This window comes from Lethenteron reissneri, chromosome 39 (assembly GCF_015708825.2).
Source record: "Lethenteron reissneri isolate LAM-NWPU_2019-01 chromosome 39, ASM1570882v1, whole genome shotgun sequence".
Classification (NCBI taxonomy): domain Eukaryota; kingdom Metazoa; phylum Chordata; class Hyperoartia; order Petromyzontiformes; family Petromyzontidae; genus Lethenteron; species Lethenteron reissneri.
Window position 1 is genome coordinate 12,596,193 of NC_083817.1, and position 72,089 is coordinate 12,668,281.

Genomic DNA, 72,089 nt, shown 5'->3' on the forward strand with positions numbered 1-72,089 from the left:
CCCCCTACACACACGTATCGACAAGGCCGGCAGGGGTCCACAGCCACGAATGAAGGGGAAGCCAAGGAGGGGGGCGACGGCTGATTAGCGTGGCAGGTGTGTGCGGGGACCGCCGCCGTGCAGCAGCCGCGGCGAGCCTTTGTTACGGAAACCGCGGCTGATTGGCATAACAAAGGCGCCCGTGGATCACCGCCGGCGCCGCAATCGGCGGGGGACCCATTGTTAGAGAAACCGGGAATGCGGCTGAATGGGCGTGGCGACCTGATTGGCCGAGAAGGCGCTTGGGTCGGCGTTCTTTGATGTATAGGTTGAGGATAAAAGAGGGCGCAGAGAGGTAAAACGCTCTCTTGCTCCAGAAGTCAGCGCCCGGGACGGTTCCCAGTTCGGCCACTCGAACGTCCGTGCGACGCGTCGAAGTGTGCCGCGAGGACGAGACCCCCAGAGCGCTGTACGCATCTAACCGTGAGTAGAGGGAAAAGGAGTATTGGGATTAAGGCTAGAAAAACCAAAACCGCTTAGAGCCTATCAAATTAGATATATCGGGTACAGACCCTTGGGCGATAGTGTAGGCCTGCCTTGTCGAACCTTACTGACTTAACAGTGAATCATAGTCGGCCGGTAATAAATCATTAATAACTAATCGCAACCTCGTGTGGTTTCGACGAGAGTGTGAACGCGCGCGGTGCTGTGTGTACGTACGCTCACAGCGTGTGAGTGCTGCGCGGGGCTGTGTGAGGGGAGGTGTCGCGTTTGATTGAAGGAGAGGCAACGCAGTAATAACTAATCGTAGCCTCGTGTGGTTTCGACGAGAGTGTGAACGCGCGCGGTGCTGTGTGTACATACGCTCACAGCGTGTGTAGTCAGTGCTCCACGGGTGTGCGTTCGTAACGTGGGTGGTCGGTGTTGAGACGCGTGCTGCGTGAGGGCTCACACCCACCGCAAACACCTATTCCACGGCGCCTTTAGACGAGCGTTATCACCCGCTCACGGCGGCCGCGCGTGTGCGAGCAACGCCACGGCCCTCCGACCTCCGACTCCCAGCTGCCATGCGATTTCTAGGGCGAGCACGGAGTTGAACAGTAGCGTGCGGGTAGTTATTACCAATGTTTGAGGGAAGCCACGAGGAGGGTGTTTGAATGAACAAGGTGGTTAAGGGACCAGCCGATAGTTATGTCTCACAGAGAGAAATCAGGGGGCAGTAGCATCAACAGCTCCACTTTCCTCCGACATGTAAACACTCATTAACTGGTGGATAACACATTGACACTCAAGGGATGGCAGAGCTTGGGGCATAGTTTGCACCATTGCCCTTTCCCACAAGCACTGGCGGAGCCAGTAGGGGGGGGTGTGGAGTGGCACGTGCCCCCCCAATGATCATTGGGCTTTATTCGTAATAAATCGGCATTTTGCGACCCCCACTGCCACTGTGTAGCATATTATTACGTGCCAAGGACTTCATGAGATGATTGCACAATAGTCTAAGTCCTTAATTGGCAATAGGCAATAAGCAACGGCAAAGCAGTTATAAGTGACTTACAGAATTGTGCCCCCCCCCGACTCCACACGGTGCCCCCGAAGTCTCTCTAATCCCCGTACCCCAATACTCACCCTCCCCTGCATAATAAAATGATGTTATTAATCGGCTTAACTTAGCTTTCCTATTAATCAGCTTAACTTCCGCCCCCGTGTTCACACACTGGCCACCCCCTGCATCATAAAAATGATATTACTAATCAGCTTAACTCAGCTTATCCCCCCCCGACTCCACACGGCACCCCCCTACCCTGCGGTCCTCCCTGGCTCCTCCCCACCTCTTACCCTATATAATCGCGTGTCTCTAATAGCTCTCTTCACTTACTACAGTAATTTTGCTGTAGCAGTTCCACCTGAAGACGGAAGCTTGTGTTGCCTCCGAAACGTCGTGATTTAATATAGTTGTTTTCATTTTTATTTTATTTTTTATTTTCACCTACGTGACTTTACCGAAAAAACCAAAGAGTATGGATCCTTGCAGTCACGAAAACTTCAAATAGAGAATTGTGCGCAGTTGCGTAAACAGTACACAACTTCCCTGAAGGTATACCTTCAGCGAGCGCGATGCCCATCACACTCAGTTCGAATTCGACCCTCGATCGATGGCTGTGCCATCGCCGCACACGCATCAAATAAAAAGCAAGGGACAAGTCCTTACTTACTATCAACTCCTATAATTTTTCTTTTCCGGAGGGGTTGCCCCCCCCTACCTAAAAATCCTGGCTCCGCCATTGCCCACACAAGTGCTTTGCTGCAGAGAAACGTTCATTGCCGGGGGAAATCGATCCGATTATTATTATGAATCTCCAAAGGTAAAATTCCTTTCAAGTGGAAAACAAATGACGTGATACCTGCGCAGTCATTTAAGCTGGATCTGGCCTGGAGATATAATCCAGATGTTGCTGTTGCCAATCCCTTGAAGTGCAAAGTCGCTGAACCAACCATGAACAAAATAAGTCACTGGACTGACTTCAGGTCATCACAAATGCCGCTCGACAATTTACCAAGTTTTGGAGATAAACTGAACAGTTGCAGGAACCCTCCCTTCACGTGTATGTGGAACAGCTCCCATCAAGTCCTCGGTCCCAAAAGGTCGCTCGTTCTGTCACATCGGAGAATTAACTTCACCGAATCCACCTTGTCGTCAGACCCATCTTTGCCATCGCGACATGAGCTCTTCCTGGGCAGCGTGAGGTCGTGAGTCAGGGTTTCGCTATTCCTCGTCCCGCTCCTCGTCGTCGTGGCTGAGGGCGGCTGCAATCGCCGGGACCCCAGCGTCGCGGCTCGCCCATCCCCCCAGCCTGTCGAGCATTGAGCTTCGTTGGGGTCGTTTGCCGCAGCCCCGGACAGCGAGGAGAAATGCGACTCGAGGTCAGCGAAGGTGGGCCGCGCGTCGGAGGCCACCTGCCAACAGGCGAGCATGGCGGCGTACACGGCCTGCGGGCAGCCGGCCACGCGCGGCATCCGGTAACCGCGCTGCACTGCCTCCAGGGACTCGTGGGTGCTCATCCCTGTGGCCGCAAGAAAAGGGAGATAGGGCTGTGTGTGGTGTGGGGTCGGCAGAGTGCATGCTTATGCGGACGGCAGATGCTCACTGGAGGTTTTGGGAATGGTAGCATCCTTCCGATCGTGGTCACACGTATTTTCGTGTCACCTTAAACACAAAACTAAATTAAAACTATTCTTAATTTTACCAGGTAATGCCCACTGAGCTGTGTATCTTTTTTTCACAGAAGCGACCTGGCTATTACAACTGATAGCTCAACCAAGTGGCTTATAGTCCTGTGGAAAGTTATTGCAGCCCAAATACTCTGAACACCAATACAACAACTGGGATACGGTGAGCAAAATTCCAGTTTCTGAAAGGGCTTGGAGAGCCAATTCCTAAAAAAATAACCCGTAAAAACAAAGTTTTTCACTATAAATCCTTTATATGCATGGCGGCTAGAGTCCTCTCGTCCTCTGGCTTGAGATGGCTGCCACCTATGGGTCAGATGATTGTCTGCCACCATTAAGCAATTGGTAATTAAATATTTAATTTGTTTTCCCTAAACAGTGTAAAATTTTTGATTTTTTTTTCCATGAAAATTAATTGTCACACACAACGAGTCTGTGTGGAAAATGTCAGCTCGATTGGATCACGGGAAGTGGGTTAAAAAACGAGCGAAAGATTTGCACGGTCCTAAGCAAGCAAGCGAACTTAATATAAAGGATTAAAAAATATATTCGCCTGTGAAGGACGCGGGGATCGATCCCGCGACCTTTGGCATGGGAAGCGAGGGCGCTACCAACTGCGCTACTCCACAACGGCCTGTGGAGGGGTTACGCTCTGGGCTCTTACACTCTGACGTTCAGCCAAAGCCATGAATGCGTTCAATTTGAATATATGTAAAAAAAATTTGCCTAAAAAGTGTAAAATTTTGGGAATTTTTTTTTCACGAACAATAATTGTCTGGCACAACGAGTCTGTGTGGAAAATGTCAGCTCGATTGGATCACGGGAAGTGGGTTAAAAAACGACCGAAAGATTTGCACGGTCCTAAGCAAGCAAGCACGCAAGCAAGCAAGCAAGCACGCGAACTTAATATAAAAGATTTAAAAATAAATGACAAACATGCCCCATTAAACAAATTCAGATTAAAGGGTGATCATTCACCATGGTTTGACCAGAACATCTCTGAATTAATGCAAACTAGAGATATAGCCTAGAATAATGCAAATACATAAAAAAAACTCCCTGATTACAACAAAAAAAAACAATACAAAAATATGAGTGCAAAGTATAGGAAAGGTAAACAAATCCCTTAAATTTATACGAATGTTAGGTAATGACCGAAGAAAGGATAAGATCACGGGTACAAGGGGCCGAAATGAGGTTTCTCCGCAGGGTTGCCAGGCTCACTCTCCGTGATCGGGTGAGGAGCTCGGTAATCCGGGAGAGCCTCAGAGTCGACTCGCTGCTCCTCTGGATCGAGAGGAGCCAGACTCCCCTTGGAACTCTACCAGGCATGTCCCACTGGGCGAAGACCCCCTGGGCCGGCCCAGGACACTCTGGCGTTAATATGGCGCTCAGCTGACCTGAGAACGCCTGGGAATTCCGCAGGAAGAGGTAGAGTTTGTCGCTAGGGAAAGGGAGGTCTGGACCGCCCTACTCAACATGCTGCCGACGCGACCCTCACCAGGACAAGTGGACTGAGAAATGAACGAACGATCAGAAGAGCTAAACGCTGATAAGAAAAAAAGCCCCCTTTTAATCAATTACTGTAAACAGATCGGAACGACGTCTCAAGATCACGTTGCTGACATTAATCATCCTAAACATGACCTCCTCGCAATCTTCATCAGGCAAGGCCAAGGGGACTCCAGTCTCAAGTCCACCAGCACAAGCAATGGCACATCGACAATAACTGTCGCAGTCCGTTACGTGATGGTCATCCACTGTATACAAGTGACCTGAATATGAATGGTCATCACCACATCTGCAAGCAGCCACTCAAGTCAGCTACAGACGTGGGGTGACTTAATAGCCACCACACTCAACGGGGGCTACTCAGAATATAAGGATTGGTCTCAACTCGTGACATGTTCCTCATATACGAGCCGAACAGCTGGGCAAATTTTCACTCAGCCCGATGAAAAAAAAATACTATAACCCAGACTTGTGCTTCAGAATCAGACTATGAATTTATACTGGAGGAATCCATGAGCGATAAACATCTTTTTCACAGAGGACAAGAACGGACAGCCAGTAATTGCTTCGTTGTCTCTCTGTCTGTGTCTGCCTTCCTTGTAACGCTTTTAACTGACAAACTACTGGGTTTACATTTCAACAAAGTACACAAATACAACAAACTACACCCCTGAATGAACACCTGCTATTTGTTTTTGCCTTTGGTCCAATCTAAATTAAGAAAAGAAAACTTTGTAAAATATACGCTGATCAGTGCGCCGACTCGCGGTTGCCCCTAGCAATGCAAACACGGTTGCTTAGCGACGATAGGAGGTTATCTCATGTTAAAGACTTGGTCATTTTGTTTACAAGAAAATATGCCAAAAAGAAAAAAAACAAGCCTCTCCAAAACAAAAACAAAGAGATTGGCAGCACTGTGGCCACAAAGCAAACAGTGGAGGAGCAGCAGCTGTCTCAACAGCAAACAAACAATGAAAGCACCTCAGCAGCTCCGGCTGAAGGAAACTCCAAAGTAGCCTGCATCAAGACAAACCAGAGACTGCACAGTTACTGCTAAATGAGCACACGCTGAGGAAAATCCTGAACAGCGTGTATGAAGACCAGGCAGAAACTGCACAATTACTACTGCAGCACGGGCTAAGAAAACACTGTTTTAGCTCCCGCGGAGGGCTTCTCGACGCTTCGCACCTCGCCATCACCCCCACTGTTGTCCTCTTCTCCTCCCCCCACCCCATGTGTGCAGTTATTACTATAGTCAGTAGATACTACTGTAAACTCAGTAGTTACTACTGTAGAGTCAGTAGATACTACTGTAGAGAAAGTATATACTACTCCAGAGGCAGTAGATACTACTGATACTATTGTATGTAGAGTATCTATATATATAAAATCGCAAATCTGTCTGTCTGTCTGTGTGTCGCCGGACCATACGCAGTTTCATTGGACGGCGGTTGCCCCTGGCAACGGGTAGCGACGCATTCGCTGCGGGATGGACGCCATTTTTAATTCCCGTTAAAAATATGCGCACGCATTAACACGCGACTCTGAGGTAAATTCATCAAAGTTTCACGTCCTCTTCACTCCCCCCCCCCACCCCAATGTGTGCAATTACTATTATAGGGTCGGTAGATAATACAATTATAGCGATTAGACAGTATTATTGTAGCGCAGGGGGGGGGGGGAACGGCACCCGTACCCAGCCTCAGCCGGGTGGGCAATTTAGGCGAGGCCGGAGGCTCTGCACGGTACTAGGCCTCGACACCCCACCACACTATAGGCCGTACATATTACTGCACAGCGGCCGAGGAGATCGTGGCTGGGGGGGGGGGGGGGGGGCAGGGGTAGCAGCCCATCTGTGTATATATGTAAGGTTATTAAGAAATATATTTTTCACCCGGGCAACGCCGGGTACTTATGCTAGTTTATGTATATATGCCTACAAAATAAAAAATAAAATTGGGTGGGGGGGGGGTAAAAACATTTTTGGAGGGGGGGGGGAGTCGCCAATTTTTGGAAACCTGTTGGATCAACTTTTCACCCCCACTTTCTATAACTTTTTGATTTCAGCATTCTGAAAGGCTCTTCTAGTTTTGTTGACGGACAAATATACAGACAAACGGAATGTATTTTCGTATTTGTGTATGTGTAGTAGAGTTAACTACTCGATGTTCACAAACTGGGAGAGCTAATCGTTGACAAGGTTTTCCCGCTCAAACTAACGGTCAGGGTCTCACAAGCTGTGAGAGCTGACCGTAAACAAGGTTTTCCCGCGCGACCAAACGGTCAGGGTCAGATAGGGTGAATTGGAATCCAAAAGCAGATTGGGAACGACCAATCACAGGGTTCCACAAGGTGGCCGGGGATTGGACAACCCGGCCACGAACAAGTATAAAGCCAGAGCGCTCAGAGCTCTGGGAGAGTTCGACTACACGAAGACCCAAGACGGCGGAAGAAGCCTAGAACCCTGGACCAAGGCCTCCAGCCCTTATAAGGGCTAGAGTTCAGTGTAACCAGTGGTCGGGGAGACATCCCCTAGGTCCAGTCAGAGGACATTGAAAGAGCGGGATATTAAGTAGCCTGTAGGGTGTGGAGACTTGTACGTTCTGAGTGTAACGGATGAGGGGACCGTATACCCCTTAGTGCATAGGGACTGTGTTCATAAGACGAATAAAAGTGTGTGCTACAAAAGACGTTGAAGAGTCCGTCTGTACAACACTACATTTGGTATCAGAAGATGGAAACAAGACGAACGAACCGCACGCGAAGTCCCGATGATGCAAGCTCCGACTCACCCGTGGGTGCTGAGGGCGGCGCTAAAGACGCTGGCGTGTCTCCAGCCGTCCCATCACCAGCAGTGCAGCCGACCGCCGCGAACGACGGCATCCAGGCTGCTCACGCCCGTCTCGCCCAGCTGCTGCATGCTGCAGCAGCCATCCTGGAGCAACTTACCCTGGGGGCTGCGGGCGGAGAGGAGCGACCGACAGCGAACGTCTCCGCCATCGCAAACCCGGAAGAGGTCGTCCTTCCCGCCGATGGGTCACGTGGTTCCGCCGGAGGCGGAAGCCAAGTGCATGCTGGGACCTCCGGGGGCCAATCACGACACACCGCGTCATCAGAGCGCGATGCTGCCTCTGCAGGACCCTCCAGCAACACCGCGTCATCACAGGTGCGACGCTGTACAGTACATGTCATCGACCAAGCGATCGCCGCATTTGGAACCGAGTCCGACCTTGACGAAGACGACGACACAGCTGCTCTACAGCAACGCCTGCCCATCTTCCGCGAATTCTCGTCCACAGGGGGCGACTGGGCAGCGTTTCAGCGTCGCTTCCTCAGCCACCAGGAGATGGTGGGCTGGTCGGATGCACAAGCACTTCGTGCACTGCCAGCCACCTTGGACGACGACTCTCTCGCTGCACTCATCTCCATTCCCAAGCGACAAAGGGCGACAATACAAGCAGCACTTCGACGGCTGTCTGATGTCTATGGACCTCCTTCCGCTACACGCCACCAGTTCTACGAGAGACGGTGCAAGCCAAGGGAGTCGCCATTGGCGTTCCGCACCGCGCTACTCGCCATGGCAAGAGCGGCTTACCCCCGCATGGACGATGAGGCTATTGACGCACTCGTCCTACAAAAGCTGTTGGAGATGGCGAGGGGACTGCGCCTTGTCATCCAGGCTGTGGATGATGAAGATATGTGCTCACTGCGAGCTGCCCGGAGCATTCATGCTCACTTGATGCTCGACCAGGACGAGACCATCACCGCATCGGCTACGACAGTGGGGCCTGCCAGCAGGGACAACGATCGCTACCCAGATCAAGACTTATCGGCGCTCAGCACGACGCTCCAGCAATCACCGGATCGCATCGGACGCCGCGACGACCGGGAGCGGGGACAGTCCTTCCCCCGCGGCGACGTGACGTGCTGCAACTGTGGCCGCCGAGGCCACGTTTCTTCTGACTGCCATGCACCTCGCCGCCGCTTCTCCGGATCCCGAGACCGGGACTACAGAGCTTCCAGAGCGGCGCAGCATAACCAGGCGAGTCGCGCCACCCCTCACGCTTGGTCCTCATACACACCACAACACACCATTGACTTCGCTCGAAATACGGCGTATGACGCGCGGCGTTCGGGCGACTTTTCGCGACCACTACGACCCGGGCAGTGGTCAGCGCTGGCCCATAGAGTGGTTGCAGCGACGGCGGGTTCCTCGGTGGTTGTTGGTTCGATTGAGGGGGTAGAAGTGTGCGTGCTTGTTGATACCGGTGCATTGGCCACTATCATCTCCGAGTTAATTTACAACATACTGCCCGTGCGATGTCGATCATTGGAAAAGGTTTCCGTTTTGTTTTCTGCCGCAAATGGAAGTTCGCTAGGGATTCTCGGGCAAATTCGAGCGCAAATTGCCATTGGTGATATTAAATTGGCCGGCCCTGTTTTTGTATCTTCTTCCCTTGCGGTGCCGTGCCTTCTGGGAACCGATTTTCTTGCCAAAATGCCCATTAAAATCCTTATTCATCAGGGATGTATTGAACTTCCGGCGGATGGCATTTTTACACGCAACCATGCATTCACGGACGGAAAATGCCTCCGTACAGGCTTTTGCGGCTTGCGCCGTACGCATTCCGCCAGAGGCACAAATGCTCGTACCCTTGCGGTTAAAGAAACCGCTCGCTCCCACCGCCTCGGTAAATGGCATTTTATTGGGACCCTCCAACACAGCAGTTAAGAGCCTATCGTTGGTGGCCACACAGACTCTTGTAGCAGGCGACAGGGAGCCATTTATGCAAGTTTTGAATGTCGGTCTGTCCGACAGTCATTCCACAGGGGACAGTGCTCGCTCATGCGACGGTGGCGCCCCTGGGGACCGGGGTTGTTGGACACGTAGCGAACAGCCAGCAGCCTCGCCCTCATAACGTAGACGAGGGATGGATTGACGCTCTTTGTGCGGATGCCGGCGATTTATCCGTGTCACAGCAGAGTAAATTGCGAGCTCTTTTGCGGGAATTCTCGGATGTGTTCAGCAAATCACAATTTGATATTGACTGCACCAAGCTGCTGCATCACCACATTGACACTGGTGACGATGCCCCTATCCGCCAAAACCCGTTTCGGCTCAGCCCTGCGGAGAAACAGCATGTTAAATGGGCAGTTGACGACATGCTGGCGGCTGATATCATTTCTCCTTCCAACAGCCCCTGGAGTGCTCCGATAGTGCTGGTCAAAAAACACGATGGCAGTCTTCGATTCTGTGTAGATTTTCGGCGCCTTAATAAAATTTCCGTGGCTGACGTATATCCTCTTCCACGTATGGATGAGTCATTGGATGCTCTGGCAGGGGCGCGTTATTTTTCCACTTTGGACCTTCTGTCAGGGTTTTGGCAACTCCCCCTTGACGAAGCGTCAAAGCCAAAGACTGCTTTTCGGACACCACAGGGCCTTTTCGAGTTTAATAGATTGCCCATGGGGCTCTACTCGGCTCCAGCGACGTTTCAGAGGCTCATGGAGCTGGTCCTCGCTGGGCTCCAGTGGGACTCATGCCTTATCTATCTTGATGACGTTATCGTCTTTGGCCGCACGTTCAATGAACACATTGAACGGTGGCGCGCTGTTTTCGAAAAGATGCGAGCTGCGGACCTCAAATTCAAACCGCAGAAGTGCCACCTTCTGCGTGAGTCTGTGCGCTATCTAGGCCACATAGTCAGCCGCTTGGGTATTTCCACAGACCCTGAAAAGACTAAATGTGTCAGCCAATGGCCTACCCTCACCTCTGCTGGGGACGTTCGCAGTTTTATCGGGTTCGCGTCGTACTACCGACGCTTTGTGGCTGGTTTCGCTACAATCGCCAAGCCACTACACGCTCTTACAGCGAAAGGGCTGAAATTTCTTTGGGGAGACGCGGAACAGGCCGCATTTGACTCCTTATGGAATGCTCTTGCAGCAGCACTGCCCCTGGCTTACCCCGATTTCGCAAAGCCATTTATTCTGGACACCGATGCCAGTAACACCGGGATCGGCAGGGTGCTGTCCCAAATCGTTGATGGCGTTGAGAGGGTGGTTGCCTATGGAAGCAGGGTTTTGTCCCCTGCAGAGCAACGTTATTGCGTAACCCGATGCGAGCTGCTGGCCATTGTTTACTTTATACAAAAATACAGTCCATACCTGTACGGTCAACGGTTTACCGTGCGCTCCGATCACTCTGCGTTACAATACGCTTTGCGCATTGACCAACCGTCTGGCCAGCTCTCCCGATGGCTTGAAGTCCTCCAGGACTACAATTTATGGTGATTTACCATAAGGGTACACAGCACAGTAATGCGGACGCGCTATCTCGCCTCCCGTCAGAACAATGCGCCTGTTTCACGGGTTCTGGCCGGTGCAAACTGCAAATAGTACGCCCGGTTGCACCTCCTGAAACCGTTTCTGCTGCCCTTCCTTCCGATCCTGCGCCGGGTGCGGACCACGAAAATCCGCCAGCAAGTGACGACTTGCTGGGGATAACGTTGGACGAATGGGGTCAGCACCAAATGAACGATGCATCATTGTTGCCTCTGCGTCGTCGCGCATGTGATTTGTCCTCACGTTCAAGTAAATCGAACTCTTTTGCCATGCGCCACGGTCTGCTCATGCATTGGAATGCTGATTCTTGCCAGTACAAAATTGTAGTGCCATCGGCTTTGCGGTGTTCGGCTGTGTGCGCGGCACACGAGCGATTGTCGCACCTGGGTGTGCATAAAACCATTGGGTTGCTAAGATTACAATTTTACTGGCCGGGCATGCTTCGCATCGTAACTGATATTTTAACGGGCTGCACCCAATGTGCGCAACGTAAACCTCCAGCGAAGCCGGCATGCCCACCGCTGCAGCCCATCACGGTATCCCGTGTGAACGAGCTGGTTGCTCTCGACATTTTGGGGCCTTTTCCTACAACGCCTCGTGGTAACAAGTACCTTCTGGTTGGGGTGGAGTATTTTACACGGTGGCCTATGGCCTGGGCCCTCCCCAACCAGTCGGCAGCAGCCGTGGTGGACGCCTTTGTTCAAGGCTATGTGCTGGACAAGGGCGCTCCAGAACGGTTGCTGACCGATCAGCGAAGACATTTTTCAAGTACCCTGCTGAGTGAGGTATGCCGCCTGTTGGGCACTAAGAAGGTGCGCACTTCGCCCTATCACCCCCAAACAGATGGCATGGTGGAGCGGTTGCATAGAACCCTCACCTCTATGCTATGCCATCAGGTTGACGAATCCCACGTAGACTGGGACCTGCAGATCCCAGGGGTCCTCGCTGCTTACCGCATGGCGTCACATGCAGCGACAGGGTTCTCCCCATTTTTCCTAATGTATGGCAGGGAGGCCATTCCCCCCGCTGACGTGCGGCTTGGGATAGAGCAGCTTCCACGGTCATCGAAGCTCACTGACCATTTGCGGTTCAACCTACAAAAGCTGTCTGAGGCTCGTGATGCGGCGATCAAAAATTCCGCCTCCCACCAGCGGGCTAATTCAAGGTTGCAAGCCCCTCGCACGTCCGTGCATCAGTGGGCTCCAGGTGATATGGCGTGGCTTCATTGCCCCCAGGTGCTGGTGTCCACATCGGCTAAACTCCTTAAACCATGGCGGGGTCCGGTTGAGGTGGTCGAGATAATGCGCCCACAATGTGTTAAAATCTATTGTGGACGACGTTGCTGGTTCGTGCACCCCTCTCATCTGAAGCCATTTGTTGCTCCGCGCGGCTCTGCGTCACACTCAAAACACGAGGGCCGAGCGTGTGATATGCCCGACGAGCAGGATGTCGCCCCGTTAGTACCTAACCCACAGCGCAGACGTGTCATTCCTCCCGCAGATGATGCGGGACTGAGGGAGCCGGGCGAGTCACGAGTCTCTGCAAAAAGGCCTCTGGGCCCACCCAACATGTTTGCCAGGATGCCCGACCCACCTAACATGTTTGCCAGGATGCCTGACCCGTCTACACCAAGAGTCTCTGCAAAGAGACCTTCTGACCCACCCAACATGTTTGCCAGGATGCCTGACCCGCCCAACATGTTTGCCAGGCTGCCCGACCCATCTGCTCCAAGGGTCTCCGCAGAGAGGCCTCCTGCCCCTGCTGACATTTTTGCCAGGATGCCTGGTCAGCCTGCAGCCCGGAAAAGGGCACCCATCCCCTACGACGGACCCACGAAATACACACGGGCTAGATCGCGTCAGTTTTCTTGATTGCCCATCTTTTTTTTTTGCGGCAGCTGAATGCTGCATGCGTTGTGCGTCGCGAATGTCGTTGTGATTGGTTCTGACCATGTACATATGTTGCGTTGTTGATGGGGGGGGGGGGGTATTTATAGTGGGTGTTCCTGTTCTTGTTGGGTGTTCCTGTTCTTGTTGGTTGTGGCACACACACTTTGATTCATTGATGGGGATTTTCTGCTTGTAACAGCCGGGACGGCTGAGGCTTCCGAAGGGGAGGGTGATGTAGTAGAGTTAACTACTCGATGTTCACAAACTGGGAGCGCTAATCGTTGACAAGGTTTTCCCGCTCAAACTAACGGTCAGGGTCTCACAAGCTGTGAAAGCTGACCGTAAACAAGGTTTTCCCGCGCGACCAAACGGTCAGGGTCAGATAGGGTGAATTGGGATCCAAAAGCAGATTGGGAACGACCAATCACAGGGTTCCACAAGGTGGCCGGGGATTGGATAACCCGGCCACGAACAAGTATAAAGCCAGAGCGCTCAGAGCTCTGGGAGAGTTCGACTACACGAAGACCCAAGACGGCGGAAGAAGCCTAGGACCCTGGACCAAGGCCTCCAGCCCTTATAAGGGCTAGGGTTCAGTGTAACCAGTGGTCGGGGAGACATCCCCTAGGTCCAGTCAGAGGACATTGAAAGAGCGGGATATTAAGTAGCCTGTAGGGTGCGGAGACTTGTACGTTCTGAGTGTAACGGATGAGGGGACCGTATACCCCTCAGTGCATAGGGACTGTGTTCATAAGACGAATAAAAGTGTGTGCTACAAAAGACGTTGAAGAGTCCGTCTGTATAACACTATATATGTATATGTTATGTTAATTAAGAGAAGACAAGTTTTGAAAGAATTTTTCCACGGGCAAAGCCAGGTACTCCCTGCTAGTCTATTATAAAAGCCCGGCATTCCATTTAGCGATCAACTATATTATTAAAGCCTTTCAAAAGGCATGGATCAAAAAGTTATAGAAAGTGAACCCACCCCTCCCCCTCTCTCAGAGATGTGGGGGTAAAAATTCAATTCAATCCCCACCCCCCCCCCCCCTAAAATGAAATGTTTTTGTAGGCATATTTGCCTACACACCCTACATACAATATAGTCAGTATGATCTGCACACATGGGGGGGGGGAGTAAGAAGAGGACATCAGTGGGGGCGACAGGCGAGGCGCGAAGCGCCAAGAAGCCCTTCAGAGAAGTTAGAATGTGGCCATAGGCCAGCGAAATTATAGTTTTTCCAAAAAGCCAACACAAACTGGCAGTCATGCACTGTCGGATTCTTGATACCGGTCGTAACTTCAGACACTACATGGCTGAATTGGAACTTTCAGAAGACCAAATGGCCCGGCTACGAAAAAGTAACCGATGCTCAATTGAAGGACCTGGAGCCCAAGCCTGACATTTTTTATTAATTCATAAACATGGGCATCGGAAAAGCTACAGCGTCATGTTGACAACCAGAACTCTTGAAAGAGCTCATCAGAACTGTCACCGTAGACTATGGGGACCTCATTTGCCAGTAAAAATATGATAATTGGTTCTTTACCCTTCTATCTGGCAACAAGGTGTCAGTTTTGTTGCCAGATAGAAGGGTAAAGAACCAATTATCATGTCACCGTAGACTTCACTCACTCCGGCCGTAATACCTGGCAGGTCCCCCGGAACTCCTGGGGTGCCTCAAAGCCAACAGAGCGCAGAGCGCCAACAACCGCAATGAATGCTGCGGAATTCTCACACTGCTATGCTGCTCAAGTAAGGGCAGTGGACAAGCTCGCCACACACATGCTGCCACGAAACCACTCCCCATCACCTTGAGCCAACGACCGCCAGCAAGAGATCTGACGGGGCCACACCACCGTCGCTGAAAGTGAAAGCAGCCCTCAGGGCCACAAAGCCCACCAAGGCACCGGGGATATGATGCCCTGCGTGTCTTGAGTTGCTAAAGAACCTGACTGTATGGACAATAATGGCTTGCAAATAATTTTCACCATCATACATAGGTAGCATGGAAGCAAGCCAAGTCATTGCCATTCTGAAACCCAGAAAGCCGCAAGACTCCAGCTGCAGATCACTATCATCCCTCGTGTCCTCCACCTCCAAGCTGGCGGAACGTGCCGTGCCAGACTCTCCCCCATTATCGACGCTCAATTGCCTCCCAACCGAGCGGGATTTCAAACTAGCCGTAGCTGGTGCAGTCTGATCATTGCCTGGTCTCCGGAGTCAACAGAAAACCGGCACAGCAACTGGTGACCTCTCTGCTGCCCATAACACCGTTTGGTGCCACGGCCTGCTGTCACTCTTCACCTACTCGATGGCCTCCCTCAATGCCCAGTACGAGCACCGCCACTAAGTAACATTTATATAGATCAGTGACCTGCCATGCACATCATCAAGCAAATTGAGATGACAGTGAGTGTGTAGCCAGGTGAGTGTGTTATGGTGTAGCTAGGTGAGTGAGTGTGCAGGCACGTGAGTGAGTGAGTGACTGTGCATGCAGGTGAATGCGTTTGTAACGAGGCTAGTGAGTGAGTATCCTTGGAAGTGAATAAGTAGCTAGGCAAGTGAGTGAGTAACCAGGTGAGTGAATGTGCGAGTATCCACGTGAGTTCGTAGGTGAATGAGAGAGTGATTGAACAAGTAGAGGAGTGAGTAAGAAGGTGAGTGCTCACCGGGGTAGGGCTCCTCCCCGTAGGTGAAGATCTCATGGAGCAGGATCCCGTAGGACCACACGTCCGACCTGCTCGTGAACTTGTTGTAGTTGATTGCCTCGGGTGCCGTCCACTTGATGGGGAAGCGAGAGCCGAGTTTGGCCGTATAGGTTTCGTCCTGAGCGACCACCACATGACCAGTCCACAACACGGCCATCACAGCCCGGCCATCAAAAAACAAAGATCCCCCATATATAGCCTGAACAGACTGTTGGGGAAAGTATTTTTAGCAATCACCTATGAAGGCGAACACGGCATACGAGGGGGTGGGTGGCCAACACCATTCCCGATCAACACCATTCCCGGCCGCCTTTGTCTCCTTAGTGGCAATGTTTACGCACTGCACCAAGTACTAATTTGAGGCTGAGTCGACCTAGGCGAGGCCCAAGACCGGTTCAGACAATCGTCACCGGTGTTGGACGTGAGCGGGAATCGAACTCGTGTTGCCAGGTTCATAGCGCAGCACGCTAACCGCTACACCACTGCTCCACACACTCACACTCAACATAACAATCACAGCCTGGCCACCAGACACACACAACACGACCATCACAGCCTCACCACCACACACTCACACACAACACGACCATCACAGCCTCACCACCACACTCACACACAACAGCCTGGTTAAACCCACACAACAACCCGCCACGTAGTTTTACCCGGGCCCGCTCACCATCATGAAGGTCCTTAATGATCGTGAGCAGAGGGTCAGGTACTCTGAACGCACGAAGAACAACCCAGAGCCCAGGCCTACTGATGGTATCATAGGCCTTGACCAGGTCAATAAAGCAGAGATGTAGGTCTTGTTGGAATTCCCTACACCTCTGCTGTAGTAGACAGACAGAAAATATGAAATCTGTGCAGGACCGCCCTTTCCTGAAACCGCAATGGGGCTCCACAAGCCTCTCCTCAGCGTGCCTAGCAAGGCGATGTTGAATAATCCTTGCCAGGACCTTTCCCGGCACACTGAGAAGTGAGATGCCCCTGTAGTTGTTACAGTCTGTGCACACACAACACGACCATCACAGTCTCACCACCACACACTCACATACAACACGACCATCACAGCCTCACCACCACACTCACACACAACACCACCATCACAGCTTCACCACCACACTCACACACAACACCACCATCACAGCCTCACCACCACACACTCACACACAACACGACCATCACAGCCTCACCACCACACACTCACACACAACACGACAATTACAGCCTCACCACCACACACTCACGCACACAACACGACCATCAAAGCCTCACCACCACACACTCACACACACAACACGACCATCACAGCCTCACCACCACACACTCACACACACAACACGACCATCACAGCCTCACCACCACCACACACTCACACACACAACACGACCATCACAGCCTCATCACCACCACACACTCACACACACACAACACGACCATCACAGCCTCACCACCACCACACACTCACACACACAACACGACCATCACAGCCTCACCACCACTCACACACGACCGTCACAGCCTCACCACCACCACCACCACACACACACACAACACGACCATCACAGCCTCACCACCACACACTCACACACAACACGACCATCACAGCCTCACCACCACACACTCACACACAACACGACCATCACAGCCTCACCACCACACACTCACACACAACACGACCATCACAGCCTCACCACCACACACTCACACACAACACGACCATCACAGCCTCACCACCACACACTCACACACAACACGACCATCACAGCCTCACCACCACACACTCACACACAACACGACCATCACAGCCTCACCACCACACACTCACACACAACACGACCATCACAGCCGCACTACCACACTCACACACAACACCACCATCACAGCCTCACCACCACCACACACTCACACACACAACACGACCATCACAGCCTCACCACCACCACACAGTCACACACACAACACGACCATCACAGCCTCACCACCACCACACACTCACACACACAACACGACCATCACAGCCTCGCCACCACTCACTCACACACAACACGACCATCACAGTCTCCCCACCACGCTCACACACACAACACGGCAATCACAGCCTCACCACCACCACACACTCACACACACAACACGACCATCACAGCCTCACCACCAGCACACACTCACACACACACAACACGACCATCACAGCCTTACCACCACCACACACACACACACAACACGACCATCACAGCCTCACCACCACCACACACTCACACACACAACACGACCATCACAGCCTCACCCACCACCACACACTCACACACACAACACGAACATCACAGCCTCACCACCACTCACTCACACTCACACACGACCGTCACAGCCTCACCAACACACACTCACACACGACCGTCACAAGTTCAACAAAAATAAATTCCCTGCGTGTGTTTACAGACGTGCACACACACGTGCTGAGCTACGATGCTTCAATATGCAACGGCGATTATTTGTTGACGATGATGAGATTGATGGTGGTGGTGATGAGACTGGTGGTGGTTGTGAGATTGGAAGCTACCTGGTATGTTCCTCCGTACGAAGCTTCGGGTCTTCTCGGCCATAGTCATGCCCTCCCTTCTCTATGCTTGTAGACCCCTTTCATGGAACATCTGCACTGGTGAGAAACATTCAGCCTGGCCTGCCTACGATCCATCCGCGTGTGGTTTAACCAGACTGGATTATGCGAGCTCACAAATCCTTTCAAGATCTGGACACATTCCCAGCAGTGAGCGCCTCCGACAGGCAAGCCTGCGTTGGCTGGGTCATGTAGTCCGCATGTCCAGACATCGCATGCCCAATCAGCTTGTTTGGCTGCATAGAGGGGGGCTGAACGGGCATGACATGGGCTGGAGAACAGATGGACTGATGCGATACGGGGGGGGGGTGTGGAGCTGAGTGGACTTGCCTAAGACTGGCACCAGAGGTGTCAAGATCGGCCTCTGTCTAGGAGGCTCGTGAAGGATGCTACTGGGCAGTTGGAGGCAATCGCCATCCAACAACAACTTAGGGCAGAGGAGCTACACTCACAATGAGTGGAGCACCGGGCGACTAAGATACAGCAACTTGGCACAGTAGGGGGTACAACTAGTGCATCTACCGGTCATCTCAGTCAGCCAATCCATGGCACCTGGGTGGTCAGCGAGCCTTCAACACTTCACGTGGCCCCAAAGTGCACCTGGCCTGGCACAGGCGCCGTGGTGACGTCACCGTCACTTCATGGCGAATAGCGGGTATTGGTATTGTGAGATTGTTGTTGTTAGTAGTGGTTGTGGCTATGACTATTGAGAACCTGTGATGCCGCCGCCACCAAGCCATTCGGCAGGCGCCCCATCCCCGACCTCGCCACCACCAAGCGACGGAGCCAACCCTTCGTCCCCCTCACCTCACCTCACATGAACACACCCGCACGCATCCCCCCCCCCCCCCCCCCCCATAGAGCTGGAAGGGGAGCTCACCTAATCGACTGGTTTTTATCCGAGAAACCCTTATCGGGATTAACTCTCACGGTTTCCGGCGATCAGGGAATTGGACGACCTCCCCCGACGCTACTTTGCACCGCGGCGCTGCGACCGCCTTAAGATGGTATGGCCGCGGCGAAGGGCATTCGGCCACCACGGTTGAAACACATCCCCCACTAACACCCCCCACGTGTCGACGAGGCAAGCAGGGGAGGGACGGGACAGCATGAGTAGCGGGACCGCAGGGGCTCTTACGCATAGTCACGGATGGTTAGGATAATTACGCTTGAGCGCGCAGGCACCATTGTTAGGGAGGGTATAGGATTAAGCTGAAAGTATGAATAGATCGGGAGAAGGGAGGCACGCGGGGAGCCCGTACACAGATTCCCACGGCGAGCCTTTGTGATGGACGCCGCCGCATAATCTGCAATAATAAAGGCATGCGTGAGAAAGGGATTAATTAGAATTTGCGCCGCGCAACGCCGCACATTGATTAGCATATCACAGGCGCCCGGAACCGCGGTGCGCGTGCTAGAGGGCGCCAGCCCATTGTCAAGGAAAAGCTGAGGGCCGCCATCCCGCTCGGAGCCACATCCCTTTGATGTAGGGAGGATAAAAAGGAGGGCAAAGGAGAGATCGGGCTCTTTTACTCCAGCGCCAGGCGACAAGACGCAGCTCCAGCCCAGCAACCCGAACGTCCGTGAGACGCATCGAGGTACGCTGCGAGTACGGGATCAACGAACCGCCGTGGGCACCTAACAAGACAACACAGCGTTTGCAGGTGAACGAGAGCGTGCGACGAGCTATGCCTCTCACACGAGCTCGCGGAGGGACGGACCTGGGAGGGGAGCCGTCGGGCGATGAGCCCAGTGACGGCAGCAGCTGCTCGCAGAGTAGCGAGGGGTCGGCGAACGGCGGAGCCCCTGCCATAGGCAGGGAGCAGGGAGGGACTTCGGGGACCAGCGGACCCAACAATTTGGTGTCAGAAGTCGTACGAACCCTCACATCTTCACGGGAAGGTGGCGCGCTACTCCACGCAAAGGTAAGGCATGTGTTCCCCGGCCAGGGGACCCCTACATTGAAAGCGTTTTCCCGCAATATCATAGGGGCTAAAGAGCTTAATGGCTGGTCGGACGCGCAGGCGTTACGACAACTTACGTTGAACTTAGATGGGCGGGCAGCCGACTTTGTAGAGGCACTACCCGAAAGCGCGCAAACCCAACTAGAATAACTAATGCGTAGATTAGACCTGCGTTTCGGCACGCGCAACGCGATACGGGCAAAGACGGCCTTAGAGGCGCACCGACGCCAACCCGGCGAGGACTTTCGAGACTACGCCGAGGACGTGCGATCACTAACCCGGATCGCCCGTCCAGAGTTCGCGAAGGAGGTCATTGACGCGCTAGCTGCAGACAAGCTACTCAGGTACCTAGCTCGCACCGCGTGGTGGCAGCCCAAAAGGGGTAGCACAGGCCTCCCCTTCGATACCCTAGTCGAGCGAGCACTTGAGTGTGAGGAGCTCTCCAGCGAACGCGCGCAGCTCCGAGGGTCGGTACAGGAGTGCACCGTGGCGAGCCTGACCCCTGACGAGGAGGAGGAGGAGCCCACCAGCCCAATAAGGAGACGGGCAAGAGAGCCCCAGAGACCCCGCGAGACAACCCTGGGGTGGGTAGCCGGGTTACAGACCGGCATGGGAGATATTGACGGTAAGATAACCCAAGTAGGTGAGAGGGTAACTCAAGTACGCGAGGAAGCAAATAAAAATATGAAGACCCTCCAGTCTGAGATGGGTGAACTACGTTCCACAGTTGGGGGGCTAGCCAGGAGGGTGTCCCAATTAGAGTCCGATTTGGGACAACTGCGTACTGGGGGAGGGAGAGGGAGCGGACAGGGGACCCGCTACGGAGACCCCCACCTCCCCGGGCATGTTATATGTGCGACCGCCGAGGGCATCTAGTGAGAGACTGTCCTGAAATCACCCGAGCTAGGCAGACGCGGGGGTTAAACTCCAACGCCCCCTAGAAAGCGGACCAACTAGGGATGCAATCGACGCGGTCCTGATACAAATAGACGATAATGAGAATAATGGCGAGCGAGTGATCTCCACACAGGTTCCAGCAACAACGCCCACGGAAACAGTGACTCCTGGCGACTGGCTACGGGAGCTGGTGGCGGGGTTCACGGGGGCCACGTCGCTGGTGGAAGGGGAGGTAAACGGAGTGCGTACCCGAATCCTGCTGGACACGGGGGCGGTGGCCTTGCTTGTGAGCGCACCGCACTGCAGCGCGATCGGGGTCGACGTGCGTCACCTGCAGGCCCCGGACCGCGCGCTGCACACGGCGAGCGGAGCCGGAATGGGGTTGCTGGGGAGAGCCACCCTAGAGGTCCGCATAGGCAGCCAGGTGTGCACCCAGGAGTTCTATGTGTCGAGTGCGTTGTGTCACGAGTGTATTGCAGGTACCGACCTCTTAGAAAAGCTGGGACTCAACGTGCAACCCCGCCAGTGATGTGCCACCATGGAGAGCAGCGGCGAGCGGATTGCATTCCTGGGACGAGAACCGATGCGCCCCCGCTTCGCACCTGTGGCCGCTATCCTGGCGACGGCAGTCACCATCGGGTCGCTCACTGAGATGCTGGTGCCGGTGGCAACATCCCCCACCGACCCCGCGCTCCGACCATCAGGGGAGGTAATGCTAACTCCTCACCCGGAGTTGGGAAAACGGTATGGGGTCGTGGGATCCGCCACGTTGGTAAACGCAGATGGGGACCGATTGTTTATGCGGATGTTTAACCCCCACAGTACCCCATCGATACTGCGACGGCGCACCCCGATCGCCACCGTACACTCCCTGCACGCACGCCACTCTAACGACTCGGTATTCGCACTCTGGGCTGAGGACCCCGGTCGTCCTGAGGGTGACCAGGACCTGGCCTGGCGAGTCGGCCCGACTCCCCGAGTCGAGGTCGTTCCCCTGCTCGACGCGTTACATGTACCATGGGCGGATTTACCTAAGGGAGAGGCCGATCGGCTGCGCGAGTTACTGCGGGAGTATGCCGACGTATTCAGTGAACACGACTCGGACGTGGGTCGGACCGACCTTGTTAAGCACCAAATTGACACCGGTGCAGCCCGACCCATCAAACTCCCTGCATACCGAGTGGGCGCACCCGAATGCGCCCAGATCAAAGAGGCAGTTGGGGACATGCTTCGCGATAACATAATTCAGCCCTCGGCGAGCCCCTGGTCAGCCCCAGTGGTACTAGTAACGAAAAAGAATGGGTCAACCCGGTTCTGCGTCGATAACCGTAAACTGAACGCAGTCACGCTCGGCGACGCCTTCCCCATACCCCGCATCGACGACACTTTTGACAGCCTCGCCGGAGCGCGATATTTTTCCACCCTCGATCTCGCGTCCGGGTACTGGCAGGTGGAGATGGTGGAGGAGGATCGGTCGAAAACCGCATTCACCACCCCGATGGGACTATTCGAATTTCGAGTACTCCCGTTCGGACTCACCAATGCGCCCGCGACGTTCCAGCGGCTGATGGAGTTGGTGATGCGGGGCTTGCAATGGGAACAGTGCCTGATTTACTTGGACGATGTGATAGTGTTCAGTAGATCTTTGTCTGAGCATTGGTCCAGGTTACGAGAGGTATTCCAGCGACTGCGAGTGGCTCATCTCAAGCTCAAGCCACGTAAGTGTCACATCGCACAACGCGAGGTGGGGTACCTCGGGCATCGCGTCAGCGAGGCAGGTGTACACACCGATCCGGAGAAGGTACGCGCCATAGTGGAGTGGCCACGGCCAAAAAATCTGACGGAGATCAGATCATTTTTGGGGCTCGCCACCTATTATCATCGATTTGTAAAGGGATTCAGCGAGATTGCACGCCCCCCAACCAACTCACTTCCCCTAAGCACCCCTATCAGTGGACGGGTGCCTGCCAGACGGCCTTCACCACTCTCAAAGACCACCTCACCCACGCCCCCACCCTCGCTTTCCCCGATTTTACCACCGATTTTATTTTGGACACCGACGCCTGCAGCAGCGGGCTGGGCGCGGTGTTGTCACAGGTACAGGAGGGGACGGAACGAGTCATCGCGTACACCAGCCGGACCTTGAGTGGGGCCGAGCTGAACTATTGCGTGACCCGCCAAGAGTTGTACGCCGTGATTTTCGCATGTAAGCAGTTCCGGCCGTATTTGTAAGGCAGGAAATGTCGCGTACGCACTGCAGTTTATTCTTACATTCAAGGAGCCGTGGGGGCAGATGGCCCAGTGGTTGGCGCAGTTGCAGGAGTACAACCTGCAAATCGAGTATCGGGCTGGCCGGACGCATGCAAACGCGGACGCCTTGTCAAGGCGGCCCACAGTGTACGCCGAGACAAGGGCGGAGGAGGCCTGCCCGTGTTTCACGGGGGGACGCTGCCGGCAGGCAAGGGACCCCCGAGAGGCCGCGGCCACTGACCCCCCCTCAGCAAGAAAGAGTGCAGTGTGCGCCACAGAGGCCCTCACAGGTGGCACCGAAGATCCCGTCGACCGCCCGGCAAGCGCGGGACCCATGGCTCGGGACCCGGCGGATCACCCCGCCCCGATCAGACGGATCCAGGAGGACGTCGGCTGTGCCTTCCCGGGCCTGAACGACGAGCAGCTGAGACAGACCCAGCAGCGGGATCCTGATCTGGCGGCAGTGGAGGCGGCACTGCGGGAGGAAAAGAGCGCCCTACCAGGACCCTGGAGCGGTTTGTATGCCCGGTTGTGTGTGCATAACGGAGTGGTACGGGAGTTAACCGAGGCTGGCCAGCCGGGGTGCATCTGTGTTCCTGCCCAGGTGCGACCCCAGCTGCTACGGCTGGTGCATGACCACCCACTCGGGGGCCACGATGGGGAACGACGCACTCGAGAGACCCTGCGTCGCCAGTATCTCTGGCCCAAATTGGCACAAGACGTGGCGACCTGGGTACAGGGCTGCCGCGCCTGTCAGCAGTGCGGGCCGAAACCGGCACGATACCAGGTACCCCTAAGGCCGTTCCGCGTCAGCCGCACGAATCAGCTGGTCGGGATCGACCTACAGGGGCCATTCCCGTGATCCCATCGAGGCAACCAGTATATCCTAGTGGCAGTAGAGTATTTCACCCGCTACCCCGTGGCAGTGGCCATCCCTGATAAAACGGCCTTGGTGGTGGCCCGGGCATTTGTGGAACATTACGTACTTAAGCACGGGATCCCAGAACGAGTCCTCACCGACCAGGGTAGCGAGTTCGAGGCCGAGCTGTTCCAGGTACTGTGCCGAGAATTCGGAATCCAGAAGGACCGAACCACAGCGTACCACCCCCAAGTGAACGGTATGGTAGAGCGCATGAATCAGACCCTAGCGGGGAAACTCAAACGTATGGTGGCCGCAAATCAATGGGATTGGGACGAACACCTCCCCTACACCCTTTTCGCCTACATCACCACCGTACACACGTCGACGGGACAAACCCCGTTTCTAATGATGTTCGGCCGTGAGTCTCGTTTACCCGCAGATCTGCTATTCGGCGTCCCTTCCCCCCAGCCGGAGGAGTGAAGCCGCCCCATGGAACACCTGTTGGAGACACTGCGAGAAGCCCGAGGCCGAGCATACCGCGCATCGGCGGCAGGAACAGGGCACCCGACCCCGCATGGAACCCCCCTTATTCCTGACAGGCGCTAAGGTGTGGCTACGCACCCCTCGCGTCAGGGCCGGGCAGGTGGGGAAACTGACGACCTACTGGCGAGGACCCTGGACCGTGGTGCGGCAGATCTCCCCCTGGACGGTACTAATCTATGGCGGGGAGAGGGGTCGAGAGACGGTGGTCAACGTCCGCCGCTTAAAACCATGGAAAGCGGCCCCGGCGAGAGACAACCCCGTCGCCCGAAGGCCCCGAAATCCCGGAGTGCCCGCACCCCTCGTGTTGGGAGGCCTCGCACACTACATGGGCCCCGCCGGGCCCCCGAGACGCCCCGATCCAGTCAGGAGACGGCGCGGACGACGGCCCCTAAACCCTTCCGCTGCTGACTTTGTGCCCCAACCCACAGGTGCCGGAGGACGGGGAGAGCCGCTGGAGTGGAGGAGGAGGCCACCGCAGGAGCTACAGAGGACGGAACCACCCACTCCGAGACCAGCCACAAGGTCCGGACGGATCTCCCGGACCCCGCAACGTTTCCTCGTGGGCGCGGCCCAAGCAAGGTGCTCCAGTCAACCCGGGACGGGGACTGGCACCTCGGTGCGCTATGTGATGCTGCCGCCATAAAGCCGTTCGGCAGGCGCCCCATCCCCGACCTCGCCACCACCAAGCGACGGAGCCAACCCCTCGTCCCCCTCACCTCACCTCACATGAACACACCCGCACGCATCCCCCGCCCCCCCCCCCATAGAGCTGGAAGGGGAGCTCACCTGATCGACTGGTTTTTATCCGAGAAACCCTTATCGGGATTAACTCTCACGGTTTCCGGTGATCAGGGAATTGGACGACCTCCCCCGACGCTACTTTGCACCGCGGCGCTGCGACCGGCCTTAAGATGATATGGCCACGGCGAAGGGCATTCGGCCACCACGGTTGAAACGCATCCCCCATACACACCCCCCACGTGTCGACGAGGCAAGCAGGGGAGGGACGGGACAGCATGAGTAGCGGGACCGCAGGGGCTCTTGCGCATAGTCACGGATGGTTAGGATAATTACGCTTGAGCGCGCAGGCACCATTGTTAGGGAGGGTAAAGGATTAACCTGAAAGTATGAATAGATCGGGAGAAGGGAGGCACGCGGGGAGCCCGTACACAGATTCCCACGGCGAGCCTTTGTCATGGATGCCGCCGCATAATCTGCAATAATAAAGGCATGCGTGAGAAAGGGATTAATTAGAATTTACGCCGCGCAACGTCGCACATTGATTAGCATATCACAGGCACCCGGAACCGCGGTGCGCATGCTAGAGGGCGCGAGCCCATTGTTAAGGAAAAGCTGAGGGCCGCCATCCCGCTCGGAGCCGCATCCCTTTGATGTAGGGAGGATAAAAAGGGGGGCAAAGGAGAGATCGGGCTCTTTTACTCCAGCGCCAGGCGACAAGACGCAGCTCCAGCCCAGCGACCCGAACGTCCGTGAGACGCATCAAGGTACGCTGCGAGTACGGGATCAACGAACCGCCGTGGGCACCTAACAAGACAACACAGCATTTGCAGGTGAACGAGAGCGTGCGACGAGCTATGCCTCTCACACGAGCTCGCGGAGGGACGGACCTGGGAGGGGAGCCGTCGGGCAATGAGCCCAGCGACGGCAGCAGCTGCTCACAGAGTAGCGAGGGGTCGGCGAACGGCGGAGCCCCTGCCATAGGCAGGGAGCAGGGAGGGACTTCGGGGACCAGCGGACCCAACAAACCTTCATGCTTACTGGTAGTAACGGTGTCTCGGCGTCGCTGTGCGCTGCGTTGCACCACTATCCGAGTAGATAACCTCGCATTCAAAAAACCTTCAGAGCCAGGGTGAACATCCGACTCCAAACTTATTTAATGCATTGAACGAGGTCAAAACTGATGGAAAAACACAGCACAAAATACAGAATCTGTTAATACTTAGAATATCAATACAATGGCTCTGAAGGTTTATTGAATGCAAGGTAATCTACTGGGATAGTGCTGCAACGCAGCGCACAGCGAGGCCGAGGCAGTAAAAAGACAGTCTTCTTGCAGCTCCCAACCTGTCAGCTCCTCAGGCTTGGAGCTCTCAACCAAGTAAAAAGACAATCTTCTTGGAGCTCCCAATCAGCCAGCTCTGCAGTGAGTCTTCCGTCAATTTGTGTTGCAAGTGTAATGCCAGCGTAAACGGGGTTCGCTGCTGGGCTCTGGTCCAATCATACGGCCCGGGGTATTGGGGGGCGGAGCCCAGTATGGGGGCATTTGGGAGGGCCCGCCGTTCAACTCGGGTCCAATCGGAAGCGAGGTGAATGGAGGTGGAGCCAGCAGGGCGCTATGGGAAGGCCGGATCTGACGGTCCGGAAGGGGAGGAGACAGGATCACGTGGTAAAGGGGATATAGGTGGGAGCCCGGAAGGGCTCCGGGTCAGTTGTTGGAGTGAAGAAGCTGGACCACGTTGGGTGGCCGGAGGGGATCCGTGCCATCAGCCACGTGGCTGGGGGAGCTTCGGCACACCGTCGGCCAGCGGTGTGCGGAGTGGGGGAGCGGAAGGACTGACGAGGGAGTGCGTGCGGGTGTGCATGAGGAGACGCTGGTCTGCTGTCAGGACCAGCGGGGTGCGAGCAAGAAGCTAAATAAAGAGCAACAGAGACCAGCAGTGTGTGACGAAGTCCTTTATTACACAAGCATCGCAGCACGGAAATCTACAGTTCAGCAAGGAGAGATGTTGAAGAAAGTGATTTGAGTAATCCAGGACCTCCCATCCTGCCTCAAGAGGACCAAGGGAGTTCAAGGCCCCAAAGAGAGGTCAGGCTGACACAACGGGCCTTGGAAAGCTATGACGCTGAGAAGCAAGACCTTGATGCCAGGATACAAAGGGCATGGGACCGGGTTGAAGGAGATATATCTGAAGCTCAAAACGCCTTAGACACAGTGGCCTCAATTCAGCGGGCCATACATCGAGTGAAATTGAGCAGTTCAAGCTACAAGCTGCTGGCAAATAAATACATCTCCCACCTGAAGAAGGTGAAAACAGACGAGTGCATCGAGGGAGTGCGCATGCAAGAGCACTTCCTTCAACTGCTCGATGATAATGCGAAGGCAGTGATACAAGACGCAATGGACCGTGTGGAGGGCTTAAGAGAGACACGATCTCAGCACTCTGTCTCATCCAAATCCACCAGAACATCTAAAGGCTCAGCACACTCACAGATATAATCTACCAGTATGGCAGCAGCTCAGGCACGTGCAGCAGCAGCAGTATATCTTACATGGCTGAAGAGGAAGCCATGCTAATTGAAAAGGCCTGCATACAATAACAAGAGAGTACATTGCTGGCTCTTGCCATACGGAAGAAAATTGAGCTGGATGCTAGTTAAGCCCCCTACAACCTATAAAAGAAGCAGCTGCTGCAAAGGCCCAGGCAGAGGTGCTCGAAGCAGCAGCCAATCTGGATAAGGAAGAGAACTGGAGTGAGTTTGGCACTCAGATGCCTGTCAAGGACCATGATCAACTCACCAGAAAAAAATTATTTTGGACTGGTCTGAACAATGCACCAATGCTCCTCCACCAAACGATACTGAACAAAGGGTGGACGTTGAGGCATCACCATCTCCACGCCGAGTGAACATGAATGCTGTCTACGGGAATGGTTAAATGCATACCCTGCCCTGGCAGTCAATCGCCGACTCAGCGTCGCACATGTGGGGTCAGACAAGGATACATCAAGTTAGACCCACATACCAAACAGTCACATAAAGGAATCATACCAACGTGATCGAAACCTTTTGCGCCCGCCCACAATCTAACGCCATCGCGAATGATGGCCTGCAAGGCAATACAGCCAATAATAGCACCTCACAAGCGCCAGTATGGACACACCCTGGATCTGCAGGCATAAGGGACTTTGCTAGGTACCTGGCTCACTGCGAATTAATCAACACAGGATTCATAAAGTTTGATGACCACTCTGAGAACGATCGAGCCTGGAGATCTACCTTCAGGAATGAAATCAGAAATGCAGACATATATGCAAGTGAAGAACTCGACCTATTGGTGAAATGGTTAGGAAACGAATCTGCAGAGTACGCAAGAGGATCTGGTCGCAAACATAGACGACCCTGCCTCAAGCCTGCATGCGGTGTGGGAGAGGCTCGAGGAATGCTATGGTAGCCCAGAAACCATTGAGAAGGCTCTCTTCAAAAAGTTGCAGAACTTTCCAAAAATCTCTGGTCGAAACAATAAAAGGTTATGAGAGCTTGGAGATCTTCTGATGGAGCTTGAATCAGCCCAGGCTAAATCCTACTTACCAGGTCTCATTTTCTTGAATACCTATCATGGATTGAACCCCATTGTAGATAAATTGCCATTCGACGTGCAGAAACAATGGAGAATAGAGGGTTCAAGATACAAGTCAGAGCATCAGGTCGCATTCCCCCCATTCTCGTTTTTCTCAAGGTTTTTCCACAACCTGGCTAGGATCAGAAATGACCCGAGTTTCATGTTTGGCACCACGGGGATCTCCAGTCCAGATCTCCCAAAAATGGCAAGAGCAACGGCGAGACGAGGAACAGCGAGAGTGCCAATCTCTGTACACAAGACTGAGGTCTCTCCTACGACATTAGCAAACTCCGTCCAGGCAACTATCACAAAGAAAAAGATAGAAGATCCAGAAAGGCAATGCCCATTGCATGATAAACCTCACTCCCTCCAGAAATGCCGTGAGCTCAGGAGGAAGCCACTGGAAGAGCAGAAGAATATGTTGAAAGAATTTGGAGTGTGCTTCAAATGATGTGCTTCTACAAACCACCTTGCACGAAATTGCAAGGCAGATATCAAGTGTGAAGAATGTGGCAGCGACAAACACACAACTGCTCTGCACACATTTTACTCCAAACCTAGTGGCACTAAGAGTTCCGATTTCGAAGCAGAGCACGGTGGGGAGCAATGTGAGACCGCCGCATCCACTTCAAAGGAAAATCTTGCTCAAAGATATGCCTCGTCCGAGTATATCCCAAAGGACATCCTGAAAGAGCAGTAAGGATGTACGCCATAATGGACGACCAGAGCAACAAGTCTTTGGCAAGGTCAGAGTTCTTTGATCAGCTAAGCGTATGTGGGAATTCCTTTCCATACACGCTCAGAACATGCTCAGGACTGATGGAGACAGCGGGAAGAAGAGAGAGCGGCCTCATGGTGGAAACTATGGATATCATCATGAAGCTAGCCCTTCCTACGGTGATAGAGTGCAATCAGATACCGAACGACAAGAGTGAGATTCCCACGCCCGATGTCGCACGTCAACACCCACACCTAAAACCCATAGCAGAGTTCATCCAGCCACTTTACGCTGAAAGAGAAACTCGAAGAGAGAAGTCAAGGTTGTACCATGCAGACCTACGAAGAAACCTCCATGCTGGAAACACAAGAAGATGATGTTGAACATAGGGTGTTTATGACAACGAAGGACAACGACAAACCTGCTCCATCGCTAGAGGATGAAGAATTCTTGAAAATAATAATGGAAAGTGAGTTCTTCCAAGATGAGTCAAACAGCTGGGTTGCCCCTCTGCCATTTCGTAATCCCAGATGCCGGTTATCCAACAATAGAGAGCAAGCCTTCTCATGGCTCAACTAATCGCGCCGTACCTTGGACAACCAGAGATGAAGACTCATTTTGTATCCTTCATGAAAAACATATTTGATAGTGGTCACGCTGAAGCAGCCGCTCCTCTAGAAGAAGGATAGGAATGCTGGTGTTTATCACCCAAAGAAGCCGGATCAGATCAGAGTAATTTTCGATTCCAGTGCTCAATTTAAGGGCATTTCCTTGAACAATGTAATGCTCACCAGACCGGGCTTGGATTACTCATCCTTTTCAGAAAGGAGTCAATCGCTGTAACAGCCGACATTCCACTGCTTCATTGTCCAAGAGGACAACAGAAATTATCTCAGATTTCTGTGGTACCGCAATAACAATGTTGATGATCGAGTTGTTGAATACAGAATGAAGGTGCATGTCTTCGGCAACAGCCCATCCCCAGCGGTAGCCACCTATGGACTTAGGAGGACCGCGCAAGCAGGAGATTGGGAATTTGGGGAAGACGCCAAGCGATTTGTAGAGCGTATGTTGGCGATTCACTTAAATCAATGCCCACGGCCTCAAAAGCCATCGATCTGCTCCAAAGGACGCAAAGAATGTTAGCAACTGCTAACCTGAGACTTCACAAGATAGCGTCCAGCAGCGCAAAAGTAATAATAGCATTTCCTTCAGACGATCGTTCAAAAGACTTGAAAGACTTGGACCTTAACACACCACCAATCCAACGCAGCCTTGGACTGAGTTGGGACCTGAAAGCGGACACATTCACATTCCGAGCATCAATTGGAAAGAAGCCTTACACACGACGTGGCATTTTGTCGATGGTAAACAGCCTGTACAATCCACTAGGATTTGTAGCGCCGGTCACCATTCACGACCGTTGGATACTCAGAGATATTTGTGCTGATACACAAGACTGGGATAGCCCGTTGACTGAGGAAAGGGAACAAGAATGGGAAACTTAGAGAAATTCCTTACAGGCACGTGAGCAGCTACAGATTCCACGCTTCTATACGCCCACATGCCTTTCCGTAACCCAACGGAAGGAGTTACATGTGTTTGCAAATGCTTCTATGATGGCCGTAGCAGCCGTAGCTTACCTAAAAACCAATGGGTGGCATAACTTCACAGTGCCACGCACTGAAGATGAGCTTTCCAGAACAAGGAAATTAATCTTCTGCTGTGTGCAACATGCAGCTTATGCAAGTAAGATCAAGTCCATCAACAAGGAAGAAGACCTTCAGTCAGCTCCCTCAGGAAGTTAAACCCAGGATGGACACAGACGGCTTGCTCAGGGTCGGTGGTCGGCTAGGGAATGCAAAATTAGATAAGAATGAACGAAACCCCCTCATATTCCCAAGCCAGAGCCACATCGCAATTTTACTTGTGCGCTACTACCACGAGAAGGTCAAGCACCAAGGTCGGCACTTCACAGAAGGAGCAATCCGATCTTTAGGGTTGTGGATCGTTGGAGCAAAGAGGTGCATCACCAGCACAATCCAAAAGTGTAGCAGGTGTCGCAAGCGACATGGAAAACAGGAAGAACAGAAAATGGCAGAACTCCCAGCTGATCGACTCAGTATTGAACCTCCCTTCACCTCTGTAGGGATCGACGTGTTCGGACCATGGACAGTCATCTCCCGCCTCACCAGAGGAGGGCTCGCGAACAGCAAACGTTGGGCAGTGCTGTTTACCTGTATGAGTACACGAGCAGTGCACATCGAAGTAATCGAGTCCATGGATTCTTCGAGCTTTATCAATGGACTCCAGAGATTCTTCGCCATCAGAGGGCCAGCCAAGCAACTCCGTTCTGATTGTGGAACCAATTTCACTGGAGCATGTAAAGAGCTTAAGATCAATACGGAAAATGTTGAAGATGATTCTGTAGGGAAATACCTTAGTGACCAGGGCTGCACATGGATCTTCAATCCTCCTCACTCTTCGCATATGGGTGGAGCCTGGGAACGCATGATCGGGATTGCTCAACGCATTCTCGACTCCATGCTGTGTGATGCCGGGTCCACACGGCTCTCTCACGGGGTCTTGACCACTCTCATGGCCGATGTCTCAGCTATAATTAACTCAAGACCCCTGATCCCCGTCTCAACCAAGCCGGAATGACCATTCATCTTGACTCCTGCTACACTTCTTACCCAGAAGACAGACGTGCTCACAGTGCCCACCGAGGAGGTCAGCACTGCAGACCTTTACAGACATCAATGGAGACAAATGCAGAGCTTCGCCAACACGTTCAGGCGTCACTGGAAAAACAAGTACCTTACGACACTTCAAGTGCGCAGCAAGTGGCAGTCGAACATACCAGACATCCAAGAAGGTGACCTTGTCCTACTGCAGGACAACCAAGTCAAATGGAATAAGTGGCCAATGGGCCGCATCCTCAAGACGATTCCCAGTGCCGATGGAAAAGTTTGAAAGGTTGAGGTTATTATGATTGTGAAGCAAGGTGTCGCAAGAACTTTCGTCAGGCCTATAGCTGAGACAGTACTACTTCTCTCTCGTAAAGATATGCGCAAATAAGTTGACCCATTAAAGTTTGTTATACATTTGTTTATGAGATGGCAAATAAATGGTGGCATCTCCTAGATACCAGACGGGGAGTGTTCTGCCTAACGGCAGGTGTGAGGGTGTGCGTACACAGGAATTTCCTGTATTGTATTGGTCACGTGACCAGGAAGTTAGGATTTGAGATTCTCTAAGTCATGCGGCAGGGTGTCAGCCAATACACAGAGTACAAATGGAGGTACAAATAGCGTCTCAGTGAAGACAGGTGCATCTGTTAATTGTGGGACTTTAAGAAGCATTGTCTGTAAGTTCGTTTATGTTCTTATAATACGGGGAATGCTGTTATAATGTTAGGATGGCCGTTATAATGCTGTAAATGCCTTTATAATGCAGTTACATTGTTATGAAAAATACGAGGCCTAGTTAACAACGAAGCCTGCCACTTGCATTATTGTTAATGTTATTAGTAATTGAATAAGTCGAGTCAGACTTGTACCCATGTAACCTTATTGCCATCTTGAGAGCAAGGGTGACGAAATTACCTCACCCACAGTTCAGTGTTATGGGTAGTGCTTTACATTTAGGCTGCAGTATGGTGATTACACGATGTGCCCTTATTTACCACAGTAGCTTATTCTCTTGTATAGCTATTCATTACTAATATAGGTGCCTGGTCCATCCAGGATCTATTGTTGAGTTTCATGTTATCTAAGACAATGTTATGATGCTGTAGTGTTCATTAATTGTATTGATATTCCAAGTATTAAGAAATGCTGTATTTTGTGCTGTGTTTTTCCATAAGTTTTACCTCCTTCAATTCATTAAATACTTTTGGAGTTGGATGTTCACCCTGGCTCTGAAGGTTTATTGAATGCGAGGTTATCTACTTGGATAGTGGTGCAATGTAGCGCACAGCGAGGCCGAGACAGACGGTGTTGCTGCTGTTAATGATGAAGACGAAGATAGATTTATGGATCGACATCAGAAATCGTGACAGTGGCGACCACATCACCCAGGTGCATAGCGACCCACCTTGATGACGCGCGCCAGCCCGAAGTCGGCCACCTTGCAGGTGAGGTTGTCTCCGACCAGGACGTTCCGCGCCGCCAAGTCGCGGTGGATGTAGTTCTGGGCTTCCAGGTAGGCCATGCCCGACGCTACCTGCGCAGCCATCTCCAGCAGCTCGGGGACTCCCAGCATCCAGTGCATCTGGCCTGTGGGGGGCGAGGGGAGGGGCAAGGGGGGGCGAAGGGGGGCCGGGGGGAGGGGGGGATGGGCACACGAGGGTGGGGGCGCACTTGGGTGGGGGCGCACGATGGGGGCAGGGGCACAGGGGGCGTCCACACCATCGACACTGATTAGTGTCGCCACCACCCTTCATCGGCACACGATTTAATATCTTATAACTTGAAGTAGCCTCATTGCGGTGAAGTTCAACGTGGAACTGGCGGTACCAGACCTCGGCAGGAATTGATTGCTGCCACCCGAACTCTGGACAATAAATTCGTGGCATCGACCGAGTCAAGCCCAGTGGCGACCTTGCCGGCAAGGCGGGGCCACCATCGCTTGAGCCATCGCCCGGCGAAGGCGACCTTCTAACACCGCGTGCAGTGCCGCTGAAGAACGTGTTGAGATGTGTTGTTAATCGCGCCTGTGCACCACTGCCAACTCAGCCGCAGCATCACATTTGTATATGATTGAACAAGTTAGTGGGTGAGTGGTCGGATGAGTCGGTGGTTGGGTGAGTGGTCGGGTGAGTAGGTGGTCAGGTGAGTGGTCGGGTGAGTTCTGCCTCCATCTCTAGGCCTTCACTCGCTGAGCTGTGGGAGCACAGCGCTCCCCATCGCCTCTGCGTGGCGGCCTCCACGGGGAGGTTCCCCCTGCGACCGTGCGGTTTCCAAATCAAAAGTGCCAAGTGGAAGGCCCAGTGGATCATGGAAATTGAGTTGACACTCTTCTCGAGTGACAGGGTGTAACACCGCGAGCCTGCACTACTGGTGGAATTCATAGACACCTCGGGGTCTGCGCCGACACATTTCCCATTTCAACAGCCTCACGCAGCATCCACCCTCACTTATTCGCCTCCCTTTATAACTCCATCACATCTTGGAAGCTTAAGCCTGGCATGACCCCGGATGGGAAAGACTGCCCCGACACTTTGAAGGTCTGTTGTTGTAATAGGCTTTGGCTGCTACAAGGTCACCACGAGATGGCGGTGCAACCCAAAATACTTGCATCTAACCGTAGTGGCGCTTTGGGTGTTACCCACTCCAGTATTAAGTGTGGTGGGGGTTTTCTCCGGGCTCTCCAGTTTCGTCCAATTAACAGAATTGGCCAAACATCCCAAGGTAGGGGCATGCCGCATAAAGCTGGCGTGACTCTCGGTGGGGCATCCCTGGCTTAAGGGGATCGTGAGTACAATACTGTATAATGTGCTTTATCAGGCACTGTACCGTATACTGTACAATGCACTAGCATACTGTATCACTATGAGTACAGTACTGTATGGGTGCAGCCTTGTGTGGGTACAGTCCCTTTTGTTGTTCCCTTTGTGGTCACAGCCTTTGTTTAAATAACATTTCGTGTTCCTCATTTCGAGCGATTACAGCCGTGCTGCAGACATCGGGCTCAATGTTGTGGACGTGTCAAGTCCGAGCTGTCACAACGCTCCCCCCCCATGTCCCATGTTAGAGAATGGTCCGCGGAAGTGGACGTCACCAAGTTTCTTTCTGAGATCCCTTCGAAGCGACCTCCTTAGCTCCACACTCCTCCCCCCCACCCCAACTATTATAGAAGTGCGTTTTGCAAAGGCAGTCAAAATCACATGCGTTTTGTTCAATCCTCAATTCTCCAACTTTGGCCAAATCTAATCACAAACGAACCCGTGCACATTTAGTGCGGTGCGCGTCGTGCGTTGCACGCGCGGTGCGTTTCTAGTTGCTGGATAAACGAGCGAGCGCCTCCAGCCAGCAGTGCACCGCCACGACGTCGTCTCGACCCCCCGCCAAGTTTGCAAAGGCTGCGGTGTGGATGCCGTAGCACGGGTGGTGCATTGCCCCAGCACGGGTAGACTTTGGTGGGTGAGGAGTCTCTTCACAAGACGTGGCGGGAGCGTGGGGGGGGTGGGGGGGAATCCTCGTTTGTTCCTCGTCTCCCACCCACGCGGTGGTTTAGAACCCGGCGCGGTCGCAGCCTTCGCTGCTGGCCGCCGCTGATAAGAAACCGCGGCTGGCGAAATCGGACTTTTACCCAACACTGCTACGGCTCCGTCTCACTCTCTCGCATGCTCGCCACAAAAAAACCCAGACCCGAGTTGTGTAAATGCGATTTGTTCCTCTGAGCCGACTATCCGAGCCTCGTTAGAAAACGACCTTTAGTTTCGGTAGCGTTTATGAATGTTTGTGTGCTATTTCGATTTCTCCCTGGAATGGCAGGTTGTTGTTGGTCCAGTTTCTATTCACTTAATTGTTTCACTTTGTGGTGAATGTATGGTTAATACAGACTTGATCCCTTGCAAAATCTATCTATTTAAGGTGTGAACATCTTATAACCTCCTGTTTTTTTGCCAGAAAAGGTAAAACTTATTCTTATGTTTTCATACTTTGATACTGGCAAAAAATGTCACGTGATATGTTTAACTTTATTTGATGTTTTGCTTTTGTCATCGTGGTGACCCACACCATACTCTCTCCGAATGAGACTCCTACCCTGTGCAGTCTGGTTCTCCAATAATGTCGCGTGTTGTTTTAAAAACGCGAATTGGATACAACGCGATTTAATGTAATTCCGGAACACATTTTTATAACGCGAATTGGATATAACACAGTCAACTGAATGGAACTACGTCGCAGCGCGAGTAGGAATAAGTGGCTGTACGGCTGCCTCGACGTAGCATCATCATCACACAAGGCGGGGATGCTGCTGGATGCTTCTAGATGCTACCCATCGTTTCCAACCCCATGCCCCCCTCCTTCCCTTTTAGCACACAGCAACCACTTACCGTGCATCCCTGGGGCTCTGTAGCCGTGAGTGGGGCAGGGCGGCTGTGCCACGGTCAGTCACTAGATCGACACGGCCTCAAATGAGTGCCGTACCAGGTGCAGTGTTTAAACTGGGGAGAGAGACAAAGGCAGCCGGGCGTGGCGCTGGAAACCCCATGCCCTTGTGTCCGGTTAGCATCGTGCGCGAGCGCGCGTCATTGTGTACGCGCGTTCTTTGTCTGCACGCTTGTCTGTAACATGTCTCTCTGTGTCTATAGGGAGCAGTAGTTGCAGTGGTTACTGCGCTAAGCTGGGAACCTGGCAATCTGAGTTCAGTTCCGGCTCATGGCAAACACCAGTTATGGTTATCTGAACCAGTCCTTACTGAGGTCAACTCAGCCTAAAATGAGTACCTGCTACATTGTGTAAACATCACCACGAGTAAAACAAATGCGGCCAGGCATGGTCCTGGCCACCCACCCCCTCGTGTGCTGTGCTAGCCGTCATAGGTGCTCGCTAACAGCACTTACCCCGATAGTCTGTTTAGGCTATACAGATGATCTTTGTCTCTGTGTACAGGTGCGCATCTCGGCATGCTTGTGTATCTGCATACTTGTGTCTCCATGTCTCTACGGGCTCGTGTTTGCTGCATGCGCATGTCTTTGCGTGCTCGTGTCGTGTGTGAATCCGTGTCTCCCTGTCTCCGCATGCCCATGTCTCTCCGCGCCCTCACGTCTCCGCGCGCCATACCCTGCAGGCACTGGCGCAGGCTGCCATGCGGCATGAGCTCGGTGATGATGAGGAACGGTTCGCTGGTGGTGCACACCGCGTAGAGCGCCACCAGATGCGGGTGCCGGAACGCCTTCATCAGCTGCGCCTCCTCCAGGAAGCTCTCTGCGTCTGCATGTCCTGTGGAGGGTCCAGCCCACGTGAGCACGATCTGTTCAAACGAGCCCCTACCACGCAGTGCTCTTTGCTCTGGTCCACATCTACTCGCTTAATTGGTCCCTTTTGTGTTATTTATTATATGTTGTAATTTTTGGTGATCCAGGTCACTCTTGAAAAATGTGAGTATTTGGCTTGCTGCTATTACTGTCCACATTAATAAGCCACTTTGTTGAGCTTATCATTTGTGATAGCCAGGTTGCTTTTGAGAAAAGAGCTATGTAACTCAGTTGGGCGTTACCTGGTAAAATAAAATAAATAGTTTTAGTCATTTTAGTAGGCTATCCTGGTCCCCTTGAGTCGGGTTTCTCACCTTGTTAATCAAAATATAGGCAGTCCTTGACTTACGTTGATCCGCACTCATTGCACGTTGCCATGAGTGTGTGGGTTTGTGTGTTTGTGTGTGGTTGCGCACTTGGCTCTCCAACGGTGGGGTTTATGTAAAAGAAATAGCCAGGTACCACGCCGTAAGCCTTGCGGAGAGCAAGCAATTTTCCTTTTTCACATCCTTCAACTTTCAATTAGTTTAATTAGCGATTTAGTGTGATTTTTGTGCGCTTCCCCTTTATTTATTTATTTATGACGTGTGGACGACCATACCAACTCACGAGCCTTTGGTGGGGGGGATGGCCCATGCCAAGTCGCACGCCTTCGGTGAGACTGAGGGGGACATTTTCTTTAGCGTCAAAAATGCTATCAAAATACACTAAACGCTGACGTAAATTATTCACTGTGTGATGTCCCTCCCACCCCGATGCGTGCAGTTACTAATATATATGTAGAGGTGGTACATACCGGGATGTAGCGAGCCATCGCGTAGCCGGTGTCTACATCACGGTCCGCACTTGGGTGGTTACACCGACGTCAGCACTAGCCCCGCCCCTCGGGGAGCAGAGGGCTATATAAGGCGATGCGCATGAGCGCTCGGGAGTCGTTGAAGCCAGTGAAGAATGAAGACGGAGCAAGCTAGATAGGACCCTGGGACCCCTAGCCCCGCTGCCCTTATCAGGGCCGGGACTCTGTGTGGCTCAGTGGTGAGACCCTGGGTACTCACGGCCCGACGTCCTTGTCAGGGCCGGGTTGATGGGCCAATGGTTGGGACCCGTACCCTGGCTAGGTCGGGTTAGATAGCCTCCTCTAGGAAGGACATAGCCGGAGGACCTGAGAGCGTAGCCGGTGTCAGGCACTCGTAGCCGTAGGCTGTGTTCCTAGGCTGTATAGATGACTGTTCTGTAAGGTGTTATAAATAAATACGTGCTGCCTCCGTCAACTCGTCTCCTGCAGTATTTAAGCTGTTACATATACAGTCGCTAGATGCTACCACTATAGGCCGTAGATATTACTGCAGAGCGGCTGGGGAGATCGTGGCTGGGCGGCGGGGGATAGCAGCCCAGCCCCAGCCTGCCAAGGTGCCACCTCGGCCGGCTGGACAATCTAGGCGAGGCTGGAGGCTCTGCACGGGAATACGCCTCACCACGCCACTCTGTTAGGTGAGTACTTTGTGCTTTCCAGTCGATAAATACTGATATAGAGTCAGCATGTACTACTGTAGTGATAGCAGATACCTCCACAGTCGGTATGCACTGCTGTAATCATAGCAGGTACCACCATAGTCAGTACGCACTGCTGTTAGATTTTTAAGAGTAGTTTTGAAACATTTTTAAGACCCGGGCAACTGATAAAAGCAAAGGTTCTAGTAATGTTGTTGATAATATTTCCTATAGTAATTCCCCCTCTTTAAACTGCGAATAATCAGTCCAAATAAGCCAGGAATTATGAACTTTCTAAACACTTATTGTACATTATATATTGATTGGTAGTTGATTATATATGCGACTAGCAGGTGTACCGGTTCTTTGCATGGAAATTAATAGTTTAGTCCATCACAAATGTGACGTCACCACTCACTTGCCGTGCAATAGATTATATCCATTATTCTCCCCCCCCCAAAATACAAAAGTCTATTTTTATACTTTTTACATTGTGTACAGTATGGAAGCTACCCACATGCCAAATTTAAAGTTTGTAGCATGTTGGGAAGTACAGTATGCTAAATATTTCTAACAGACACACATCCACAAATTTCCTTTTTTTACATATATAGATGTATTCAAATGTGCATGAAGTTGTATATCGGACCCTTGGTCAGGACCGTAACCCCCTATTATATCATTGTTTCTGAGAAAATCGGTCTCGACTTGTGTTGTTTGGACTTCTGGAACTTTTTCTAGCCTGTAAACATGCTTCAAATTACCAATTTACCACGTGTCATGAAATTTAGATACATGCGACCAATGACTTTGTGGTGTGTCGTTGATTAGCTTCTGATTACGATTCTAAATGAAGGTTACACGTAACTTAGATATCTCCCGTCTCGGCACAAGTTCAACCACGGGCCTGGGTCACCAGGTTTGCACTCTCACCTAGCCTAGTCTTTCACCGTCCTTTGTCTTGTGTGTCTTTACATCACACCTGCTTGTACATCTCACCTACATTTAATGATAATCTACGTTTCTAAAGTAACTTTAATCAGGAGGTCACAAGGCACTGTACAACACATCTGCCTCCATCTCTCTCCTGTCTCCACATCTCTCACCTGGCTTCAGGGTCTTAATGGCAACGGGGGTGGAGTGGTTCCACAGGCCCTGCCACACCTCCCCGAACTCCCCCTCTCCCAGCTTCCGCTCGAGGCTCACTGCCTCGGCAGGGACCTCCCACACGTCGCCCAGCGATCCTGTGGTCTCAGGGCCCTCTCCCTCGGGAACCTGGGAGTGACACCAACACCTGGGAGTAACACCACACCTGGAAGTGACATCACACCTGGGAGTAACACCACCCCTGGGAGTGACATCACACCTGGGATTGACACCACACCTGAGATTGACACCACACCTGGAAGTGAGATCACACCTGGGAGTAACACCACACCTGGGAGTGAAATCACACCTGGGAGTGAAATCACACCTGGGATTGACACCACACCTGGGATTGACACCACACCTGGGAGTGACATCACACCTGGGAGTAACACCACACCTGGAAGTGACATCACACCTGGGAGTAACACCACACCTGGGAGTGACATCACACCTGGGAGTGACATCACACCTGGGAGTGACATCATCCCTGGGAGTGACACTGACACCTGGGAGTGACACTGACACCTGGGAGTGACATCACACCTGGGAGTGACACTGACACCTGGGAGTGACATCACACCTGGGATTGACACCACACCTGGGAGTGACTCCACACCTGGGAGTGACATCACACCTGGGAGTGACACTGACACCTGGGAGTGATACTGACACCTGGGAGTGACTCCACACCTGGGAGTGACATCACACCTGGGAGTGACATGACACCTGAGAGTGACACTGTCACCTGGGAGTGATATCACACCTGGGAGTGACACTGACACCTGGGAGTGACATCACACCTGGGATTGACACCACACCTGGGAGTGACTCCACACCTGGGAGTGACATCACACCTGGGAGTGACACTGACACCTGGGAGTGACACCACACCTGGGAGTGAAATCACACCTGGGAGTGACATTACACCTCGGAGTGACATCATGCCTGGGAGTGACATCACACCTCGGAGTGACATCACACCTCGGAGTGACACTGACACCTGGGAGTGACATCACACCTGGAAGTGACACTGACACCTGGGAGTGACATCACACCTGGGAGTGACACTGACACCTGGGAGTCACACCACACCTGGGAGTGACACTGACACCTGGGAGTGACACTGACACCTGGGAGTGACATCACACCTGGGAGTGACACCACACCTGGGAGTGACATCACACCAGGGAGTGACACCACATCTGGGAGTGACATCACACCTCGGAGTGACAGCACACCTCGGAGTGACACTGACACCTGGGAGTGACATCACACCTGGGAGTGACACTGACACCTGGGAGTGACATCACACCTGGGAGTGACACTGACACCTGGGAGTCACACCACACCTGGGAGTGACACTGACACCTGGGAGTGACACTGACACCTGGGAGTGACATCACACCAGGGAGTGACATCACACCTGGGAGTGACACCAAACCAGGGATTGACACCACACCTGGGAGTGACACCACACCTGAGAGTGACACCACACTTGGGAGTGACACCACACCTGGGAGTGACATCACACCTGGGAGTGACTCCACACCTGGGAGTAACACTGACACCTGGGAGTGACACCACACCTGGGAGTGACACCACACCTGGGAGTGACACTGACACCTGGGAGTGACATCACACCTGGGATTGACACCACACCTGGGAGTGACTCCACACCTGGGAGTGACATCACACCTGGGAGTGACATCACACCTGGGAGTGACACTGACACCTGGGAGTGACACTGACACCTGGGAGTGACTCCACACCTGGGAGTGACATCACACCTGGGATTGACACAACACCTGGGAGTGACTCCACACCTGGGAGTGACATGACACCTGAGAGTGACACTGACACCTGAGAGTGACACTGACACCTGGGAGTGACACCACACCTGGGAGTGACACCACACCTGGGAGTGACACTGACACCTGGGAGTGACATCACACCTGGGAGTGACACTGACACCTGGGAGTGACATCACACCTGGGATTTACACCACACCTGGGAGTGACTCCACACCTGGGAGTGACATCACACCTGGGAGTGACACTGACACCTGGGAGTGACACTGACACCTGGGAGTGACTCCACACCTGGGAGTGACATCACACCTGGGAGTGACATGACACCTGAGAGTGACACTGACACCTGGGAGTGATATCACACCTGGGAGTGACACTGACACCTGGGAGTGACATCACACCTGGGATTGACACCACACCTGGGAGTGACACTGACACCTGGGAGTGACACCACACCTGGGAGTGATATCACACCTGGGAGTGACATCACACCTGGGAGTGACATCACACCTCGGAGTGACATCATACCTGGGAGTGACATCACACCTCGGAGTGACATCACACCTCGGAGTGACATCACACCTGGGAGTGACACTGACACCTGGGAGTGACATCACACCTGGGAGTGACACTGACACCTGGGAGTCACACCACACCTGGGAGTGACACTGACACCTGGGAGTGACACTGACACCTGGGAGTGACATCACACCTGGGAGTGACACCACACCTGGGAGTGACATCACACCAGGGAGTGACACCACACCTGGGAGTGACATCACACCTCGGAGTGACATCACACCTCGGAGTTACACTGACACCTGGGAGTGACATCACACCTGGGAGTGACACTGACACCTGGGAGTGACATCACACCTGGGAGTGACACTGACACCTGGGAGTCACACCACACCTGGGAGTGACACTGACACTGACACCTGGGAGTGACATCACACCAGGGAGTGACATCACACCTGGGAGTGACACCAAACCAGGGATTGATACCACACCTGGGAGTGACACCACACCTGGGAGTGACTCCACACTTGGGAGTGACACCACACCTGGGAGTGACACGACACCTGGGAGTGACTCCACACCTGGGAGTGACACTGACACCTGGGAGTGACACCACACCTGGGAGTGACACCACACCTGGGAGTGACACCACACCTGGGAGTGACATCACACCTGGGAGTGACACCACACCTGGGATTGACACCACACCTGGGAGTGACTCCACACCTGGGAGTGACATCACACCTGGGAGTGACATCACACCTGGGAGTGACACTGACACCTGGGAGTGACACTGACACCTGGGAGTGACTCCACAACTGGGAGTGACATGACACCTGAGAGTGACATGACACCTGAGAGTGACACTGACACCTGGGAGTGACACCACACCTGGGAGTGACTCCACACCTGGGAGTGACATGACACCTGGGAGTGACTCCACACCTGGGAGTGACATCACACCTGGGAGTGACATGACACCTGGGAGTGACACTGACACCTGGGAGTGACACCACACCTGGGAGTGACACCACACCTGGGAGTGACATCACACCTGGGAGTGACACCACACCTGGGAGTGACACCACACCAGGGAGTGACACCACACCTGGGATTGACACCACACCTGGGATTGACACCACACCTGGGAGTGACATCACACCAGGGAGTGACACCACACCTGGGAGTGACATCATACCTGGGAGTGACATCACACCTGGGAGTGACACCAAACCAAGGATTGACACCACACCTGGGAGTGACTCCACACCTGGGAGTGACTCCACACCTGGGAGTGACACCACACCTGGGAGTGACACCACACCTGGGAGTGACACCACACCTGGGAGTGACACCGCACCTGGGAGTGACATCACACCTGGGAGTGACACCACACCTGGGAGTGACACTGACACCTGGGAGTGACACCACACCTGGGAGTGACACCACACCTGGGAGTGACACCACACCTGGGAGTGACTCCACACCTGGGAGTGACAATGACACCTGGGAGCGACACTGACACCTGGGAGTGACATCACACCTGGTAGTGACTCTACACCTGGGAGTGACACCACACCTCGGAGTGACATCACATCTGGGAGTGACACCACACCTGGGAGTGACATCACACCTGGGAGTGACATCACACCTGGGAGTGACATCACGCCTGGGAGTGACACCACACCTGGGAGTGACACTGACACCTGGGAGTGACACCACACCTGGGAGTGACATCACACGTGGGAGTGACATCACACCTGGGAGTGACACTGACACCTGGGAGTGACACCACACCTGGGAGTGACATCACACCTGGGAGTAACACCACACCTGGAAGTGACATCACACCTGGGAGTAACACCACACCTGGGAGTGACATCACACCTGGGAGTGACATCACACCAGGGAGTGACATCATCCCTGGGAGTGACACTGACACCTGGGAGTGACACCACACCTGGGAGTGACATCACACCTGGGAGTAACACCACACCTGGAAGTGACACCACACCTGGGAGTGACACCACACCTGGGAGTGACATCACACCTGGGAGTGACACTGACACCTGGGAGTGACATCACACCTGGGAGTGACACTGACATCTGGGATTGACACCACACCTGGGAGTGACTCCACACCTGGGAGTGACATCACACCTGGGAGTGACATCACACCTGGGAGTGACACTGACACCTGGGAGTGACACTGACACCTGGGAGTGACTCCACACCTGGGAGTGACATCACACCTGGGAGTGACATGACACCTGAGAGTGACACTGACACCTGGGAGTGACACTGACACCTGGGAGTGACTCCACACCTGGGAGTGATATCACACCTGGGAGTGACATCATACCTGGGAGTGACATCACACCTCGGAGTGACATCACACCTCGGAGTGACACTGACACCTGGGAGTGACATCACACCTGGGAGTGACACTGGCACCTGGGAGTGACATCACACCTGAGATTGACACTGACACCTGGGAGTGACATTACACCTGGGAGTGACACTGACACCTGGGAGTGACACCACACCTAGGAGTGACACTGACACCTGGGAGTGACACTGACACCTGGGAGTGACATCACACCTGGGAGTGACACCTCACCTGGGAGTGACACCACACCTGGGAGTGACATCACACCTGGGAGTGACATCACACCTGGGAGTGACACCTCACCTGGGAGTGACATCACACCTGGGAGTGACACCACACCTGGGATTGACATCACACCTGGGAGTGACACCACACCTGGGAGTGACACTGACACCTGGGAGTGACACCACACCTGGGATTGACATCACATCTGGGAGTGACATCACACCAGGGAGTGACACCACACCTGGGAGTGACATCACACCTGGGAGTGACACTGACACCTGGGAGTGACATCACACCTGGGAGTGACACACCTGGGAGTGACACCACACCTGGGAGTGACACTGACACCTGGGAGTGACACTGACACCTGGGAGTGACACTTCACATACGCACACAGAACGATTCCCTGTATAGATTTTAAACAGACTGTTGGGCTGGGATGGCACACGAGTGGGGGGAGTGCCCATTTGAGGCTGAGCTGACCTAGACAAGGCCCCGGATCAGATAACTGTCACTGGTGTTGGTGGCTTTAAGCGTGAATTGAACTTGGGTAGCCGGAGTTGTAGGGCAACTGCTGCATCAACTGCTGCATCAACTGCTCTCCAAACAAACATACATACACGCAAAGATCCCCCGTGTAGCTTAGACTGTTAGGAGAAGTGCTGTTAGCGAGCACCTATGAAGAGCACCTATGAAGTCCGACACGGCACGAGGGGGTGGGTGGCCAACACCACGCTCGGATGCCTTTGTCTCCCCAGTAGTGATATTTTTACACACCACACCAGGTACTAATTTTGAGGCTTAGTCGACCTAGGGGAGGGCCCAGAACCGGTTCAGATATTCATCACTGGTGTTGACCGTGAGCGGGAATCGAACTCGGGTCGCCGGGTTTGTAGTGCAGCGCGCTGCTATCCACTGGGCCACCCGCTCCCCAGACAGCATACACAGACACTTGCGCACACAGACACGCACGTACCGCACTGCATGGCGCCCGGAGCTGGATGCAGAGCGCAGAGTCGCCGCTGCGGAGAGACTCCACGAGCGCGGCGAGGCTTGCGAAGCTCCGCTCCTTCGAGATGGAGAATCCTGTGCGGGTCTTCCTCACGCGCACGTGCTTCACCAGGTCTCCGTCGCGCACTGCACCACCCCCACCACCGTCATCAGCAGGGCTTAGTGTCATCGCGATCGTATACCATCACCATCAACACCATCACAACCCAATCATCAGCACCACCATATACAAAATCATCATAATCAACAGCAGCATTACATTCATCCACCCACCAGCCCGCCCACCCACACACAGACAGACAAAGACCCCCGTATAGCCTTAACAGACTGTAGGGGCAAGTGCTGTTAGCGAGCACCTATGAAGGCCGGAACGGTACACGAGGGGGTGGATGGCCAGCCCCACGCCCGACCGCCTTTGTCTCCCCAGTGGCGATGTTTACACAGCACCAGGTACTCATTTCAGGCTGAGTCGACCTAGGGGAGGCCCAGGACCGGTTCAGATAACCGTCACTGGTGTTGGCCGTGAGCGGGAATCGAACCTGGGTCGCCAGGTTCATAGCGCAGCGCGCTAACCGCTACACTACCGCTCCCCACACAGACATACCCCTGCCCACCCGCCCACGCACACAGTAAAAAATTGTCTGTGGGTTTGTTTGTGGGGTTGTGTGTGTTCGCGCGCTTGCGAACGATTTGCCTCTCCAACGGTTTACGTTAAAAAAAAAACATGTACCACGCCGTAAGCCCCGCTATTCCTTTTTCACATCCATCAACTTTAAATTAGTTTAATTTGCGATTTAGTGCGACTTCTGTGCGCTTCCCATTTATTTATTTATGACGCGTGCACGACCATACCAAATCACGCGCCTTTGGTGGGGGGGTCGGCCCATGCCAAGTCGCACGCCTTCGGTGGGAGTGAGGGGGACATTTTATGTCGCGTTCAAAATGCTATAAAAATACACTAAACGCTGACATTAATTATTCACTGTGTAATGTTCCCCCCACCCCGATGCGTGCAGGTATTACTACTATAGAGTCGCTAGATGCTACCACTATAGGCCGTCAGGGTTAGCAGCTCAGCCTGCCAAAGTGCCACCTCGCCGGCTGGACAATCTAGGCGAGGCTGGAGGCTCTGCACGGGACTAGGCCTCACCACGCCACTCTGTCAAGTGAGTACTTTGTGCTATACAGTCGATAAATACTGCTATAGAGTTTGCATGTACTACTGTAGTGATAGCAGGTACCACCACAGTCGGTATGCACTGCTGTAATCATATCAGGTACCACCACAGTCAGTATGCACTGCTGTAATCATAGCAAGTGCCACCACAGTATGCACTGCTGCAGTGAAAGCAGGTACCACCACAGCACACACTGCTGTAATCATAGCAGGTACCACCACAGTATGCATTGCTGTAATTATAGCAGGTACCACCACAGTCAGTACGCACTGCTGTTATATTTTTAAGAGTAGTTTTGAAACATTTGTAAGACCCGGGCAACGCCGGGTACTTCCCGCTAGTTGTAATAAGGATTGCCATATTGTATAGCCTGTGTTATAGTAATCATCTTAAGTATAATCCTGCGTTAAAAACATGTTGTTGACCACAAAACATGACATGACTTGAACTACAGGTGATCTGACAATCAATTATATTGTAGATGAATATTTAAACAGGTTTAAAGCTATCCTACTTAAATTCATGTGGACGCCCATGATATTTGCCATATTATAAACATAATATACATGTTTATATTGTGACATTCCTTTAATACCTTAATATTTTGCACCTTTGTTGACATGTGATGACATTTTTGCATGAAAATTTGAGGTCGACTATGCCGCGATTTACGGTATTTTTGCAGTAAATAAAATATTTTACATAATACATTCTCAGAAATGTTGAGAAATGTATTATTCATAGTCCCTCTGTACACGCACAGGAATTTAAATAATGACATCTTCGTTAGTTTTATTTGTTTTTTTTCCTCGAATTTGGCACCCCACTTAACTTGGCGCCCCACTTAACTTGGCGCCCTAAGTGACCGCCTAGTTCGCCTATATGCTTACTCCTCTCATCACACTCACCCCACTCTCATCACACTCACTCACACCCTCATCACTCACCCCGCTCTCATCACATCCCTACTCACCCTCACACATCCTGTTCTCATGACACTCACACCATCACCAATCACTCACCACTCTTATCACACTCACACCCTCACCACTCACCCACCCGGATCTCACCCGAGAGGCTGAACCTGCCAGCGCCTCCATCCCGCAGCAGGAAGGCACCGTGCTCATTGGCGCTGGACAGCAGCACGCGCTCCGCCTCGACGCGACTCACGGTGCCGAAGAACCACCTGGGGAGGAGGGCACGGTGAGGGGGGCACGGTGGAAAGGCGGGGGGGGGGGGTACGGTGAGAGGGGCATGGTGGGGAGGGGGGGTATGGTTAGGGGAGCACGGTGAGGAGGGGGCACGGTGAGGGGGGGTAGAGTGAGGGTGGCACGGGGAGGAGTGGAACCTTTTACTAAACCCTTACTCCTCGCCCATCACTCCTCACTCATCACCTCCATCCGTTGTTCATCAACCCTCACCACTCATTCCTCACCCTCCCCCATAACCGCTCACGTACGGCTCGGCGTGGAGGTTTGCGGCGCAGGAGCTGTGTCCTGGGCCCCCCCACGCCTCTCGCCCCGAGCCCCCGGGGCCAGGGGGTTCCCGCAGAACCTCCGCGCCATCATCGGGGCACGCAAAGTCGACTCGGAACCCTTTGCTGTCTCGCGAAGGGTTTCTAACGAGCCCCTGGAGATCCTCGGTGTCGTCGATCCGGGACCCGGACCACAGAGTGTGGGTTGGCGTACGGTCCGAGGCGTGTGGATCCGAGGGGCCGTGGTGCTGCCACTGGGTCGCGGCCAAGCCCCTCGTTCTGCCACTCGTCTGCCCCATGCTGAGCCGGCTCACAGCCCCGTGGGTCACGCTCCCATCTTCTGGCTTTGCACCATCCAAGCGGGGTCCTCACGAGTCGCGTGGTGGTTAACTTTGATCTACGCAGCCGATGCCGCTCTTCACAGTGCGCAGCAGCAGGAGCAGCAGAAGATCGTTAACGACACAGACATTGTGATGGAACGCGGCGGCCCACGTGGACGCGTTGCTGCCGAGGGACCGAGGAGCCCGAGAAGGAGAAGACAAGGCGTGGTTCGAGTAAAACACGGAGCCGAGCCTTCCTCATTTAAACTCTCCCCCTCCCCCAACCGCCCTTGTGTGGGGGGAAGTTTGGCCGCAAGCGCACCGCAGCTTTTTCCGCCCCCACTAGGAGATGAACTCGGAATTTTGCTCTATCTAAAACAACAGCAGCAAGACACCTGTACAGAGCGGTACGTGGAAGGTTTCTCCGGCGTTGTTCTCTCTGTCTCTCTCTCATTCTCGATCATCGATGTTTTCTCTCTCTCTGCTGGTGTTGTTGAAACCTCCGTCACGGTTCGTTGTGACTCCGGGTACATGTCACCATGGCGGTGCTCAACACCTCACGAGGGGAACAAGACGTGGCATGGTTTTCTTAATTTTGGCAAATGAGTGGTGATATTATTCACCTACCACTATGGGAACCACCAGCTACTACTGCGGTAATGATTCATATCACAATTAACTACTACTGCAGTAAACAATGTGTAAAACAATCTACAAATAGTTATATTTACCAATATGACCACTCCTACAATAATCCTGGAATGACAGTTCACCACAGTGATAACACTCGCGTTTGATTACAATCTACCATTCCACGGAACATGATTACAAAGACACAGATTCCATGTTACGGTATAGCCTTTAACAGACTGCTGGGTCCAGTGCTGCAGAAGCGAGCACCCGCTAAGGTCAGCATGGCACACGAGGAGGGAGGGTGTTCAACACCACGACCGGCTGGACACTTTTTTCTGCCCCAAATGATGTTTACACACTGGGCCAGGTACTCGTTTAAGGCTGAGTCGACCTAGGGAAGGAGCAGAACTGCTTTATATATTCGTCGCTGTTACTGGCCGTGAGTGAGGAATCTATCTCGGGTCGCTGGGTTCGTCACGCAGTGCCCTAACCACTGCGCCTCCGCTCCCCATACTACATCAATGACTATAATCCCAGCTGTAATTAGTTGCAATGAAAGGACACTAGATCGCCCCCCCCAACTCCAGATCAAACACGGACTTTTAATTAGATCTACAACTGCTAATATCTGATTATTATTCAAGCATTGCCTGTTTTATTGCAGTAAAGTACTCTCATACACCAAAAACGTGGACTCCACCCGTTCCTTCTGTATGGGGTAGAGTTGCTGTCTTGCACGCGTTGATTTTATCCGGGTACTCCGGGTGTCCTCCCACATGTAAACACTCTTCATTCGATGACCACATCTTAATATACTCTTTGGTTCTTTCGGTAAAGTCACGTAGAAAGAAACTGTCTTGCCTCACGGCAGATGTGAAGCGTACGTTCACAGGAAGTTACTGTTTTTTATGCTAATTTTGGTCACGTGACCAGGAAGTTACGATTTTAGATTTCCACTGTACCACGCGGGCGTCGGCCATTACACAGATAAGTCAAGATGGCAGCACGCATCGCATCTCAGTGAGACCATAGCCGCACTTGTCCATTGTGGGAGCTTAAGAAGCATTGTCTGTAAGTTTGTGTATATTCCTATAATATTGGCAATGCTGTTGTAATGTTGGAATGACCGTTATAGTGATGTAAATGCCTTTATGGTGCCGTTAAGTTGTTGTAGTAAATACGAGGCCTAGTTAGTAACGAAGCCTGCGACTTTCCTTATTGTGGATGTTACTTGTGATTTAGTAGGTCGAGTCAGACTTGTGCCTATGTTGCGATCCTGAGAGTAAAGATGACGAAGTATCTCATCCACAGTTTAGTGTTATGTGTAATGCTGTACTTTTGGGGTGCAGTGGGATGAATACACGATGTGCCTGTATGCAACGCACCGGCGTGTGCTTTTGTCTAGTTGTTCAGTTGTAATGTAGGGGCCTGGTCCGTCCAGGATCTATTGTTATCTAAGACAATGTTCTGATGCTGTGGTGTTCATTGTGTTGGTGTTTCTGGATTATAACAGATGCTGTATCTGTGTTTTCTCACCAGTTTTACCTTGTTACAATCAATAAATGACGATTGGAGTTGGACGTTCATCCTGGCTCCGAGGGTTTATTGAATGCAAGGTTATCTACTCGACTAGCGGTGCAACGCAGCACACAGTGAGGCCGAGATAGAAACTAAATAATAATCGAATACAACGTTTCGATTGCAACAAAAGCTACCATCATCAGGTACAAATGAATGAGAAAACAAAATAGTCAACTTTGAAATAAAATGCAATACAACACAGAGAGTCGGCCAACAAAACAGTCAATACCCCACCTGGTTGATTACGTTCTCCCAAAGATTTCTAAATTTGAGAGAGAGACAAAACATAGACACGAAGACAGACACACAAGCAGAGAGAGACTCACAAAGAGACAAACATGACAAACCTTATTAATTGGCTGTCGGGTGGTGGCGGGTTTAACGACACATTTATATTTATGCGATCTAACCCAAAAACACCTCTATTAGAGACATACATGGCTCATCATCAGCCATGATTGATCCACTGCTGCATAGATGAAGGCCTCTCCAAAACCGTCGCCACCTCGCGGTCGTGCGATGTAACAATTTACCCAGCACACCACTCCAATCCCTCATCCCTTCTTTCTGTGTCGTTTCCTGGCCCATTCCCCAATTACCTTTCTTAACTACGTGATGTTCTTTTAAACTGTGTACGTTCTCGAATTCGTATGGTCCTCTCCACATCTCAATGGGATTCCAAGCATGCACCGCTCTCCACGCTTACATTTTTGTTCCGGGTATCAATGTGAAAGTTCCATATTTCTAACGCGTCACAGCAGTCAATAGCGCCGCAGTGGCTAGATGTTAACTACCTTGCCTGGTATACAGGAAGTCATGAATTCGATCACGCCTGTATATTTGGAGTTTGCACGTTCTCTCCCTGTGGTTGTATGGATTTTTCTCCGGTCCTCCCTTTTTTCCCTCCACATTTAGAAACATGCGTTTAGAGTATTCCACGTGATAAGCCACTTCGCTGAGCTCATTTGTGGCCTGGTCGCTTCTGAAAAAGAGCTATATAGCTTAGTGGGCCTTACCTGATAAAATAAAAAAAGTTAGTTTTTTTGTTTGGATTTGTTTAAAGCCTTCGTTTGGTGCGTAATTACGTCCATAATTGACAACACATACACACAAAAGTGTGCTGCGATTATCACGGTTGGCTACATACAGTGCAATAGAAGTTCAACTTACATAAGGCACCTCCTATTGTTCTGCGCAATGCATGCCATTGAAAGGTCTTCGTCATGGAACGCCGTTGTTTCCTCAGCATGAACGCGTGGAGGGTAGGCGACACGACACGAACAGTTGCAGGCGATTCCATTCTGTCACCAGAACTACACCACCATTTTTTAATAATCCCACACTTTATCGCAAACATCTTATATACCATTTTATAATTGTGTTGTGCAGTAGAACCACGCGGAGACGGATTTTCTATAAGGGCTGTTGCCGTTTTACTAACACTGTTACATTAAGTACTTTAAGCTCACACCAGAGGTTGGTGCTCTCTCTCTGGGTCCATACCCCGGACCCCAAACACTATTTCGTTCTACCCTCTCTTTCTCAGCCGATCCTTACTGGATACTCGGAGCCCTACTCTCGGCTATCCCCTTGGCTCTCCCACTCGTCTGCCCGGGACGGGGTTCAACCAACACCGCCCGGCGACGAGGAGCAAAAGACCGCTCCAGCCGATCCGTGCCCTGGCTCCCCACAACGACCACGGCTTTGTGCAAAAAATATGCACTATTTAGCCCCCCCCTCAAAAAATACAAGTCTATTTTAATAATTATTGCATGGTGTACAGTCTCGAAAGTACCCACATGGCAAATTTCAAGTTTGTTGCATGTCGGGAAGTACGCTAAACATTTTGAACAGACACACATAATCACAAATTTCCCTTTTATATATGTAATACTAGCTGTACTACCCGGCTTCGCCCGGGACTTGTATCCACCACGGCCGGCCGCCTTTGTCTCCCCAGTGGCGATGTTAATACGCTACAGCAGTTACTCGTTTGAGGCAGAGTCGACCTAGGGGAGGTTCAAATAATCGTCACCGGTGGTGGCCGTGAGCGGGAATGGAACTGGGTTCGCCGGGTTGGTAGCGCAGCGTAGCGTTAAGCACTACACCCACCGCTCCTCACACACCACACACGCACAGACACACACACAGACACACACACAGACACACGCAGACACACACAGACAGAGACACACACACAGACAGCACGCTAACCACTACACTACCGCTCCCCACACACCACACACGCACACACACAGACACACACACAGACACACACACAGACACACACACACAGACACACACACACAGACACAGGCAGCACACTAAGCACTACACTACCGTTTCCCCTACACAACACACGCGCGCGCGTCCATAGGTACACATACACGCGCTTGCTGCAGACACACACGACTTTCAGGGTGCGTACGGCAGTAAACGACTGAAATAATAAAGCGGCAATGCTGCGCAAGGGACGCCTTAGACCTGCAACACATTTGTGTAATGCGAGCGTAAAGACACAAACTCATACAAACACATACACAATATACACACACACATACATGCAGACACACAGACAGACACATAACACACATACATACACACACATACATACACAGAAACACATACACATACATAGACACACACATACATACACCCAAGCACATGCACACATGTAAATACACACATACATACAGACACGCAGACATACACATAAAGACATAGAAAAAAACCCACATACATACACACACACACAAACACATACACATACATACACACATACATACACACACAGAGATACACATAAACACATACACACATACACAAAAGACCCGGCTTCGCCCGGGACTTGGATCCACGATGCCCGTCCGCCTTTGTCTCCCCAGTGACGATGTTCACACACGACAGCAGTTACGCGTTTGAGACTGAGTGGACCTAGGGGAGGGCCAGGTCCGTTTCAAATAATCGTCAGCGGTGGTGGGCGTGAGTTTGAATCGAACTGGGGTCGCTCAACCAGCTTAATGACTATTTGTACAAAGAACATATAAAGAATCGATTATAATAACCAGGCTACAGTCCACATTATAGACTGCCAGTACACGCAGTCAGCTTCATAAGCAGGCTAGAGTGTACATGATAGAGTGGCAGTACGCTCACCGAGCTTAATAAGCAGGCTACAGTCTACATGATAGACTGGCAGTACGCTGACCCAGCTTAGTGACTATTTGTACAGTGAACATTTAAGTAATCAATTGTTGGCGCGTTGGGTTTAAAAGTAATATAAATTGCACACATTGTGGTGGGGGTGGAGTGAAGAGTAGGACAAACTTTGCGGAATTTACCTCAGAGTGGCGTGGTGGGTGTCGAGGCCTAGTAGCGTGCAGAGCCTGCGGCCTCGCCTAAATTGTCCACCCGGCAGAGGCAGGGTACGGGTGGCGTGCCTTCCCCCCCCCCTCAGCGCTCCAACAACACTGTGTAATGGCTATTATTTAATTATTTACGGAGCCTATGAAAGTGGCGAAGGCGTGGCTAGCCGTTGGCAGGGGCAACCGCCGTCCAATGAAACTGCAGCCCTTGGCGAAGGCGTCGCTAGCCGTTGCCAGGTCCAATGAAAGCGGCGAAGGCGTCGCTATCCGTTGCCAGGGGCAACCGCCGTCCAATGAAAGTGCTTATGGTCCGAAATCCACACACACACACACAGACGGACAGACAGACATTCACGATTTTATATATATAGATGAGGATGCACCCGGGGGTAACTCGGCGATGGTGATAGGCTCTGCCGGCTTCAGCCCGCAGCCAATGGGACGTCGAGCCAAGGGCGTAACCCTGGGGCTGTATAGCAACATCTAGAAGGTTCCAGGGGAGAGGCTTATGATTGGCTGCATGGCATCACGTGAGACAGGTGGTATAAGGGGTGGAGAGAGACAGTTCGTGGTCGGTATCTTGCGGGGTCCCCTTCCATTCTCCTATGCCCCCCTTCACATTGTGCCACGCAGACAGCTGCTGCCCTGCGGTGTCATTTCGAATATGTCGAGATGAGATGTACATCTCTCTGAAAGACCTTGGCAGATTCTTTTTTTTTTTACTAAGCAAGGCCTACTGAGCTATATAGCTCTTTTTTCAGAAGCGACCTGGCCTAAAATGATAGCTCAACAAAGTGGCTTATTGTGTGAAAATTTATAGCAGTCCAAATATTATCAACGCACATTGATTCTAAATGTGGAGGGAAAAAGCGGAGGACCCGCAGAAAAATACACGCGACCACGGGGAGAGAGTGACACACAAACTCCAAATATACCGCAGGCGCCAGGGTCGGGATCGAACCCATGACCTATATACCAGGTGAAGGTAGTTACCATCTATATCCTAGCCACCCTAATAGGAGGGGCTGCATTAAAACACCGCTTGTCAAGTCGCCATAGGGTGAATGAGTTGCGTAGAGCGGGTGAGAGGAGGCGGCAAGGGAAGACGGCGGTCACGAGGCTCCACTTCCACACAAGCAGCCCCCCCCCTTCTCCACCCTCATAATTGTGGGGGGCCCAACTCGAGCACTTTTGTTTATCAATAAGAACAATGGAGGACTTAAAATGGAAACATGTAAAAGGCGAAGTTTTGGGTAATAATCCGTATTCACAGCATATGTATATGTTGTCTTATGAAAATGGGTCATTGCCTGAAACGTCGCCTACGAAATATTGTTTTACTTGTAGCGCCACAGTGTTATTGAGAAATTCGTTTTTCACCATCAGCAGCATCAGTAACAGCAGTGGTTGCGTAATGCCTTCATAATTAGTAGCAGCAGTCGTGACAGGTAGCAGCAGTGCCCTCATCACCATCACTATCAGCAGCAGCTTCATCATCATTATCAGCAGCGTTCGTATCAACAGCGTCAGCTGTATCAACAGCGTCAGCTGCAGCATCAGCACCATCTGCGTCGTCCATTTTCTGTGAACCACTGCTAACGCAGCAGCATCAACACACAATTAGATCCCGCGTTTAATAAACACGATACATACGCTATTACCTAAATGTTATACTGCTTACGTGACCCCGATCTCCTGTGAACAATATACTCGCGTTAAATATAATTTCGCATTCACGTTTTCAGGATGCTGCCACGTTTTCTCAGTCGAGGGCACTGTTAGGGGCCGTCCATAAATGACGTCACGCACCTAGGGGGGGGGTCAGACATTTGTGACGAGGGGGGGGGTTGAGAAAACTGACGTCACATCAAAATTCGCAGCTTTAAATAAATATAGACAACACGTTCTACTTAACTAAGTAGACTTTAAAAAAAATGTTTTCTCCTACAACATCAGAGTGCAGCGCCATATTAAATGCGCACTACAATGACAATAGTTTAAAGCGATTTCAAGCATGTTTTATTATTATTTTGGGGGGGGGGGCAGAGCTTTGTGACGTCATATTTGAGGGGGGGGGGGGTCTGACTTTTTGTGACGCCGTGTGACGAGGGGGGGGGTCAAAAATCGTTCAAAATCATGTGACGTCATTTATGGACGGCCCCTGAGTGTGTAAGCCGAACGTCTTTTGCGGGTACGGTAATCTTTCAGCATTGGTATGTTTGGCCAATACCGGTTACATTGTTTGGGTTTTTTTGTTGCTGTTGCTATGGGAGGAAACCGGAGAACAACAGTCGGGAATCGAACCCAGACTTTTCTTGCCATGAGGCCAGGCCATAAGTGTTACAGCTTCACCACCCTGTCGCCTAAAGGATGTTGATTGACTGCAGTGTCTGAGCGAAGTTTGGTTCATCGTCTACATCAGCCATAATTAATCCACTGCTGGATGAAGGCATCCCCAAGCTGTCAGCATCTGTCATGGTCAGGGGTGCAACAACCTATTACGGGGGGGGGTGCTATGCAAGATCCGACTGGGCCCCCCTCCTTTCTCGCGACTCGCTTCTACCAAAATCGCTATGGATGTTTTAAACCCCATATACAATAACTAGCCTTTTGCCCGTCCAAGGACGGGTGTATTGCAGTAAATCTGAAACGTGCAAGCGAAAAGCAGACCGCGACGTGATATTCATTGCATCAATGCGTATGCAATTTGTAAGGGCGCGGTGACACAGACCTATTTCATTTTAAATGTCTGATCCCCCCGCCCCTAGGTGCGTGACTACATTTATGGACGGCCCCGAACCTATTCATGATTATTAATAAGGGGGGCTGGTCGACTTGGAGTGACGTCACGAGCGTTGCACACAGACATTCTTGGCTCATTATAGTAGGTAATAATAATGGGGGGGGGGGGGGGGGGGGGGGGTGTGTCCATTTGGAGGACGTCACCTGCTCATGATTATTAATGAGGAGGGTGAGGGGTGTCCATTTGGAGGACGTCACCTGCTCATGAATATTAAAGAGGCGGGCTGGTCGATGTGGAGTGACGTCACGAGCGTTAAGGACAGACATTCCTGGGTGATTATAGTAGGTGTATGTAAGGTTATAACTATATATTATTTAATTTGCATTGTGTATTGTGTTTAGAGGAAGATAGTCTCACAGTGTCAGAAGTAATAACAACATTTAAAGATTACAATACTCACAATTAAGTTATCGTGCGTCTTGCTTCCATGCGCATGTCAGTTAGCAAACAAGCATGGTGGTGTTCAGTAACAAACACCAACAGTATCGCTACGAGATTTTACGGTTTTTCGAAAACTTTTTCATTTGCAACAATGTTATTTGGCATGTTATGGTTCATTGTTGGGATATTTAAAAAAAATATTTTTCTTAACATTGTTGTTACTTGTGTAATGTAGCTCTCAGAGCCACCTTCCTGTTCAGTTATGTGTATATTTATTATGAATAAAGTCCACTGACTCACTGAAAACTTAACGAGTAATCGCGAGTGACTATATACACTTGGGTAACTTATGTGACCCTACGCGATGCTCCCTGTGTATTTTTCGATTTAAAGCTTTCGTGACTGCAGGGATTCATCTTTTTGGTTCTTTCGGTAAAGTCACGTAGAAGGGAAGTAATAAAATAATAAAAATAAAACATAATATATAGTATCGTAATTGTATAGTAAACATATAGCAGTGTGATACACATTAGGGTGAGTAGAATAATACATAGTGTTATATTAAAATGTATAAGGTATAGGGTGGTTTATAGCAATACAGTATATAATTTAATGTTGGGTTTATCTATGGCAGTATATAGTACGGTGTATGCTCGTGTGATGTAAGAGAATAAAGTTTAGATGGAAGCATATTATATAATTTTTACGACGTAGAATTGTAATGTATTACTTGCTGTTAGTGACTCAGCTTATTGTAGAGTATAGTAAGTATACTGATGGTGCTATGCAGTTTATACTTTAGTTTTTTATGTAGTTTATACTTTAGTTTTCTACGTGGTTGTTTAGTAACTGCAGCTACATACTATTAACATTCCTTTCCTTTGTTAATGCTACTCCCTGCACCCCCCCTTGGTGCTGTTGATCTTGCATAATGCATGGGCATAATATGACTATGAAACCCCCCCACCCACCTCCTACGCATTTCCCATGAATATGCTAAATTCCTCTTCATATGCACATTATTTTTGTTAAGGCGCTCTTCCACCTCCAACCCAGCTTATATATAAGTTCCTAGCTTGGTAGTGTCTCATTCTTCACCTGAAGACGGCTGCTTGCGTTGTAGCCGAAACGTCGTGAGAATTTTTTTATTTTATTATGTTTTATTTTTATTATTTTATTACTTCCCTTCTACGTGACTTTACCGAAAGAACCAAGAAGATGGCTCCCTGTGTAGTTGGCTAGCTACACAGGAGCGGACGTGTATCAGTCACGGAGACATAACTGTAGCCTTCCAAGACTACAAGGTGTCCGTCCCAGGATGATGAAGACGACCCGCTCCAAGATGACGATGGCGACGGCAGTTCCTTGGTTCCCCCACAACAGCAGCCCAGAGCCTTGTTCCACGCCGGCTTTTATCCCCCTCACGACCCGGCCACGCCCCTCTTCTCGAACACTCTCTCGCCGCACCTGGCCATGCCTGTCTCTGTCCCAATTACCATTTACGACCGTCTAGGTCCTGTGCTTATCCTCAAGCGACCCTGTCAGTGCCCGTCGCATCAATCATTATAAACGACTACTTAAGTCCCATATCACCCTTACGTGACCCTGTCTGTTCCCGTCACGCTAATTAGTAACCACAGCCACGGGGAAGCCGTACTGTCCCTACATCACCCCATACTGTCCTTACACTTGTATATCTGTTGATTCAGGGCCCACCTTGTGGCCGACTGGGCCCCTATGTATCGCAGAACGCTGCCACCCACCCCCACCCCTCACAGCTGCGCCCCCTGGTCATGGTTCTGGGATGTCACGAGAGGTCGCCACGGTGACCCGCCGTGATGCAGCTCCACGCGCCTGCTCTCACCACGGATCAAAATGTCCGGGGCCAGGAGACCACGGCACCTGGGATTGGAGCAGGCACCGTTCTAGTTTGAAAAGGGACCCCACCGGTACTGCCTCGCCTCGGCGGAGTTTTGGGGGGAGGAACAGGGGGGGGGGGAGCAAACTGGACACCTTTATTTATTTTTTTCAGGAGTTTACAGTTAAGATTTAAAATAAATGTATTATATGCACCCACGATTCCTAATGTGAGAGCCAAAGCAATACCCCTTCACACCGTGCATAGCCAACCATGCTAATCGGAGGTGCGGGGGGGGGGGGGGGCTGTGGACCCCCGAGAGGAGAACGGGATGTTGAGTGGTCGCGGTCGTGGTTAACCGCTGCTTTTCATAACCGCGAATTGGATGAATCTAGGGAGCAGAGCCACGGAGTGCTGACAGCGCAGTGCCAACTTGCAGGGGTTAACGAACACCCCCCCCCTCATCATTCAGGGGGTCACAAGTTCGAGCCGACAATCGATTCTCTTTTGTATTAAATGGCGGCGATCATAGCGGCTAAATTTCGATTTAAAGCTTTTGTGACTGCAGGGATTCATCTTCTTGGTTCTTTCGGTAAAGTCACGTAGAAGGGAGATAATAAAATAATAAGAATAAAACATAATAAAATAATTCTCACGACGTTTCGGCCACAACGCAAGCAGCCATCCTCAGGTGAAGAACAGGTCTGTCGGAAAGACAGCGTCTGAATGAACACCGCCAAGCTTGGCAGCGTATTTTTAAGCTGGGTTAGGGGGGAAGAGCGCATTGACAAAGGAATTTGCATATCAACAGAGGCATTTTGCATATTTATGGAAAATGCAGATATGGGATTAGTCACTACTTGTGGAATGCGTAGAAGGGGGGGGGGTCTCAAAGTCATATTATGCCCATGCATTATGTAGGATTAGCAGCAACAAAGGGAGGAGGTAGGGTTAGCAGTAATAAAGGGAAGGAATTTTAATAGTAAGGAGCTGTAGCAGCCAAACCACCACGTAAAAAACTAAAATATAAACTACATCAATATCATCAATATACTAAATATACTCTCCAATAAGCTGAGCTACTAACAGTAAGTCATACATTACAATTCTACGTCGCAAAAATATAACATGCCTCCAGCTAAACTTTTTGCCATAGACAAACCCAACATTAAATTATACACTGCATTACTATACACCACCTTAGACTATACATTGTAATATTACACTATGTATTATTCTACCCACCCTACTGTATACCACACTGCTGTATATTCACTACACAATTACGATACTATATATATTACCTTATACATTATATTAAACATTACACTTTTATACTATTTATTATTATACAATCTGCTATACACAATATACCATTGACCGTCGCGTGAAAGGTACTAAGAGTAAGCAACGAAATATGTCAATGGGAGAGTGGTGGTAGGAGACTTGCAGCAGAGCAAAGACTCCATTCCCTGCGGAGAATACAAGAGATATATAGTCAATGCCAGTGAGTGGACTGTGGTCTGAAAGTCACCGTAAACGTGAACACAATCAGTTAAGATCCGAAATGGTTTATTACGTCCTTCCAATGATTGCTGAGCCAGAATCCATCTTCTCGGTTGAAATTGTCTCTGTGTTTGTATATGTGGATCGCCTCATGAACGAATCTCTCATGGTAGCCAGATGGCTTGCAGATAACCTCTGTCTTGGCGAAGTCAATGTCATGTGAGCCCACTGAATTGTAACAGTGATCTGCCACGGCTGAGGTGTTTGTCCTACCATGTTTCAGGTCTGCTTTATGTTCACGGATGCGGTCCGAGACATGTCGTTTGGTTTCTCCAATGTAACTCCTACCACAGAGGCAACTTAGTTTGTAGACGCCAGGGTACTGTATGTCTGGAACCACATCTTTTACAGACGGGACCAGATCACGGATTTTATGTACTGTGTTGAATCGGACCTGGATCTTGTGTTTATTCAGGATTTTGGAGATCTTTTTTGTGACCCCCGCAATGTAGGGTAAGGTGATGGTTTTGAATGGCTCCTCAACCGGATCCTTCTTGATGGTTGGAGTGATGGCTTTGCGGATTGTATAGTCGGAGTAACCATTAGCCTTAAGAGCTTGGCGTACGTGCTTGAGTTCACTGGCAATGTGTTCCTGGTCGGAGATGCATTGGGCTCTATGGTGTAGAGTCTTGATGAGGGAATTCTTCTGGGATGGATGGTGGTGGGAATCCGGTTTTAGGTAAGCATCCGTATAGGTAGCTTTCTTGTAGACAGAGTGGCTCATTGAACCATCAGGTCTCCTTTTAATTAGGACATCCAAAAAGGGTAGCTTGCCAACTTTTTCGTATTTTTGTATTATTTTATTATGTTTAATTTTTATTATTTTATTATCTCCCTTCTACGTGACTTTACCGAAAGAACCAAGAAGATCATAGCGGCCTCGTGCTGCTTAAAGCACACACGATTTGTAGAAACGTCGTTTGGTGTTACAGTACCCACTCGAATCGCCGTGCCCATGTCGCAAACTTAATAGTCGACGAAGGTCGACTGTCTCTTTCTGTGCTTTGAATGAGGGCTATTGCTCAAAATGTGGTTTTTGAAGGCCCACCGTGATATTGACGAATTTGTGAGGCGTTTTGTTGTACGTGTGTGCACCGTATGTTGAGAACTTCTTCCACACCCTACGTAACCAACCGTGCTCATGGCAGGTGTGGGAAATTGTCAAAAAATGTGCTTCTGCACCACTGCCAACACAGCAGCAACACCATCACCAAATATTCTGACAGTGAGCGCGTCGTTGTGTCACGGCTACTAGCAATGTCCACCCAACATTACCCTCGTACTCAATAACAATGCCCTAGCGCAGTGTTCTTCATTGTGAGGCTACCGCAGGCCCACTGGCGACCCCTGGCTGGCCCGTTCGTGCGGCTCCCCTCGACAATACACAAACAGTGAAAACAGCCGCCCTTGCAAGGTGGTGTCGCGACCCTCGTCCGAAAGTTATTTTAGTGAAACACACTGCCCTGTATCCTTTCCCTAAGCCCCAGAGGGGCTCTAGAGAGCTCTCTAGACGCCCTCTCTAGATGCGCTCTCCGGTTAACAGTACGCCAGCAGACGTACTGTTAACCGAAATAACTTTTAATCGGATATAGGAATTAAATTTCTGACCAAATAAAAACATCATATAAACAAAGCCAGTCGAGGTCTAAACCGCTCATAAATGGGCATCGCTGATTGGCTGAGGTGTGACTCAGCCCCCCTTACAAGTGGCTCGGATTGGCCGAAATTGGCGCCTGCATGCATAACGTAAAGAGAGCGTTCGTCAACATGTTAAGATTCGTCGAAACCATGGGGTCCTATGGGAGACGAAATGTTGTACCGAAAATTCGTTAATCGATGTCACTGTTAACCCGAGGGACTACTGTACAGTAATTGCAGAGCTGTACCTTTACCGTTGATATAAATAAAAAACATCTAGCTCTGATTTATCTTTGCTTCATTGTTGGTACTTGGTGTCCATGTTACTGTATTTTTCATCATGTTGGTGACCCACGTCACTCTTGCAAATCCGACTACATCTGTGGTCTCCTGAGTTCTCATCTGGTCGCACAAAATCAACTAGGAAAAACTGCATACTTACCCAGTCAGGCCTGACGTGTGATACAGTACACCACGTGTGACGCAGTACCTCGTGTGTGACACAATTCCTTACATGTGTAATGCGGGCGCGGGCGACCTCCCGGATGTGACGTCACGGAGAGGTGGAGTTAGGTGACGTGGGAGCAAGGTAGTGGTTCTTAAGGGATGAAACCGGAAGGAGAAGGGAGAAAGTGAGAGACTGGACAAGGGTAAGGCCACGTTGGGCGAAGCCAGGGAGAGTGGCACCGTCGGCCAGCGGTGACCAGCTAAGGGAGCAGCCAGCGGAGCTGCGGGAAAAGACAGCAGTGGGGCTGCTGGAGAGAGAGAGCGGTTGAGGAACTGCGGCGAGCACAGCCGGCGAGGCTGTGTGTGGGAGACAGCAGCAAAGCTGCTAAGAACTACGAGAGCGACGGAGGAACAGCCGCGAGGCTGTCAGAGGCTATGAGAGCAACGGAAGGGGGAACTGCAGCGAGTGCAGCCAGTGGGGCTGCGTGAGGGTAACAGCCGGCGAGGCTGCTAGAAGGCTACAGGAACGACGGAGACCAACAGCGGAGCTGTTGGCATGACGAGGGAAACAGCAGTATCAGCGCCATGCGGAAAGCCTCATAGAAGGACAGCCGTGTGGGAACCGAGTACGAACCGAATAAAGGACACCAAGCCAGACTTCGTGGTCGAGTCCTTTTATTACATTGGTGTCGGAAGTGCAACGGCATGTCGAAGCAAGTGAGAAAGAAAAATATTCCAGCGCCAGCATCGGCTTCTTCGTCCGACGACGACGACGACTTCCCTCCAGCCATGGATCCTGCTGGGGTGGTGGAGGAGAGCCCTGCTGAAACGAGCGCGGGGACTGGAGTTGAAGATGTCGCCGCGGTGTCGGGGCCGCCAACAACATCAGACGCTGATCCGCGATGGCTGCAGATGGCGGAGCAACTGGAGACTCTCAAGGACGTCCTGGGCCAATTGTGTCATCTCGTCACCCCAAGGACGGCGGCGGTGAGAGCAGAGAGTGCTCCACAGGCCGCCACAGTATCTTTGCTCCCGGCGCCATCAGCCACGCGGCAGGAGGCCGCCATCTTGCGTGTTCCGCGGCGGGAAACCGCCATCTTGACCACGCCGCGGTTCGACGCCATTTTGAATTTGGCCACCGGAGGAGCCATCGGCGGAGGGCGGAGTAAAGAGAAGTCGGAGTCGCCATCTCACCACGGTCAAAGAATTCACCATTGGGGGCGATTGGAGCGCTTTCGCCTGCAGATTCCTGGCGGCGGTCTGTTCTGCGAGATGGACCGATGCTGAGGCCTTAGAAGTGTTGCTGACTCTTCTGGACGACGAATCTGTTCGATTTTTTCGTTCCATTAAGGCCGAAAAGAAGAAAACATTATATGGAGTTTTTCAAGAAATGGCCGACGCCTACGAGCCACCTGACGACGCGCATCGGCGATTTGCTCAACGACAACGAGCGCCCGAGGAATCGCCCGTGGCATACAGGGGTGCGGTGCTTGATTTGGCTATGGCCGCGTATCCAGAAACAACACCTGACCTGCTCGAGCCTCTCATCTTGGGCAAGATGCTCGAGCTGTCGCGGGATCTTGGGATTCCCATGCCGGTGTGTGGGCATGAGAAGCTCACTTCCCGGGTGGCGGCAAAATGTCTGGATGCACAATTCAACCTCCGACGGTGGAAACAAGTCGCGGCGTGGACGGGGGGGCCCGTCGCAGAGGGTGGCGCTCTGGGTTGGGACCCTACGAAGTCGGTATACGTGCCGGATGGGGGGGGCCCTCAGGAGCTGACGGCCGCCTCCGGGCCATGGTCGGGCCGCGGTGGGCCAGCCTCTCACGCTGCACCACCGGTACGGGGCCGGCGGGATGCAAGGCCTGCGCTTCGGCGCAACGACGCCGAATGTTTCCGCTGCGGACGGAGGGGCCACTACGCAAAGGACTGCTGGGCCCGCATCCCGGGTCCGCCGCAACAGGAGGCCTCATCAACGGCCAAGCCGACCAAGGAACCCCCGAACCAGGCAAGTCGGCACGCACCAGACACCCGGCAAGGCTTTGCACCTCACCCATCACCTTCGTTGTGCGATCCGAATGTTGTTGTTGATGAGAGGCCAGCGACGGGGCCTTGTCGCTCGGTGACGCAGTGGCGCAAGTTGGCACGGAGGGTTGTCGCGGCCGCTACGGGTTCGTCCACCGTACCGGGGTCTATACAAGGGGTGGACGTGCGCATTCTAGTCGATTCCGGCGCGTCCGCGACTATCATTTCCGATGTCATTTTCCATCTGTTGGGCATCCCACCCGGGGCCGTGCGTCCGGTTTACGGGTCATGCGTCGCTGCGAACGGGGGTAGCATGGGCATCGTGGGCCAGGTGGACGCTAAAATATCTATTGGGGAGGTGTCGGCCTCGGGCATGGTGTTGATTTCAAGGTCCTTGGCAGTTCCATGTTTATTGGGCACTGATTTCCTGGCTAAGATGCCTATTTTGATCAAAATTAATGAGAATTGTATTGAACTGCCAGGTGCCCGTCAAATCTCGTTTCTGCCCTCGCCCTGGGGGCGACCTGCTTCAGCCGTACAAGTGCAGGCGCTGTCCGTGGCATCTGTTGACATCCCACCTGGCTCACAGATGCTTATTCCCTTGCGGTATCGGAAGCCCCTGCCTGATCGGCTAGGAGCGATTGGGGTTTTGTTGTCTCCGTCAGCCTCGATAACGACCGGATTGGCGCTGGTTGGGGCACAGACCATCGTCCGGCCGGATCAATTACCTTTTTTACAGGTGCTCAATGCGGGTGCGGAAACCGTCTGCGTCCCGGCTGGTACGGTCGTGGCACATGCCACGACGGCATTTACGGCTCAGGATTGTTCGCATAGCCAGGGGGTGGTTGCTGGGGTTTCTGAGCCGGTGCCTTCAGATGATCGCTGGATTGCTAAATTATGTGACGGGAACTCTTCCCTGTCCGTGGATCAACGTGGTGCGCTTCACAAATTGTTATTGACGTTTTCGGATGTATTTAGCTCCAATGATTTGGATTTGGGGCGCACCTCGTTGCTTCACCATCATATCGATACAGGCGACGCTGCCCCTATTCGGTTGAATTCGCACCGATTGAGTCCCGCCGAGCGAGACCACGTTCGGGGGGCAGTGGAGGACATGTTGGCTGCGGACATTATATCGCCGTCTAACAGCCCTTGGGGCGCGCCTGTGGTTTTGGTCAAGAAAAAGGATGGCACATTGCGATTTTGTGTTGATTTTCGCAAATTGAATAAGATATCAGTGGCAGATGCGTATCCCCTGCCGCGTATGGACGACTCCCTCGATGCATTGTCGGGGGCGAAGTTCTTTTCTACACTGGACCTCTCTTCGGGATTTTGGCAGCTTCCCCTTGACGAGCCCTCGCGGGAGAAAACCGCATTCCGTACGCCGCAGGGGTTGTTTCAATTCAACTGCCTTCCGATGGGGCTGAACGCGGCCCCTGCCACATTTCAAAGGCTGATGGAGCTCGTGTTGACGGGGTTGCAGTGGGAGACATGTCTCATATATTTGGACGATATTATTGTCTTCAGCCGCACATTTGACGAACATTTAAGGCGGCTGGAGACGGTGTTCACGAGGATGCGCTCCGCGAATTTGAAATTCAAACCAAAGAAATGTCACCTACTGCAACGGTCCGTCCGTTATTTGGGGCACATCGTGAGTGCTGAGGGGGTGTCCACGGACCCGGAAAAAACGGCGTGCGTCCGGGATTGGCCGAATCCGGCCACCATGGGGGATGTACGTCGATTTTTGGGATTTGCCTCATATTATCGAAGGTTTGTGCCGAATTTTGCGACGATCGCGAGGCCCTTGCACCTCCTTACGGGTAAGGGACGTAAGTTTGCGTGGGGACTGCCGGAGGAGGCGGCCTTTCAGAGTCTGCGCGATCTGTTGGCTACGGCCCCAACATTGGATTATCCCGATTTCGATCGCCCATTTATTCTTGATACGGACGCGAGTGATACAGGTATTGGCGCGGTATTATCCCAGTCTAGAGGGGGCGTAGAGCGCGTCGTGGCGTATGGTAGCCGGGTCTTGTCTCCCGCGGAAACCCGCTACTGTGTCACTCGCAGGGAACTCCTAGCCATTGTTTTTTTCCTACGTCAGTTTCGACCGTACCTGTACGGCCGTTCCTTTATCGTGCGTACGGATCATGCGGCCTTGCAATATGCCCTTAAAATGGATCAACCTTCCGGCCAGTTGGCACGTTGGTTGGACACGCTACAGGAATTTTCATTTCAAATTCACCATCGCAAAGGGGTGCGCCATGCGAACGCGGACGCACTTTCCAGATTGCCGCAGCGCTCCCCTTGCAAATGTGCGTCGGGGACGCATAGATGTACGCCCAGCCTATCCCCCCCTCAGCCGCTGGTGTTGGCTGTTGAGGAGTCGGATGCTCCTGTGGAACCGGGGCCGACTGATGGGGTTTTGAATCTGCCACGGTCTGTTTGGATTCGAGAGCAGATGATGGATGAGTCGTTAGTGTCCTTGCGGAAGCGATCTAAAGTGGAGATTGGGAGTCCGGTTACGGAGGGTGTACCAGAAACCGCGATCCGAGATGGTCTGCTCATGTGGAGAGAAAGTCTCCCGGAGCGCTGGCGTCTGGTAGTGCCTGCGTCCCTGCGATACGAGTTGATTAGAACTCTCCATTGTGACACGCTATTACATCTGGGTGTGCAGAAGACCTTGTTGACGTTGCAACGTCATTACTTTTGGCACGGCATGGCGACGGATGTTGTGGGGCACGTCCGCGCGTGCCCTGATTGTGCCCGATGTAAGCCACCTAAACATCCTTATGTGCCGCCTTTACAGTCAATTCAGGTGTCTCGGGTTAATGAATTGGTGGCACTGGACATTTTGGGACCTTTCCCACCATCGGCGAGGGGTAATAAATATTTGCTGGTCGGGGTTGAGTACCTCTCCCGTTGGCCGATGGCCTGGCCGTTGCCCGACCAATCGGCCGTGGCCATTACCGACGCCTTTTTGTTCGGATACGTTATGGACAAGGGTGCGCCGGAGAGACTCCTCACGGACCAGGGCCGAAATTTCTCTTCTAAATTATTGGCGGAAGTGTGCGCGGGCCTAGGGACTAAGAAAGTCCGGACATCCCCATACCATCCGCAAACGGATGGTATGGTTGAGCGGCTAAACCGGACATTGTCTGCCATGCTGTGCCATACGGTGAGTGAACAACAATCGGATTGGGACCTGCACATCCCGGGGGTGCTTTCGGCGTACAAGATGACTCCTCATGCGGCTACAGGTTATTCGCCGTTTTACCTTATGTATGGTCGGGAAAACGTGCCGCCGATGGATGTGCAGCTGGGAACCGGTGTGAGGGGACCTTGTAAACCACTCCCTGATTACATTCGGGACACTGTTCGCCGGGTCTCGGAGGCGCGGGAGAGTGCCCGCGTGGCTACGGCCAAAGCCCAAGCCCAGAACGAGAGGTATGCGCGGCGTTCCAAGGGGGAATGCCCCTGGAAGGTTGGGGACCTGGCCTGGCTCCATTGCCCGCAGGTGCGGCCGGGTACCTCTCCCAAATTTCACAAACCTTGGCAATGTCCGTCCGCCTCATTGAGGTTCCTAACCCTCAGTCGGCACGTGTTCAGATTGGTTCTCGCCGCTGGTTTGTTCACACGTCGCGCTTGAAACCATATGTTGCTCCCCTATATGATGCGTCATCTCCCAATGTTGCCTTGCCGGGGTCTGTTGCTGCCGACTCTCCCCCGCCTGTGTCCATTGATCTTGCTAGAGCGCCTGTCGTACCTGTTCCAGGCAGACCGGCCGTGACACCGGGGGGGACGAGGGGCCCTGCTCGGAGGGTGCCTGCCAGGTCTGCGGGAACTTCGAGCCCTGCAGCCCTTCCGACCCCGCTGCAGACACATCCGCGGGACACGCCCGAGACTAATCCTTCAGGGACACGGGACGTTGGTGGACTTCCAACAGCGACAGGAGGATTACGCCCTGTCACTCCTCAAACTCCATCACGTTCCCGTTCCGCGGGTGGGCCGCCGACCGTCCGGGACGGGCCGGCGACCCGCACACGTTCTAAATCCCTTGTGTTTCGTTGATTGTTACGTTGCATTATTGCTCTTTCTGTGTATTTATTGCCTGCTTCTTGTACGTTGTTTGTTATGTTGTGTTGATTGTTCTTACTGTTATATTGCATGCTTGGTGTCCTTTGGTGTGTCAAGGTCGGTTTCGCCCGCATTACTGTTGGTATTGTTCAGCCGAGGTCGGCTGGGTTTTTCTCCACGGGGGAGGGTGGTGTAATGCGGGCGCGGGCGACCTCCCGGATGTGACGTCACGGAGAGGTGGAGTTAGGTGACGTGGGAGCAAGGTAGTGGTTCTTAAGGGATGAAACCGGAAGGAGAAGGGAGAGAGTGAGAGACTGGACAAGGGTAAGGCCACGTTGGGCGAAGCCAGGGAGAGTGGCACCGTCGGCCAGCGGTGACCAGCTAAGGGAGCAGCCAGCGGAGCTGCGGGAAAAGACAGCAGTGGGGCTGCTGGAGAGAGAGAGCGGTTGAGGAACTGCGGCGAGCACAGCCGGCGAGGCTGTGTGTGGGAGACAGCAGCAAAGCTGCTAAAAACTACGGGAGCGACGGAGGAACAGCCGCGAGGCTGTCAGAGGCTACGAGAGCGACGGAAGGGGGAACTGCAGCGAGTGCAGCCAGTGGGGCTGCGTGAGGGTAACAGCCGGCGAGGCTGCTAGAAGGCTACGGGAACGACGGAGACCAACAGCGGAGCTGTTGGCGTGACGAGGGAAACAGCAGTATCAGCGCCGTGCGGAAAGCCTCATAGAAGGACAGCCGTGTGGGAACCGAGTACGAACCGAATAAAGGACACCAAGCCAGACTTCGTGGTCGAGTCCTTTTATTACACATGTGATGCAATCCCTGGAAACCCACACAACGTAGCAGTATTGACCAAACATTCTCATGCATAATAAACCCCCTGGGAATTACTCAACTGTGCTTACACAACAGCAGCAGCAACATCGCCCCCTATAGCGAACCCACAGGCGAGACCTACTTATGGCTTTGAAACTGAAGATCTCCTAGGCTAACTAGCGGAGTACTCAACGAGGATGGTGAGTATGGTGATTCTGATAACAATATCCGCTAGGCGGTGCCACCACCCAATACGATTTCTACGGAGGGGACCGTCTTGTGGGATGGATGGTTAATGACAGGAATTTTTGGTGTAAAATTACCACTAACACCACGTGGCCTAACCCGAAACAAATACGTACTGCAGTATTGTCCAGAATAAAGCAGCGTTTCGTGTGAAATAAAAAGTAATCGGATATAAAGAATTATGGCATGAATTCAAATGAGGTCATACGATATATGTATATAGGGTCACTTTAAAACTAATAATTCACATTGCTCAGCATTCCCCTTACAAAAGGCGAACATTTTAAAAGTGTGTATTAGATTTCGATTTAAAGCTTTCGTAACTGCAGGGATTCATCTTCTTGGTTCTTTTGGTAAAGTCACGTAGAAGGGAAATAATAAAATAATAAAAATAAAACATAATAAAATAAAATTATCATGACGTTTCGGCCACAACGCAAGCAGCCGTCCTCAGGTGAAGAACAGGTCTGTCGGAAAGACAGCGTCCGAATGAACACCACCAAGCTTTGCAGCGTATATTTAAGCTGGGTTAGAGGAGGAGAGCGCCTTGACAAAGGAATTTACATATCAACAGATGAATTTAGCATATTTATGAAAAATGCAGATATGTGATTAGTCACTACTTGTGGAATGTGTAGGTAAGATGTATTCTGGCTCAGCAATCATTGGAAGGACGTAATAAACCATTTCGGATCTTAACTGATTGTGTTCACGTTTACGGTGACTTTCAGACCGCAGTCCATTCACTGGCATTGACTATATATATTTTATTCTCCGCAGGGAATGGAGTCTTCGCTTTGCTGCAAGTCTCCTACCACCACTCTCCCATTGACATATTTCGTTGCTTCCTCTTAGTACCTTTCACGCGACGGTCAATGGTATAGTGTATAGCAGATTGTATAATAATAAATGGTATAAAAAGTGTAATGTTTCATATAATGTATAAGGTAATATATATAGTATCGTAATTGTGTAGTGAATATACAGCAGTGTGGTATACAGTATGGTGGGTAGAATAATACATAGTGTGATATTACAATGTATAGTCTAAGGTAGTGTATAGTAACGCAGTGTATAATTTAATGTTGGGTTTGTCTATGGCAGTATATAGTACGGGGTATATCCGTGTGATGTAAGAGAAAAAAGTTTAGCTGGAGGCATATTATATTTTTTGCGACATAGCATTGTAATGTATGACTTACTGTTAGTAGCTCAGCTTATTGGAGAGT

General features: G+C 52.0%; 1 protein-coding gene across 1 annotated transcript; it reads right to left on the reverse strand.

Moving 5' to 3' along the window:
• Positions 1-1,819: 1,819 nt before the first annotated feature.
• On the reverse strand, positions 1,820-49,644 carry LOC133351963 (tyrosine-protein kinase SRK2-like). Its single transcript, XM_061567608.1, has 8 exons — positions 49,093-49,644; positions 48,704-48,819; positions 46,421-46,581; positions 40,461-40,629; positions 37,670-37,828; positions 33,972-34,153; positions 15,624-15,780; positions 1,820-3,044 (listed from the first exon to the last, which is right to left on the reverse strand). The coding sequence occupies exons 1-8, from the start codon at positions 49,404-49,406 to the stop codon at positions 2,605-2,607; spliced, it is 1,698 nt and encodes a 565-aa protein (XP_061423592.1). The 5' UTR covers positions 49,407-49,644; the 3' UTR covers positions 1,820-2,604.
• Positions 49,645-72,089: the final 22,445 nt, after the last annotated feature.

What these genes read in the sequence shown, in the direction of transcription:
- LOC133351963 (XM_061567608.1), bottom strand. Translation starts at nt 49,406, where the DNA reads ATGGGGCAGACGAGTGGCAGAACGAGGGGCTTGGCCGCGACCCAGTGG. An exon ending in TCCGGGCGCCATGCAGTGCG is followed by an intron (nt 40,630 to 46,420) that starts GTACGTGCGTGT and finishes TGTCACTCCCAG; the next exon opens with GTTCCCGAGGGAGAGGGCCC. An exon ending in CCTGCGCCAGTGCCTGCAGG is followed by an intron (nt 34,154 to 37,669) that starts GTATGGCGCGCG and finishes CGCCCCCCACAG; the next exon opens with GCCAGATGCACTGGATGCTG.